Raw genomic sequence first — 72089 nt, 5'->3', positions numbered from 1 at the left:
GTGTGGTCTGAACATCCGAGGGCCAACAGGTTGGATGGCTGCACCTGTGAGGAAGGACCCCTTTCTTCTGCTTTCTCGCTCTGCCCTCAAGGTCTGTTCCCAGAGTCCGGTGTGATTGGCAGCTTGTTCAGGGTGAAACCACACACATTATGGACTTGGTTGGGACCCTTTCTTGATGCTGGCTGACTCTCAGTGCCCTGACTTCCTTGGGCCTCTGCCCCTGTCCTCCCTTCCTCCAGGTCCACCAGACATCTTGATCTGTGGACAAACACAATCCTATGTATCTGAGTGGTGAGTCCTCCTCCTCCTTTCACCCACCCAGTCTGGCCAAGCTGGGTCAGGCTCCCCTTGTTGCCAGGGGATGCCCCCACAGGAAGTACCATGCCATTTGCCTCAACCCTCTTGGTGGGACATGCCAAAAGAGTCACCCATATTTGCCTCAACTCCTCTTCATGGTGGGATACCACCAGAAGAGTCCGGCTCCTGGTAGAGGTGTGGTCCTTTTTCAGATCAGTGGGATGACCATGAGTCAGAACTCTATTCCCTTTGGAGGGAGACCCTTTTGGGAATCATCAGCCAGTCTTTCCCACCCCTTCTCTTCCTTGGACTCACCCTGGGGCTGTGGTCTTAAAAGCTGGAACAAATTTGACCCCCAACTCCTGATGTTTCTGGCCTCAGTACAAACTCCCAGATCAAGAGTCATGGCCCTCCCATGGAACTCTCTCTAATACTATTTTGCAGCTTGACCTCCTTTGCTAGAACTCCTCCAAATGGTCAGAAGTCCTATATGTGTCTTGCTCAGTTTCATGGCCCTAAATCAGGACCCTGACCTAAGAGTCTTTTGCAGAAGGTATTTGGCCAATAACCAGCCACCTCCCGACTTATTGGACGTCTCCTCTTTAACTGTTCCAACTCCTAATAGATGTGGGGGCTTCTCCCTCGTTTATTTCTGAGCTGATGAGGTTAAGTACAAGGAACCCCCTTTCTCAGGCTTCTAGCAGCACCTCGCCTCTTCGACCTCCCCCTCCTCCTGTCGCTGCACCACCTTGCATGTGGCCTGCACACACTGCCCACTTCGGAGTGCCCCATTGCTGCCTCAGGTGAAAATTGACAATGGGGAACAAATAGATTGACTTTTGAATGGACCCAGGTGGAGCATAATTTGGTATTTAAACTAATTGAAACTTATTCTACCAAGGTTTACTGAAGGTCAAATAACTTCATGATATCTCTATTGCAATTTGTCAGCAAGAGATGACCTACAATAATGGTTAATTTTGTCTGTCTCAAAGTTTTCATGGGTAATTGTTAAGATAGCTTTTAAAGTCTTTGGTAACCCGAAACTAAAGTGTTGCTTGAATGATAGATTGGATTGAATTCAGTGGACATCTAGGTCTTTTCCAAATAGGATGAAATTCTAAAGCATTGATTACTAAACATAAGGTTTGTGCTTTTGACTTCTTATTGCAAAGAAACTAAGGATATTTGGGTCATTTGGAAAACATGCTTTGTGCTTGATTGATTCAGAAATTTGCCATCTAAAGAGTTCTGATGTAACCATTCATAACTGGTTACTACTTAGTTTTCACTGGAGCCTAAGGTTTTTAAGAGTTAAAATTCTACTAAATGTAATTAAGACTGATGGAAATAAGAAAGCAACTCTGTAAGAAAGATATAAGGAATGGGAATACATTTTTGTTGAAGGAAAAGGAAAGTTGTAGAAGGTTTGTGAAGGGAAGTCTTTGGAAAGTAATTCTATGTGTGGTTAGGATGGACTAGGGTGAAATGAGTGCATTTTAAAAGTACACTGGTATGAGATTGAAAGTCTACTTTCTCTCAGTTAAAAAGACAACATTTTCTTGAATGGTTGGTTTGCTCTTTAAGAAAATATAAACAAAGTTGTTTTCTCTTTTCTTTGCCCAGAAAAACCAGTTTCACTGTGTTATCTTTATTTCGTCTTTGATGATCCATAATCCTATTTAGGGATGTGCTTTAAAATTTTCTAAGGTTTTAACAAACTTCCCCAAAATTTAAATTGTAAACAAAGTATTTTTGACCAATTAGTCTTGTTCATTTAGTATGTTACCTTCTGGTATAGGTCACCACTGTATAGTCTGATTATTGAAATGTTATGTCACAGAAATAACAATTTCCTTATCACTTGCATCATAATGAACTCTCCTATTAGATAGTTAACAGTGTCCATTTCTGAGTTTTTTTGTCATTTATAGTTGTTCTTATTGTTTTGCAAAATGTATTTCATCTTCAAGGGGATTCATAAAAAGGACTTTTAGGACAAATACAGGCATTTGATATCTTTAAGATCAGGAAACTAAAATGGGTAAAAATTTCCAGGACTAACTAAAAAACTGCATTCAAACTGAATAAGAATTAGTAACATGGGATTAAAGGAATTAAGAAAGATGATTATAGTTTTTGTAACTTTTATTTGAAACATTGCTGGTTCTCTAATGTTTGCTCTTCCAGATTAAGGAAACTTTCTCTTAAGATATCTATGACTTACAAAAATATGATAAAATATTCATTTGTGAACAAATTCAAGCATTTAACTTTTCTCTCTACCTGAACCCTCTGAAATTCAAAAAGTCTCAGTGAGTATTCTTTCTTCCATGGCAATCATAATCATTTGCATAAGTTCAATAAGAATCTGTTCTCCTTGTAACAGGACACCATTGGAAATATTGGTTATTTTACTAAGGCTTTGACAGGAATGTCGTATTTGAGAGAGACATGCATAGACTCAGATATGACGAAATAGCTTTAAGGAACTTAGGTTGACTTTATGAAACACAGATAAAGCCCCTTGGAAATGTTGGCCTGATACCTTGTTTACAGTGTTCCCAGCAGCCTTGCCAGGTAAGTGAAGAATGTCACTGTCTGGCAGGTGCAGGAACCTCAGGATATTTGGTGACGTCAAGAAAAGGAATTCACCCAAATCTACAGGTCCTGCAGACATGCCCAATGGTAAGTATTTGGTTTGGCTTCTGGCCTTGAGAGGATACTAAAAGTTCAATCGAGATTCCTTATGAAAAGTTCAGCAAAGCAGATTTTGAAAGATCTATATGGCTGATTACTATTCTCACTGAGCTTATATAAATAAACAGGCCAAGTTTGTTAAAAATTGGACTTGCTTTGCAAACAAATTAGTCTTGATTTGGCTATCTCTGGAAATAAAGGTGATTTGGAGAGAAAAATTATTTTTCAACAACCCACCTTTATGGATGTTAAATTCTAGTTCTGATTGTCTTTGAATCTTGTTTGCCTAAGCTAGACAACTTGAGGTAAACTGCAGAGAAACTGCCACAATAGCTCATGTATAGAACATCTTTGTGCTTGTTGTTCTGTGGGGACAATAACAGGACCCCACGGACATAAGATTTTTTGAACAGGTGGAAAATGGGATTGAATCTCCAATAATTATATAACTCAGCTATCACCTTGACCAATTCTGTGTGGCTGGAATAACAGAATCGTTCCTTAAAAGCCAGCATGTACCCCACTCCATGGAGTTGACTATGGACTTATAGAAATAATGGATGGCCCCAATTTCCCTATGATTGGATTAGGTGATGCCCTTGGGAATGCCCTTATCACAAGACCAGTCTTCTCCCTCTGGCAGTGATTCCTTGTAATGAGGTTATTGTTAAGGCTAGACTTCAAACAGAGGGTTGCTTAATGGCTTTATCCTTGGCCATATATATTTATCCTAGAAGTCACCTCTATTGATACAAAATTGCAAGTAGAGACTTTAGCCAAGCATGTAGCAGCCACCTTTAACTAAGTTCGACATGCAAATTCAAAAGATGGCCCTCCAAAACCTAATGGCCCTTGATATCCTGATTGCAGCTCAAGGAGAAACCTATGCCTTATTAAAACAGTGTTCTGTATATACTCCAGATTACCACAAAAATGTGACAGAGTTGCTAGAAGACCTGAATACTCAAACTAGTGCTATAACCAATCCCTCTCTTTCCTTTAATGATTGGTTAAATTCCTGGACTGGAGGAAGATTTTTGTCAACTATCAAAGGATATCCCTAGGGCAAACATTCTTTGCCATTAATGACCACCAAAACTAGTACAATCCCAAACCTGACCCCTCTTTCTTAGGTAACGTATATCCAAAACTTTCATCCAGGGATCAGGTATACCTTCAGACCCTTTGCAGAACAAAAAACCTCTCAAACCTGACAGGACCAAGCCCTATCATGTTCTCTTGACCGCTCCAACAGTGGTAAAACTTAACAGCTTCTCCCATGGACTTATCTTTCCAAAATCAAGACCACTCTGGTCCCAGATGAGGAGACCTCCACCCACCAAGTATAGCTATGAGCAGGTTGGAGATCTATGACTGCTATTCAACTGAGACTCAGTGATACATACCCAGAGGCCTAGAGGCTCATGAATCTGGCCCATTGCCAATCCCTACTCTCTCACATTCAATCATTCTATGATATTATCTTAGAAAACCTCCCTCAATACTTTTCTCCCCAAATTCTAATGATTTCTCCTTCCAAATTCCAAAACTTAGTTCTTGACCCTTGCCTTCAGGGTAACCCTTCTGAATTTACTTGGTCAGAAATCATAACTTACCTGGAGTTGCCCACCCCCCCATGTCCTGCTCTTACAATATAATCCTCACCCCTTTTTGGGCTAAGCTTTGTCTTTCTCATTAGAACCTTTTGATGTCCTCCTTCTGGGACCGTGCAACACAGGGATGGTTTTCCTGGAAAGAAAGCCATTCATGGCCCTCCTGTCTTTATCCCTTCTTAGGGACCCTGGCCTCAATACTCCTAATTATTGGTCCCCCTCTCTTTAATCTCTTTGTTAAATCTGTCTCTTCTAAAATCCAACAATTCTATATACGAATGATAGTTTGACAGGGATTCCAGCCCGTACCATCGGAAGGTCCCCTTCCCCAAATCCCATGGACCTGACAATCAAGGAATTTCACTCAAATTGCCTATCTGCACATTAATATAATACCACTCTCTGATCTATGACTGCCCAGAACCCCTGATGGACTGACAAGTTTAGGTAGGGACATCTCTGTGCCCCTCGTTCAGCAGAAAGAAGCTACTGAGACCTCTGCCCAAATGCCAAAGATTTGTCATTGTTGATCTGTTGGGGGGTGGGGGTGGAGAAATGTAGAGGCTGCTTTTAAGCAACAGGTATGAGCAATGGGAACTCGACCAAGGCACAAGGGTCACAGCGACCACCTGGCTTGAATACAGGCAGGCCCATCAGGCAGCCTACCTCAAAATATCCACAGGCCCTAACTAACCAGTGGGCTACTTAAAACCAGGCACAGTTACCAGAAAAGGAAGAATTCCCTATGCTGCTATCCCTCCTCGCCTTTCGCCTTTAAATACAGCCCCCACCCACTGCCTCCTTGCAGATAGTCTCTCCTCTGCTCTCCGGCCCTATGCTCCCTTGGGGTGTATGCAATAAAGTTCTAGCTCCTTTATTCTGCCTCAGGTGAATCCTTTCACTGCCCATACCACTGACTTTTTACCCCATCACTGCCCCACATTTGGGGGCCCCCATCTGATCGAGAGGCACCCCATTTGGGCACCACAAAATCTAGAACACACTTTATGGAAGTATTACTGGAGTATTCTCTTGAATTATAAAGGAACAGTTTTCAAGATCTCATTATCTAGGATAGAATAGTTTAGCCGGTATGTATGTAATGTAGTCTTAGAGGTAGAATCATGAAACATCTTAGATAAATTCATGAATACAGAGTGGTTAGAAATAAGATGTTGGAAATAAATAAGTAAACCAAAAGTAAAAATCCCTACCAGTTAATTTTTCACTGCCACTTACTAGACCTTCATTATCTTTTAAAGTACCTTATAAAGTGTAGTTTAAATGAGCCTGGAGTTTTAATTTTTTTCCAATGTATTTTCCAGATTTAATTAGCATTCAGTACAGTCCTTAAATGTTTGAGGGGTTTGGTTATGGGAAATATGTTATTTTCTTCCAAATCTAGGGACATAAAACAGTCTTTAAACACATTTAAATAAAATCTAAATACTTTAAAAATTGCAACCCAAAGTGTATGTTTTTAAAGGCTGTGAGTAATTTAAGAAGCTCAGAGGCTTTGTCTTGAACAGATGCGTGAGAACAAACTGAAAGGGAGCACATCTAACGGGGAAACAGTGGATGATGAAATTATGTATGTATTTATAGTACTTACATTGTTCATGAGCTCTTTATATAACTACCTTTTCACTTTGGGATTTTTTCCATGGTGTGTGTTGCGATCTTATCTGTTTGCCTTTCTTTTCTTTGGGGACAATGGGTTATTTAGTATCTGTTTTTAAAATGTGTTTAGGGGTGTGCATTTTAACAACCTTTTCTAGTTGCATTATTTGCCTGATTTCCTCTCTGTGACATCTTTCCCTTATAAAGCAAACAAAGAAAATAATTTGGGGTTTGGGTAGAAGAGAGCATATTGTGATATGAATGGGTATGGAACAAACCAAGAGAAGTTTTAAGTCTCTTAAATGTGTTTTGCCCAAAATCCTTTCTTGTTTTTTTGCTTTTTGGATTTGTCATGGAATTAATAATATTAAGTATTATTAATAGGAACTGTAATTTATCGTAAGCCTTTACTTTAGTGCTTCCTATGCATTTACACACATGCATTATTGTATTTAATGCGCACAGTGACTTAGGAGGCAGATGTTATTATATCCTTTTTTTACAGGGGGCTGAATAGTTTCTCCATAACTACATGGTCAGCACATAAAAGAACTGAGAAGGTAGCCCGATGCTATAGGACTCAAAACCCCATGCAATTTATGACACTCAGACCACACAAGGAATAGGTATAAGGATTAGTCCATATTTTGCAAGGGCTGGAGGTAGAGAAGGAAAAATGGTGAAAGTAGTAATAGAAGCAATAACAATGATAATAATACTAACAATTGCCATTTAGGACCATTGAAGGGCCAGGAATCAATCTGGGGACTTCGCATAAAATATATTTATCTTCCTAATGACCTCTAAGGAGTGGTATGTTTATTCCCATTCTGAGATCACAGAATTAAAGCCAGGAAAATTAGGCATCTCATTCAAAGCTATGTACCTAGCACACTATAGGTGCAGGAGTCCAACTGGGATGTGGATTCCAAATTCTATACTTAATCTGCTGTCCCATGGTAAACCGCATTTCTTCTCTGCCTGTGATTTCATCTCAGAAAATCTGCCTGCTGGAATAGTGTTTTTGTCTTTTTTTTTTTTAAGTCCTAGTGTAATGTGACATTTATACAGCATAATGATTGGAGATATCATTGTATTCACCCCATTCATTTCAATTTAAAGGAGAAAGAAAAAAAACACTTTCTGAATATGGTGGAGCAGGGCTGGCCACAGGTGTGGAAATCTTCCACATAAGCCAAAAATCTCTTAGCAAATGATAATATTCTCATTGGACAAGGATATAAAGTATGATATTAGGTCACCAAAATTTTGAGATCTCTCATAATACTAACAGAAAATAAAGCAAAAAGAATGTAAAGTTTTCACTAAAAGGCTCATCTGAAAGCAGGATTTAATTTTATGAATAATAGCATACAGGCTAAATTATTTGGTAGCAACCTAGAAATACTGGAGTTACCAAGGCCCAGGATCTGAATCAAGAAGAAACAGACCATTGTTCTAAGGCTTTCCCAAAGATCTGAAGGAAGATAATTCGTCAGTTAGGATTTTAAATGTTTGGGTTAAAATTCAAGTTGCATCTGTGAAAGCTTTCCATTTTGGATTAAAGGAAAGAAATATATATCTGTATGTTTATTTGCACACTGTATCAGTCTGCTTGGGCTGCCATAACAAAATACCCCAGATCGGGTGCCTCAAACAACACAGTTCTAGAGGCTGGGAAGTCTAAGATCAAGGTGCCATCAAGGTACATTTCATTCTGAGGCCTTCTCTTGGCTCATAGGTGGCTGCTATTTTCCTGGGTGCTCAAATGGCTTCTTCTTTTTCTGCCTCTTCTTTCTTTGGTGTCTTATAAAGACAGGAAGGTCCTATCCTTGTGACCTCATCTAACCTGCATTGCCTCCCAAAGGCACCAACTCTAAATGCTGTTATCATACTGGGGGTTAGGTCTTCAACATATGCATTTGGCAGGGAGGGCATAGCCCATCATATTCTGCCCCTGGCCTTCCAAAATTCATGTCCTCACATGTAAAATACATTTATTCTATCTCAGCAGCCCCCAAAGTCTTAGTTCATTCCTGTATCAATCTCAAGTCTAAAGTCCAAAGTCTCATCTAAATAGCATCTAAATTAGATATGGAGGAGCCTCAAGGTAGAATTCATCTTGAGGCAAAATTCCTTTTCAGCTGTGAACCTGTGAAACCAGACAAGTTATGCATTTCCAAAATAAAAAGGGCAAGTGTTAGACATTTCCACTTCAAAAGGAAGAAATAGAAAAGAAGGAAGAGGTGGTGGGTCCCACCCAAGTCCAAAACTTAGCAAGGCAAATTCTATTAGGTTTTGAGCCTCAAGAATAATCCCCTTTGGTTTGATGCTGTCCACTGGGGCAGCATCATCATCCTCAGGCTCTCTTGGCTCTCTTGAGACCACATGGCTCTTTTCAATGGCCCTGCCATGTGGCTCTCTGAGGTTTCTGCTGATGGACCTGAAACCAAGGGGCAGGTTGGCTTGCCACATGTGCCTATGAACTCTGGGCCTGTGAAGGGGGTGGTAACCCTGGTTATTGATGACTCATCTTTGGGATCTTTCTTCCCTTCTTGAAAGCTAGCTCACATTCCCGGCTGAATAGCTCCACAGTCCCATCTTTGCAAAATCCAACAAACCTGGACGCCTGCCTGCCTTCTGTCCCACCTTCTCTGTCCCTCCTTTAGTTCAAACTGGCAGTGTCTCTGCTGGTATTATTCCACCTTATTAATGAGTCACACTCATGAGTTCTCTATCACATCATTTTCAACCACACACTTAGTGTTCTCTTCAGAACAAGTGTTCTTGTTGTTTTGCAATATGGACAGACTGAGAATTTTCCAAATCATCAAGTTCTGATTCCTTTTTGCTTAACAATTCTTCTATTTTTTAAAAAAGATTTATTTATTTGAGAGAGAGAGCATGAGCAGGAGGGGCAGAGAGAGGGGGAGAGAGAATCTAAAGCAGACTCCAAGCTGAGCATGGAGCCCCATTTTGGGCTTGATCTCAGGACCCTGAGATCTTGACCTGAGCTGAAACCAAGGGTCAGACACCCAAGGACTGTGCCACCCAGGCATCCCACTTAACAATTCTTTCTTCAACTCATCTCTCTCTCTTCACATTTACTATAAATGGCCAGGAGGAACCAAGGCATATTTTCAGTCCTTTTTCCAGAAATCTGAGCTAGATATCCCATTTCATCACCAGCAAGTTCTCTTTCCACAATACACTAACACACAGTTCAGTCAAGTTCTTGGCTACTTTGGAACAAGAATCACCTTTCCTCCAGTTTCTGATAACATGTTCCTCATTTCCATCTGAGACCTCTCCAGAATCACCCTTAATGTACATATTTCTAAATTCTTCCAGTCTCTATCCATTACCCAGTTGCAGAGCTGCTCCCACATGTTCCACAATCATTCATTACAGCAGCACCCCACTTCTCAGGACCAAAATCTGTCTTAGTCAGCTCGGGATGCCAAAACAAAGTACCACAGAATTGATGGCTTATAAACCATACATTTATTTCTCAGAAGTCTAAGGTCAGGTGCCAGCATGGTTGGGTTCTAAGAGCTCTATTCCTGGCCTGTAGAGGGCCACCTGGTCACTGTGTTTATATGGTGGAAAGAGCAGGCAAGCTCTCTACTGTCTCTACTTATAAGGGCACTAATCCCCTCATGGAGGCCCCACCCTATGGCCGCATGTAAACCTAAATACCTCCCAAAGGCCCCATCTCCAAATTCCACGATATTGGAGGTTAGGAGACACCATATGCATTTTGGGCGGACACAAGCATCCAGTCCATAATATATACATATATACCTCTATGTGATGTGTAGACAGATAGTTATATATATTCTAACTACGTATTCTAACTATAGATACAGAAATACCATTAGTAGAATCAGGTATAAAAATAGAAGTGATGACATCTCCTTCCACTCTTTACCTGCATATTGCACAGAAGCTGTTTTTGAAACAGCTGGTAGAAGTGTTACCTTTTTTTCTTGGTGTGAAAGTGAGTGTGGTGAAACCAGTGATTTATTTCTAATCAGCATCACAGATAGGCTGACAGTAATAGCTCCCAAAATTGAGACGCCTGTGCCTCCTTAGAGAAAACTGAGCAACACCCCATAGTGTTACCTTAAACTTGAAGTTAAAATCCACTGGTCACTGTCTACAAACCCTCTCCATTCTTTTTTTTTTTTAAGGGCATTAATAGTAATTTCTATCTAATTCACAGATTTATAATACTATTTACAATAGTACTATTATATTAGTACTAATACTATTTATAATACTATTTACAATTTAATAATATATAACATACTATTTATAACTTAATAATATACTATAATTTATCATATTTATAGCATGTTTCTATGGAAATAATTTTGGATATGTAAAAATGCATATCTCCTGCACTATGTCTACTCTAGTGTTATTTACATTAGTAAGAGAGCTGAGGTAGCAAATGGTAGGGAATGTTTAAATAAACCATGGTATAGTGACATATCCAATGTTATGGAGTCATTAAAATGATAATTTTATTTAAACAAATGAGAGAATAGAAATAGAAAAAAAATCAGAATTGGATTGGGAAAAAAAAATGGTAGGGTGAACACAAGCACCTAATTTCCCTCCCCCCCCCCAAATCTCTGTGAAATGTCATAATAAATTGTGTTCAAGGAAATAAAATCATAAGTGCACTGGAAAACAAGGAAAGACATTTGTAGGAAAAAAAATTTCTGAGGAATTCCTAAGAGCTAGAAGTGAAATGAGATCAGAATCAGAGAAACAAGAGTGTAGAAAATGAAGATCCAAAACACATGCAGGAAGAGACCATGGTTGCTTAGGAGCAGTTTCAGGGAAGCCCAAAATTACCTAGAGCAGGGGCAGAAGGGCACCATATTGAAATTGGGGAAATGCAGTCTCACAGAAAGCCATTGACTTGTTCAACCTTAAACCATTTGGATTGAGCAGGGGGCAACATGTCCACATATGACCAAGCATCAACTGTGACTCTTGGGTACAGAGCTGAGACAGTACCCAGGTGCCTCCAGATTCCAAGACAGAATTCTAAGGAGGGGCTGTACGTCCAAGGCCGACTTTCCATCATGATCACCAGATGCAAGTTCTTAGAGTCATAACCAACCTCAGCTAAACCTACTGAGGCAGATCTCACAGAGAAACAAGATATGGTAAACCAAGAATTATATATATATATACACACACATATATAATTATATATATATATAATTTATATATACTTATATATTTATAATGTATAATATATAAAATACATATAAATAAAAATATAATTCAAATAAAATATATAATTATATAATTATAATACATATTTAATATATATACACACACACCCATTAAGGAGGGATAGCAAATTGACACCCCCCCCAAAAAACAATGCTTTTACTGCAAATTGAATACCTAAAAAATAAGTTCCCCTAATATCCTTCTAAGATATGTGTGAAACATGGAAATTTAAACATGTTTTCAAAATAAAAATAGACTGAATTGCTGAAAAGAAACTCTAATAAAACCAGTCAATGAACTAGAATATCAAAGTATTTTTCCAGAATGTAGTACATTTCCTGTAAAGTAGACATAAGATACAAAAGAAAAATAGAGACACCTAGGATATATCCAGAAATTCCAACAACCATTCAGAAAGAGAATATTGTGAAAAGCTAAATGTATATATAGTTATAACTACATTTATATACAAAAAGACATAACTGACAGGCTGGAAATACAACTTTGAAAAAAATAGAATCTATAGAAGATTATGAAACTATTTTAAAAGCAGCAAATGAAACTCAGGAATAAAAAAAAATTAAATGTGAAACCTAAATGGCTGGAGTAAATTAGAGATAAACACATATGACAAAAGAATTAGGAAACTGATGAATATAACCCAAAAAGAGTATGGCTTAAAACATCTAGAAAAAGATGGGCTCCTGGGTGGCTCAGTCGGTTTAGTGCCCAGCTCTGGATTTCAGCTCAGGTCATGATCTCAGGGTCCTTGGATCGAGCCCCACATTGGGCTCCCTGCTTAGTGGGGAGTCTGCTTCTCCTTCTCCCCCCCCTCCCCTGCTTGTGCTCTCTCTCTCAAATAAATCTTAACAAAAAAAATGTAGAAAAAGAGATGGAAAAATAGGAAAAAGAGGTTAAAACACAAAATCCAAATTAAAAAAAAAATCAATAACCAGTGTTACGGAGGAAATTTAAAAGAGAATCAGACAAAGCAATATCCAAAAAATAGTAGCTAAGAATTTGCCTAGACTTGTTGAAATTCACCATTCTTCAAATCTTGGAATCCCAACAAAATCCAGGGAGGAAGGAAGGGAGGAAGAGATGGAGGAGTCAAGAGAGAAGAAAAGTCCCAATGTTTGTACCTAAACACATGCCAGTGAAGCTACAGACCAGCAGTGAAAAGTGTTATGGGCACTCACAGAGATTTCATTGATCATCTACCAAAAGACATTGGGCTGACTGGAGACTGCGCAGCAGGAAGTAGCAGTTGAATACTGTCTTCAGTTTATGCAGAATGAATGCAGAAAATAACTGTTTACTTTGATTGCTACAACCACCAGACATCTTTCAAATATGAGGGTGAAACAAAGTAATTTCAAACAAAGACTGAGATACTGGGGCACCTGCGTGACTCGGTTAAGCATCTGCCTTGGGGTCAGGTCATGATCCCAGGGTCCTGAGATGGAGTCCCTTGTCAGGCTCCCTGCTCAATGGGGAGCCTGCTTCTCCCTCTGCCTCTGTCCCTCGCCACCCCTCTAGTGCGCTCTCTCCCTCTCTCCCCCTCCCTCTCTCTCTCTCAAATAAATAACATTAAATAAATAAATAAATAAATAAATAAATAAGACAGTATTTACTACCAGCAGAACAACTTCAGTACAGGGAATCATGAAAGAAATACTTCAGGCTCAAAGAAAATTATTTCAGATAGCAAGTCTAAAATGCAAAAGGACTGGTGAACAAAGATGTTGAGAAGTTTGTGGGGAAGTCAAAATAAACATACCAAACAATAAAATGTTAAGGGAAAAAATAGGATAAGACTAACACACTAGACCACAATATATTAAATTGAGAAGGGGTCGATGAGAGCTAAACCTTTCTAAAGTCCTTGAATTCGCTGAGAGTGAAGTAAAGATACCTATGAAATTCAGACTGTTAAATTTAGAAAATCATAGCCTCCAATTTCCAAACACATAAAGGAAGGGAAAGGAAACAAGAAGAAAATTGACAGAATCAGTAGGGGAGAGAGCAAGAAAGGTGAGAAAAAGGAGCAGCAGAAAAGGACAAGTAAATGAAAAACAGTAAGAAAGAAAAAAAAATATTCGTTCCGCCAAGAGAACATAAGAAAGGAAGAACCAAGAAGAAAATATCAGGACACGTAGAAAATGTTTAATGATAGAAATAAATCAGAAATCACATAAGTGCAAATTCATTAAATGCTCTAGAGGAAAGACAAAGATTCTCTGAAAGGATCAAAACAGCTAATTGATATTTCCAAAAACACACTGTGGGATTTGGTTGGCTAACATTTATTTGGAGTTTTTCCTCGATGTTCATGAGTGATATTATGGAAATATGATTTTCTTTCTTTATATTCTTTTTACTTGATTTTGCTAACAAAGTTATATTAGCTTCATAAAGTCAGATGATTATGTGTCGCCCCCATTTTTTCTTTTCTGCTCTTGGGAGTTTGTATAATGCTGAAATTATCTCTCCCTTGAATATTTGATAGAAGATGCCCGAAATGTCATAAGGGCCTATAATGTTTTTATTGAGTTTTTTGCTGTTGTGGAGAGATAAATTCTTATCTATAGATTGAAAATCTTTAGTTGTGAATCATCTCTTCAGGTTTTCTATTTCTTCAGTATGCATTGGTAAATTATATTTTTTAGTGAATGGCAATTGTTGTCTATTTTCAAATTTGTCATAAAGGCCTTTTTTGGTGTGTTTTCTCATGTAATACTTAAGACTTCTATAATTAATCCCAGCTATAATTAATCTTTGTGTTTCTAATATTTCTTACCTGTGCTTTTTTTTTTACTTTGTTTTGTCATGCCAAATATTTATAAAGGATCAGTTTTCATCCTGTTGATCTTTTCTGTTATATCTTTATTTTTAATGGAATTAACTTCTGCTTGTATCTTTACAATTTCCTCTCCTCAACTTTTATTAGCTTTACTTTGTTCTTTGACTGAAAGGGGGAAAATCTTAGTCCTGGCTCTGACATTCTGCCACTCACTTGTCGTTGGAAAAGTTACATACATGTTCTTTTTTTTTTGGTTTTTGGTTTTTGGTTTTTTTTGGACCTGGGCATTCTCGTTGTTTAGGAGAGGTTGCTGCCCCTTCTTTCTGCATCATTAAGTTTAGACAAAAGACAAATGTGAATTTATCTGGGATTAATACTTGCCAGCTTAAACCATGAAGCTTGGAAAGCCAATTAGAATATGTATAAGTTTGTAAATCACTGTAACTCACTTGTAGAAATTATCAACCTCAATATGCCTTGACTAAACTTTAATAGTGCCCAAAACTGAAAAAAAAAAGTTCCTTTGCTACTAATTTCAAAAGTAATTGTTTTATGAAGTATATCTTCATATATTCAAAGAATTTGTATTACTTGTCTTATACTAAGATACTATGTTAACTCCACAAAGGAGATATAGAAAGTTATATAAATATAAGGGAATTGTCTATTTCTATTCCATAAAAGAAAATTAAATGTTTGCATGATAAGCAAAGTTCCTAGCATGATGTTTTTGCACATTTCTTGAAAGACATTTTATTAAAACACCATACAAATTAAATTCTTAAATTAACATTGATACCCCTTCCTTAAGGGAAGTATATTTAAAATTAAATTTGTGTGTGATTACCTCAAACATAGCCTTATTAACAGCCACCTAGATGTTTGTGGGTTTTCATGCATTAAATTTTTGTTCCAGATTATTCATGGTTTGTTAATTGGTGTGATACTTGATGAATATTGATGGTGCGTATTGTGGAAATAATTTCCATATGAAAGGGGGTAAAAGCATTTCCTGCCCAAGCAAAGCTCTGGAAATAGAAATAAAAGAATTCTGAAAGGCGGAATTTAGAATATGAGTTGACCCTCTTATTTAACAGTTAAGAATTCTCTATAACTAAGCATCCCAAAGTGTATGTGTGCCAGATTATAGATGAATACTTTAATGATGTCCAAAACAAATTAGGAAATTAATTGATTCATTAAGGCCCTGTTTAAATGTCTAATGCAGAGGTTAAATGTTTGCTTTATTTAAATGAGATGTTCAGGCTTTAGAAAAATCTAGATTTAACTTCTAAGATACCATGTTCTAGGAGTGTTTATATTTCTCGTTTTACATAATGTACAGCAGGTACATCGATTCAGCCAATATGTTTGTATAGGGAAGACCTTAATCAACTCATGGGATCTTCTTTAGCCAGCACATGATTATTATTTATCAAGCTCATAAATCCACAGATTATTATATTTATAATAAGTAGTTTTGCAAATTTAATGACATTGGAGTCTGTTCAATGTCTCTATTTCAAAGAACAGCACATTAAGTGCTCAGTAGATACTTGTTAGTTTCTCTCTTAAATATGTATTTTTAAAGAACTCTAACACTGTGGTAGATACCATTGAGACACTATTTCATTTCATCGTTACCACTTCACTGCAAAATCAGTATAATCCTAACAATGCACATGAAGAAACTGAGGCTTGAGAAATTGAGTTGCTCAATGTTTTATTCCAGAATCTTCTTATTTAGGTAGCTATGACCTTCTTGGAATTAGGAGTAAGACAGAAGTTGAGATATTTGGGGGTTTCTTAACTATTTTATTTGTCGGACTTGTGAGAATAAGGAAGGGATATGATATGACACAGTCCCAGACACCTCTTTCTTTGAAATTAGATCATACTTTCTGACATCCCATTCTTATAAATACACTACTTGTAATCTGTGTTTATTCTGTGCCCTCGATTACTCTCGAATACTCATGGAAGACAGAGTTGACGGCGATGAAAACAGGAGTGTGTATGTGGGGGGAAGAAATGAGTATTAAAACCACTTCCCTAATTCTTGCATGCATTTTTGCAGCAAGATCTGCTCTTGCAGAGCTATGCTTGATTTATGGTCAGGCTGCATTATCTTTGGCTTCTCTCCTAAGCAGCTTCCTATCGGTTCAGGCATCTTTATTTTTGAATCATATGCCAGTGCCTTGCCATTTAGTGGACTGTCTGCTTTATCCTCTAACCAGTAAAAATTAATTAACCCCATGAATTCTACCCAGAGTAGTAACTAAATAGGCCAGGACTTGATTTCCAAGTCTAATTCTCTTCTCAAAAACAAAGGTTCTCTTTAGATATCAGTCCTTTGGAGTCTAATCATATGCATTCCTCTTCTTCTTCTTCCCTTTTTTTTTTTTAAGAGAGGGAGAGGAAGGGGGAGGGGCAGAGGGAGACAGAGAATCCCACAACCCCAAGATCATGACCTGAGCTGAAAGCAAGAGTTGGACACTTAACCAACTGATCAACCCAGGTGCCCCTCATATGCATTATTCTTGATGGAAACCATGTATTCTTGTTTTTCAAAAATTGACTATTAACATAGAAAGACTGGTGCATTATATATATCCTGAAATCATACTAGGTTTGAAATAATTTAGATACTCCAGACAATTTTCTGAATTTCAAACATATTCCCCTGAGTTATGTAGCAGCAAGCCAATTACCTCCTAAAAGCCAGCCTCCCCTAAACTTGCCCAATGGTCTCATGAACAAAGTCGTCATGATAGTAGGCAAATCCAGCAACTTGGAATTCCACTTTCCAAAACCAGCCCAGATAGAGCCACCTCTGAGTGTCTAACATGCCAATACCAGGGACTAAAACTGAATGTCTGACCCAGTACCAATCCAAAGATCACCAGCCAGCCACCTAGGACAGGACGATTACTTTCAACTATGTCCATCATGAAAGAGGAAATCATTTACTCATTACTACTCACTTAACCTGCTGGAAATTTTTCTGCCCAAATCACCATCTCTGGATTTACAGAGTGCCCTAAACATTGTAGAGCATCCCTTTCTTCTGACGATGCAACTTTATTGCGGTGTAACAAACCACTTCAACACATAGTGGGTTCACAAAATAATCATTTTATTATCTTTTATTCCTGTGTGATTGGTCAGTTGGGTAATTCTTCTGTTGCATGTGATGTCAGTTGTTACTGCAAGTCATTGGGCAGGTCAGTGGGCTGGAATGTCTAAGCTGTCTGTCACAGAGGTGGTGGATGTCCTGAAGCCTAGGGTCAGATGGATGGCTGGGCTTTTCTCCGTGTGTGTGTGTGTAGTTTCAAAATCTTGATTCTTCATATGGGCTTTCCACATAGTTTGTCCATAAAGGTAGCCCAACTTCTTAGATGGCAGCTCAACACTCATAAAACCACAAAAAGAAAAAGTTACCAAGTTTTCCTAAGGTTTAGACACAGAACCTCCTCGGATTGTTTAAAGCATTTGCATGCCAGCACAGTTTCAAGGACAGAGAAAATAAATTCTGCCTCTAGAAGGGAATAAGGAGAAAAAAAATGTGCCATCTTTTAGTCCATCATAGGGAGGAAGGCATTCAAGGTCAAACCAAGAACATTTGCCTCTATTCTAAGGAGGGACAAAGCACATTGTGTTTGAGAGCCAGGGCATGGGAGGTAAGGAAAAGAATAGCATGAGACCGGACCAGAAAAATCCATGTCTTACAGGCCTCATTGAGTCTGTGGGACTTTATTATACACGATATGGAAGGAAACCATTAAAGAATTTTAGATAGGGAAGTTAAATAACTAGATTTCACTTTTAGCAGGTTACCCTGGCTAGAATGGGAAATCGTTTGGCAGAGAGCAGGATTGGAGGTAGAAAGACCATTCAGTAACCCACGGTGATAATATGGGAGAGGGATGATGGTTTATTAGAATAGAGTGGGAAAGTGGAAATGAAGAAAAGCAGACTGCTTCAAAAGATATTTAAGCAATATAATCATAGGACCTTATGATTGTTTAAATGTGAATATACCAATCTCTGGCTTGAATCCCTCGGTAGCTGATTTATTCCATTACCAAGGCAGGAAACCTGCAGAAGCAGGTTTGGAGGGGAATAATCATTTATTCTGTTTGGGATTTGTTGAGTTTAAGTTCCTGTGAGATATCCAGATGAAAATGTTAAGCAGGCAGTCATCTCCTTGAGTATGGAGGCCATAAAAGAGGTCTGGGGGTACAGAGAAATGTGGTGTCTGCAAACCATGAAATATAAAGTGGCTCAAATGGTCACAGATTCATATTCAGTAGCCTAGTGCATCATATTCCTCTGGGGGATTACTCCCTATTTTGTAGGTCTCCCCAAGAACTCCAGTCACTGTTGTGGCAACCACTTTTGCACTTAAGAGATTTGGCCAGGTGCAACTTAACAGTTCCTGACCTTGGTCCCTACAGTAAACCATTGTTTCCATCCCTGGGGCTTCTCAGAAGCTGTGGTATGGGACACCTATGGGTTCTTCCCCACAAGTGGGCAGGTCCACTCAAAAGTATAGGGAAATTAGGGGTACCTGGGTGGCTCAGTCAGTTAAGCAGCTGCTTTTGGCTCAGGTCATGATCCTGGGGTCCTGGGATCAAGCCCTGAGTTGGGCTCCCTGCTCAGTGGGGAGCCTGCTTCTCCCTCTCCCACTCCCCCTGCTTGTGCTCTCTGTCTTTCTCTCTCTCTCTGTCAAATAAATAAATAAAATCTTAAAAAAAAAAGTATAGGGAAATTAGTGCCTATCAGATTCCACTCGGCCAGTGGAGGACAAAAGCCAGTAGATAAACAAATGTTTCCTTTGATCCCCTGAGCAGAAACTTCTGCTTTGATCCCCTGGGCAGAAACTTCTGAGATGCATTTCATACAATTCCTAAGAAAACTCTGGGGGTTGAAGGCCCATCATAAGTAACAGTGGAGCTGACTTGATTGCCTGTTCATGTGTTGACCTTTATCTGCTCACTCTTTTTGTCCCTCAACCAGCACTCAGGGATCGTTCTCAAATAAACTGTCTCCACAGAAGCTTTTGTCTCAGGTTCTCTCTCTTTCAGGAGAAGCCAGGCTAAGACACATGGACAAGATTTTAAAAAACACAATGTTGACTGAAAAGAATAAGAAGAAAGAGTGAGATACATAGCACTATACTACTTATGTAAACTAAAAGTACATACACGTACAACAAAAGTCCTATATTTTAAAGGATATATGTATATCTACCCATATATAGATACACATACATATAGAGATTTATATATATGCATATATGTGTTCATGAGACATTTACATGTCTGTTTATATAAATGTTTTAATATGTTTACATGTAAAATATGTTTATATATGCATAATGACATACATTTAAAACATAATGGAGACTTTTGAGGAGTTGGGAATGCAAGGAATTTGAAATAAAGGAGAGGAGAATAAAATCAGACAAAATGGGGACTCATGATGATACCACATTGAGACTTGAAAAATTATTTACTCAACTCATTACCCCCGAGGACCAATTTTTTATGGAAAGACAGAGCAAGAGAGAAAACAGAAAGATAGAAAAAAATAGACATGTCTCAAAGATATTTTATACCAAAAAATATTCTTTAACCTCTTGATTACTTTTTGGAGGAACATACACTTAATAAGAAAATAAGAAAAACAGGAATATAAAGGACTTTCTGGATGACATTTACATCTGTTCTTCTCAGACATCTTTCTCTGTTTATGGAACTACCGAGTCTTGCTTGTTTAAGTATCTGCTAGTCTTGACTGGCACTGTGGCTACAGCACAGAATAGTTGAAAATGTAGAATGGGGATGTTGTTGCCCTCCTAAATTCAAACCATTCACCTCATCTGATTTTACTTATTTCATCTGCTTGTGCATTGTTTCTACTTGACCTGCTTGCTGAAAATACTGCTTACTGAGTTTGGGGGATAGGGCAAGGGAAAGACACTTTCCATCCTAAAATTAACAATGCCACTTTGCTTCTTCATACATAAGCATTTTGAATTTTCATCCAGCCTCTCTGGGTATTTCAAGAACTACTATAATTATTTTGCCAGCATTTTAAAAATTTGCATTCTGCTTTTTTCTTAATGTGTGAAATGTTATCAGAAAAAAAAAAAAAATCTTCAAGGCAAATGTGGCCCATGCTTCCTGATCCATTGGTGAGATGCCCAGTTTCCATGTGCTCTTTGGTTAAATTCCCTTAAGAGAAGGCATGTCTGGTGGTTGATTTGGCACAGATTCTATTTTCGAGAAAATAAAAGAGACTTCTGATCAAGAAAGATAACAGAACTTCCTATATCTATGGAGTGAGAGACAATGTAGTGGGAGTATGTATAATTTACAACAGCTAGATTTTCCTCTTGTAATTTATCTTTGCCCCAACAAGTTAAAGCCTTTTCCTGTCACCAAAACGAAGGGGAAGGCAGGGCCTAGCCCTCAGTCACAGGTGTGAACAGCAGGAACAGGTGAGCTGAGAGCTGAAGAATCCAAACCTCAGCAGGACTGTTTCCCAAGACAACTTGCCCGAGGACCGGGGTTGTTGTCAGGCCTACAGAGGCATTTCAAGATGATCCCTAGTTCCAATCACTCGTGTTTCTTCTCCCTAAATATTTAGTCACATGGCTAAAAAATTTATAAGTTTCGAAAAATTCCTGCAGCCTATTTAAAATTAGAGTTTCCCAGCTAAAAGGCAGATGACATAAAATTTCAATAAGCTCATTTGAAGCATCTCAGACTCGCCGCAAAATTGTTTCCCCCCAGGGAGCACTAGACACTTTAAAGAGACAACCAGGTATGGCAGAAAGAACAATAGTAGAAAAAGGTACTGTCAGAAATCTCATCTTTGCTGCCTACGAGCTGTATGAACATAGACAAATTATTAAAATCCTATGAGGCTCTCCACATCTACAAAAGTGGAGGTCAAAATATTGATGTCTCTTAACACATAGCAGACTACTGGGCACATAGTAGGGTTTTCCATTGTTACATCTTTCTTCTTTCCTGCTACTCTCCTTGCCTCAATATCTAAGAGGTGAAGCCTTCATTCCTATTGACTGAAAGCTTATCCAAACTATTTATGATTCAGTACCTTATTTGTATGTTATCTTCTCCCTCCCTCTAACTCTTTTTTAATAAACCCTTTATACGTTGCTTTTCTGTGTGTGTTGGGGGGACACGGGGAGAGCATTATACTTTTCAATACTAAATGAGAATGAATTCTCAATTGTGAAGAATTTTTGAAGTAACCTATGCCTTTTTAAAATCATACATACCATACAGCGGTACTGTTATGATTATAAAAGTTATTCTATAATACACAAGTTGGTAAACAAGTGATACTCCTTTTCTTCCTTTCTTTCCTTTTTTTTTTCCCCCCATCCACCAAATTTAATCTACTCTGACACTACTCTCCTGGCTGGGGAAAAAAATGCGATCTCTGTCATTATCAAGGTGCCTTCCTTCCTTCCTTTGTATGAGATAAGAATCCAGGTCTTGCCTGGGTGCAGACCAGGTCGTGCACGTAGAGCGTTGCCCCTTTACTAGCATGCAAATAGATCTTAACAGGTTCTCTAATCCTTTTATCAAACTCCCTGGTAATATTTTTTTCTCAATATTTTAAAGTTGAGGAAGATGAAGTTCAGAGACTCTTAGTGATTTACCGTTCACAAAGCTAGCATATGATGAAGCAAACATTTAACACAGGATTGCCTAGTTGTACAAATTACACTCTTTGAACTGCATCGTGCTCTATCCCAGAGAATATCAGAGAATCGTGATGCACAACAACCTTTTAATGTAACATTTGATGCAGATATATCTGTGGAATTAACTTCCAGATTACCTCTGGTGTGAGTCTTGTAGATTCCTTTTAAATGAAACTCACAGTCAGAAGCTTAGAAATATACCCTCACTAGTTTTAGCAGACTTCATTTTAAAGCAATGTGACGGGGACTCCTGAGTGGCTTAGTCAGTTGAGTGTTGCACTCTTGGTTTTGGTTCAGGGTCATGATCTCAGGGTCGTGGGATGGAGCCCTGTGTGTCTCAGGCTCCATGCTCAGCAAGGAGTCTGCTTCTCTCTCCTCACTCTGGCCCTCCCCTGACTTGCATTCTCTCTCTCTCTTTCTCAAATAAATTAAATAAATCTTAAAAAATGATAAAGCAGTGCAATCATGATATATTAGAGAGAAATATAATCAAAAGAAAGAAAAATAAATAACAAATAGTTATTAGCTCTAAAAGAGTTTTTCAGCATCTCCCAAGGAGTGGCTGATTCATTTATGAATAGAGAATCTTTATCTAGACCACATGTGCATGCCATTGCCTTTAATGGAATGGCCCACCTGTGGTATATTCTTGTGCAGTTGCTTTGCTATCGTCACTTTCTGACTCAGTTTGCCATATTGTTATGTTGGTGTGCTGGTCTAATGTCTGATGAATATATTCTTAGTGATCCAGATTATCCACATAAAGTTCTCTGAGCACCCTAGATAGGAGGACTTAAGTATAGTGTATGACAGGGTAGTCAGACAACTGGAATTAGAGTACTTACATCATAAGCCCAGTTCTACTGGGTTGTATTACATTAGAGAAATTATGAAATATGTCTGAGCCATGATTTCATGATCAGTAAGATGATGGCAATAACAACATCAACTCTCTAGGATTGTGTGAAGGTCAAATAGGGTAATGAATATATTTTATACAGAGCACTATGTCATGATATGTTAGCTATGGAAAAAAAGAACAAAGCATATATTAGTACAGCTGTTCCCTCAAAGCCCTAAATTCCTGAAATTTACCTGATCAGGGATATCCTCTTCTTTGGGCTTATGTCTTCTGTTTTGTATCAGCTTTGTTTTCTTAATGGAGATTGCCCTAGAAATAGCTCCCCTTTACAGTTCTGTATGTAATGTAGTTTACTGGCTTCTCAAAGATCCTGTGTAAAAGGAAGACCTGTTTTCACTACAAAGGTGACATCTTCTCCCTCCTGGAGTTAACTTTTGTGCAATAACAATTAAGGGTCATTGACTTGGTCTCTCCTGACACTTTGGATATATTGTCTTCAAACCCTGATTAAAATATTATAAAGGGATTGCCCCCCAAAAGAGCCAATTTTATGGCTCTCCTGAAGCCGTCAAATTTTTCCTTAGTTCTTAGTTCATACCGGAGAGGCACTGGGGCTCATTATGCAAATTTAAATGACTTATACACAACCCAAATCACCTTAGGTTAAACTAATGAGTTCTAGATAAGAAAGAATGAACACAAAATTGCATCAAGGGTATTTAGGAATAACTGCCCAATGGAAAGAATAATGAGGTAAATCGTAAAGGAAAGCTATGGAAAGATTTTTAAAATAATATATCACACCTTCAATCATTTTTAAAAGTGTGTTCACCTGCTAATGTGTGGTACATCTGAACTGGGTATGTGAGTAGGAAACCTTGCAGAATATTAAGCACCAGTGAACTTGCTAAGGTGGGGTCTTGATTAAAAGACCAGATTTTGTCTTTTCCAGTGCCAGCCTTGAAGGCAAGAGAGCCCCACTCTACCCCAAAAAAACTGCAAAGCTGGTGACAAGAGATTTTAGTGAGATATTTCACTGTACCTGACAAGGATGGAAACTGTTGAAAACATTGGGTCTTGCAGCAACATGTAACTCTTCACTAACCCTAGGAGCTACCTGGCCACATGGGAATTCAGACCTAAATGAAAGCATCCAGGACTCAGAAAAGCAGAAGAAACATGGGCTAAAATAAAACCAAAGGACAGAGATTTTTTTTCAGAACCCTGCCCCTTTAGGAATTCTCAGTTTGGGGCTCTGCATTAATGTCCCTCTCAGAACATACTAGGAAGGGTTCAATGTCTAAGGAAAAAGTCCATTTCAGAGCGTTTAAGCTGAAAGAAATTTATTATCCGATGAAGTTTGAGCAGAAATGGTATTAGATGACTTAAAACTAGTTCAGAGGGTGAAGAAATAAACTCTAAGCTGAGTTTCCAGGAATGACTCCTAAATCCATACTGCAGAAGTGGGTCACCAAAGTGCTACTGCTTCCACCTCAATCAGAAAGCTGTAGAATAAAAAAAAAAAAAAAAGAAAAACTTCTGGGTCCAAGACCACACTGTCTCTGCCTCAGTCCATTCTCAATGCATGTCCCAAGTCCTGCCTCTGTCCTCATTTGACTCCTTCAAATCCAGGACTCCAAGAGGAAATCTGATTGGCAGAACCTAAAACACACGTGGGTACCCTACCCTTAAGAGAGTGTTAGAAATAGAGTTTTTAGCTTGTCAGTCTTTGTGTACTAGAAGCCATCACATTGGATGTGAAGCCATCTATTGAATGAGCAAGTTCATAGTTTCTGCCAAACTGCTCTTGAAATCCCCAGATGGTCCTGATCTTACAGAATATGATTCCAAGGAAGGGAGTAAAACTGACATCTCTTGAGGAAAAGAAATGGTGCAGGAGAAAATAGACTCTTCTGTGTATGAGAGGAAGATGTTGCTCCACATACAGATGTGTAAAGGGGTACAGGAATCATTCTTTTTTGTTTTGCAATGTCTGCTGTTTATCCTCTTTAGATAGTGCTTCTCTCTGAGTTTGTCTTATTACCCTATTTGTGGTGGTACTTGGGTATTTGTTATGGCTAAGAAAGATGAACTTAACTGCTATCCCTACCAATAGTGGCCTCCTGGGTGTGCCAATACTGAGCAAGTGGCCTATGCAAGGGGTTCTTTCTGAGGTATTTGCAAGAAAGCATACTTGGGCAAAGGCAGAGGGTGGAGGGGGGGAGACATTAAGGATAAGCACTATGACCACGTGAATTTTTCTATTTTGATATGAAATGAAACTAATCAACTTAATAATAGAAATAGAACTAGAGTATTGAATAAACTTGGTGATCATAGTTGGAATAGCTAATATTTGAAACAATAGAACAGCAGGAAAACTATCTTATGTGAAGATTTCATTCTAATGTTAGCTTATAAAGTAAAAATTATGTATAGTCAAATTAACCTTGAAAATTTCAAATCACCTATAACATGTAGTATATCTGTATATAGGCCTAGAATGGAGTCCTTATGAATCCTAAGATTAATATCCACTTAGACCAAAAGAAGGAATAAAAAGAAAGGCTGTATTCAGATGTCTGGGCATTCAAAATACTGACCATTGGGAAAACGATCGAATTCTAAGATGGGAATGGATGTTAGATGGAGAATTTTAAAATGTTTGCCTGAAAAGATTACTCAATTTAGTGTTTTTTTATTAAGAACATTAATTATAATATATGTTACTGTTTGATATTATAAGAACTAATCAATACAAAAGAGTCAACTCTTCAAAAGGGTGCAAAATTAGCTCTCCAATTATCATGTGCTTATGGAAAGACACAACTATTTAGAATGGAGATGGAACTTGACAAGTTTGGACATTGTCCCTGATTCTGTCATTAATAACCTTAAAATAAGACATTCTGTTTACTTTTCCATATCTTATTCTTCCTTTTGGGAAATGGGGTTATAGCTATAGCTCCCATCACTGAATACATTATTAGAGTGAATTTTCAACCCTCCCGACTACCAGACCTTCTCCAACCTGGCCATTCCACCAGGCTGCCCCTCATCATTCGTGACTTAGCTCAATACTTACTTCTTCAGGTGACCTCCCATCTCAACTGATCCTGTAGGACATACTCTAATTACCTCTATTAAAGTTGAAACTATGTATTGTAATTCTTCATTTGTTTATCTTCAGTCTAGAAAGTTCCTTGTGATTATTAGCTATTTCTCTACATCTTAATACAATGCTTGATTAATGATAAATGCTCAAATGTATATTCAAGAAATAGAAAATAATAGAATCTTAGGAATGAAAGGGAGTAATTTTTAAATTTCTGATTCAGTGTTGGAATCTCTTTGTAATATTCTTAATATATGGATTATAGGCTTTTATACAATTTAAAAAATGGAAGCCCATATTCTTTGACAACTCATATTGTTACTTTACTTCTTCCTTAAATTAAATGAGGGTGTCATCCTCTAACTTCAAAAAGTATTTACCCAGAAGATATTTTGACCATGTGTTAGTTTTATTCTAGTTAATATAAGACCTTGTCCCTGACTTCAAGAAGCTCTAAAGTTAGTAGAGAAAACAGACCTGAAGATGAGCAATTATAACACTCATATTTACCAAGCTTTATGTGATTAAAAAGTGAATGTCTGGGGTGCCTGGGTGGCTCAGTCAGTTAAGCATCTGCCTTCAGCTCTGGTCATGAGCCCCACATCAGGCTCCCTGCTCAGCAGTCTGCTTCTCCCTCTCCCTCTGCTGCTCCCCCTGCTTATGTGTGCACTCTCTCTCTCAGTGTATCAGATAAATAGATAAAATCTTTAAAAAAAAAAAGTGGTCTGTGCTTTAAGACCAAGGGGTTGCCTAAATATATTACTTCCAGTAGCACACTGAGTGATGACTAGGACATTATGTAGAAACTTCTACCAGATGGCATTCCAGATGTGTCACAGAGAATTACAAATAATAATAGTGTTTATTATATCCTAGGCACTATTCTAAGAAATTTACATTATTAAATCATTTAATATTAACATAACACAGTGAGGTTGGTATTGGGACATGAAACTAAGTAACATGCCTAAGGTCCCACAGCTAGCACGCAGGAGGGTTGGGATGTCCACAGTGACAGTTTGGTTCTTGAGTTTGGACTCAGCCACCATGCCACACTGCAAGACAAAAGCTCTTTCCCATGGGAGCTTCATGAAAAGGAACTGTCATTTGCTTGAATTCTGCTATTACCTAAGCAAACACAAAGTATAAAAACAGTATCTAGAACCAAATAAATACATATTCTATATGTTGGAAGTTTGAACAATTATATGACGACAGAGATTCTCTGGACTTTGCAGATGAGCCCTGAATGGAGAGAGCAACCATATTAATTCTATCCTCAAAAAAAAAGATGAACTGAAGTAGAATTCTCCCCAACTGAGGGGAGAATAAACTCTGGAGAGAACAGGGCCATAGATGATTGTCATAATCACACCTACCAAATCATTGAGTCCATTGACTAGTGGAGACACAGTGGGATACATTTGCATATATTTCACACACATACACACATGATATATAGAGATTGCATCCATTATCTTGAAAAATATGTATTAAATATTTCACAACACTAATTTACTAATAGCAATGTAAAAGGTCAGCATAAAAGAGTGATAGTTATTTAACAGTCAAGATTCTGGTACCCATAGAGGACAGATCAAATAAGCTGCATATCTCATTAAGTGATGCCTAAACAAAATCTTTCCTCCTACATGGTGTGCCACACGTTATGACACCACATATCACTCTATGTATATGTGACATTATGGAAACAGAGAGGATGCAGGAGCCATTTGGAACTACATATAAAACAAATGCATTTTCCTCATGATCCTTCAAATATCTCCCCGAGGCCCTTCTTCTCCAGCTTAATTGTTCTCTTGTTGTACAGGTTTATCCTTGATGTATATATGATATCTGAGACTTCACCACCCTATTCATCCTCCTCTTAATGCATTCTCGTTGGCAGTATGCCACTTCAGACAACCCAGAATCGAATGCAATACTGCACATCTGATGTAGTCATGTGATGCCCAGAAGACTGATATATGCATTGACCTTGACTTCCTCACCCGGTTCTATTACTGCGCCTACATTGGCATTTACTATTATTATCTGATGCACTTCTAGAATAGATTGACCTTTTGTTTTTTTCATATGAACAACTATTAATCTGGGTCTGCCCTATTCTGTAACTTATTTCATCTTGTTAGGGTTAGCCTATTTTTCTGATCCAGGATGATTATAGGGGGTTAGTTAGTATCTCTTTACAGTGATTCTATCAGCAAATCAAATTGGTAAACTCAGTTTCCAGTCATTCATAGATTTGATAAGTAGATATTTACTATCAGTAACATTGTTACTAAAATATCAACGTGATAATTATTGCAAAAACTCTGAAATATTTGGAGGAAAATCTCATTACAAGTAAAAGAATACTTTAGTCTGTTTACATTTAGTGTAATTATTAAAACTATGGGGTTTAAATCTACCATCTTATTATTTTCTCACTGTCCTCTCTCATTTATGTTCCTTTTTCCCCTTAATTTTTCTCTTTATTTTGATTTATCAAATATCTTTTAGTAATTCATTCCAATTCCTTTACTAATTTTTTTATCCAAACTACACTGTATAATATTTAATATAGCATTTGAGAATATAATATCTAGATATAGATATTAATATTATACCACTTAGTAATTAATGTAAAAATTTTACAACAGTGTAATTCCATTTATACCCCTCTCTTCCTTTATACTCTTGTTATGAGATTATTTATCACAATTTAAAAAAAAAAAAAGCCCTGCCTTCTAATGCTTACATGTGGTTCTGCTGTAGGTCTATTTTTACAAACTGATTTTTCTCTTTATATCTCCTTTTTAAATAAATTATGGATTATATCCTGTTGAGACTCTGGATTCTATTATCTTTCTCTGAGGAATCTGAAAACTTTTATTCTAGTAGGCAATTAAGTTGCTACAAATCAACTTGGACTGATAGAAGCTTGATTTTTTTTTTTAATATTGTTAAGGTAAATCTTTTACTTTTGTCTTAATCCTGGTGTAAATGCTGTAGTCCTTGGGTAGTACTTCTACCCATAAATCCCAAAGCCCTTTTGGGATTTCAAAATATTTGCCAAGCCCCTCTAACTTGATGAGACCTGAATTCTTAATTCAGTCTTTTATGTGGTGTGCAGCTGCTGAGATCCCTGTCAGCTCTTTCAGGCTTTAACTGCCATTTTCCTCCTGAGCTCCCCTGGTGACTTGCCTTGCACATACACTCTTCAGGGTTTGAAGTATTTAAAGAGAGTCTGTATGCCAGTTTGGGGGCTTCTCCCTCTGTGGCACCATTCATTTTGGAATTCCCTCACCTCTTTTTGGAATTCTCAGCTACTTTGCATCCCCAGACTTCATCCTCTTGCACATCAGGCTAATCAAACTTCGTCTTGATCTTATTCATCCCTGGCTGGGGGGTGGGGCAAGTGGGAGTTCCCTTCAGGGCAAAAGTTATTGCATCTAGGTCTTACCCATTGTGGTTTCCTTCTGTCAAAAATTGAGGCCCCTCCAGTTTCTACCTGATTTGGGTCACTTTCTAGTTCTTCAAACACCTTTTTAAATATAATTTTTATCAGCAGGAAAACTAGTCCAACACAAGCAACTCTGCAATTACTGAAAATCAGAACCTAAAGATATTTTAAAACATGAATTCATTTTTTATCTAAAAGAATGAATTATATGTGTGAGGTAACAGAAGTATAATAACACAGTGTGAAGATCTGACTCTGAATTGCCATTCTAACCTAGATCACATCTCTGACTGTGGGCAAGTTGCTCCTTTTGTAAGCTTCATTTTCCTCCTCTTTAAAAAATGGCCCTTTTCCTTGGGATGCTGTGATTCTCAAAAGATATTAGTTCCTTATCCAATCCCTCAACTGAAGGAGACTGAATTTAACATTTTGAAGCAATGTAAACACTACTGGGGAGGGGAGAGCTCTGAGTTACTGTAGATCCCCAGGTTGCCTAAAGCAAGTAAGAGAGGTGTATGGACTGTAAGAATCTCTTTTGTTAAGTTCTACAGGTAACAATACATAGCCTTACTTGTGTCTCATTCCTTGCTCTTGACTTTGCCTCCTTTGTGGGAAAGAGAGATCCAGGTAAAAGTTGCCTTCCCCAGTAATTTTTAACTGCAAGAAAAGGTGGTGCTACTGGCCTATCTGCTGCTGTTTTCATTAGATCCTCTTTGAGAAATGAGTTAGAGAAATAGAAATTGGTGGAGTTTTTTTTTTGTTTTTCTTTGTTTGTTTTGAAAAGCATAAGCCACAAAGAAAATTATGGCACAGAGAGGTTTAATAAAAAAGGAGAATTGTGTTTCTATTTGGATATATCATGGAAAAGGATTGTTTTCTTGACTGAAGCCAATAAGTATGCCATATGATTCCTCTTTTACTCAAAAAGTTATTTTCCAACCTGTTTATTGTGGTACTTTTTAGTACTTTTAACTTGTTCCCTCAAATTAGCTATATAATCAACTATTATAAAATAGTTTCAACAGCATTGTGCATATATATATAAATCATATTTACTACTAGGAGAAAATTCTACTTGTGAAATATTGGATATTGAAGCTTATAAACTAGAATTTGGATTTTTTATAAAATTCACATTCCTAAAATTTTGGAGTCTCCTAGTCCATGATTTTATTTATCTACCTTTATTCAGAATAAACAAATTGAAAAAGAAAGGGGGAACAAAACACATACATTCCTACACTTATATTTCAGATTTAGACAGTGAAGGGCAGTCCTGGAGTGAGGACACTACTGTGCTATAGAAGGATCTCCCCTTCACTAGAAAAGGAAACCAGCAATGGCACCTCTCAGAAGTCTTTCCAGATAAATTGCTATGCTAATAAAGTTCCTAACACTGGGTAGAAAAAGGAGGAGCTTCAGGCAGGATAAATACACATGTGCTAAAAGACACACATGAAGGGAGAAAGAGAGGGGAAAGGTGGAGAATAGAGAACACTAGGATTATAAAATTACTGTAATACACAGAAGCTGAAGTGTCATTATATCAGGAGACAAAGTTATGTTAAGGAAAAACAATAGTCTTTATTATCAGACAGCTGGGTGTGAATCTTGATTCTACCTAATTCTTGGTGTAATTGTGGAAATTACTTCTCTGAGTTTTAGCCTTCTCATATGTAAATATGGCAATAATATTCAAAAACCCACATATATTTCAATGTTATTATAAAGATTAAATTAGTTACCTGATGTGAAAATATGTACCCTGATATCATATGGTAGAAACAGGTAGAATGAAGTTGTGAATCAAATGAGTGAGCCAAACTTCCAAATTCGCTCTTGTTTGGACGTATGTTTTTGGCAATTTTTAAAAATTATTTTTAAAGAAAAGCAAAATCAAAAAGATATTGGACTTCACTGTCTATAAGGAAGAATTACTTTTTATTTCATATAAATATATAATTGATCTGTACAATACAGATAGATCACTAACATTATTTCAGCATTTTATGTATTTCAATGAACAAGTTAAATTTTCCATTTATAAGTTTTAAAGAGCAGGCTGAAAACCTGCTACAAAAGATTTTTTTTTTTTAAATTATGTGTTCCAACAAGGGTCAGAGCTAAAGAGATAGCTACAGTTACTAATGTTCACATCCTAAGTGATGTTCCAGGTGGAAAACAATACATGAGCTAATTCATTCACACATCTATTTGATCCAGTGGCAAGGTTTAGCAGCAGTATTCACTTGAGATGACCTCAGGTAGGTTGGAGCTACATGGCTCATCTCTTCTTTAACTGCATTTTACTGAGCATTTTTTTCTTTTGGGAGAGAGAGAGCAAGAGAGTGAGCATGAGTGGGGGAGGGGCAGAGGGAAAGGAAGAGAATTTTTTTTTTTAATAAAGATCTTATTTATTTGAGAAAGAGAGACAGAGAGATGAGAGAGAGCATGAGCAGGGAGGAGAGTGGGAAGCAGACTTCTCACTGAGCAGGGAGCCTGACGAGGGGTTCGATCCCAGGACCCTGGGATCATGACCCAAGCCGAAGGCAGATGCTTAACCAACTGAGCCACCCAGACACCCCAAAAGAATCTTAAACAGGCCCCATGCTCAGCTCGATCTTATGACCCTGAGATCATGACCTGAGTTGAAATCAAGAGGTAGATACTTAACTGACTGAACCACCCCAGGAACATTTATTAACCTAAACAATCTTATCTGTATAACCTCTTATACCTTTGTCAACAATCCTCTAAGGCTGGTACTATTTTCTCTTCTTCACAATAGAGGCAGCTGAAGTTCAGGAAGTTTTCCCAAAGTCACAGGCCCAGCAAGAGACATAGCTGGATTCAGAATCCCATATTTTATGCACCAAAGCTCCACTGTTGTGTATACCCTCCCCAAGTGGACAGTCATGGAAATCTCAATGGCTTCTATATTGGTTAAGAAGATCAGAGTAACCGGGGCACCTGGGTGGCTCAGTCGTTAAGCGTCTGCCTTCAGCTCGGGTCATGATCCCAGGGTCCTGGGATCGAGCCCCACATCAGGCCCCCTACTCTGCAGGAAGCCTACTTCTCACTCTCCCACTCCCCCTGCTTGTGTTCCCTCTCTCGCTGTCTCTCTCTCTCTGTCAAATAAAATCTTTAAAAAAAAAAAAAAAAGAAGATCAGAGTAACCCGTACTGTGTTTGTTGCAAGTGTTGCACCATTTTGCAAGTTGGAAGAATGTGAAACAGAACACCAAGAGATTTCTTTGGTTGAGAAAGTAAGCCACAAAGTGACAGCCTCATGAATGTGTGAGTGCATGTGTAAATGTGTGGTCATCCACGTAAATCAGAAGTGCTTCCAGACACTGTGCTTTGGCCACACTCATTGTTTGTGAGATAATTGTGTATACATACTGATTGCAAGTATTTTTGTTTCTGTAGCAAACTGCTAGATGGAATCTACATAATCCCTTGTCCCCTACTTATTTTCTCTCAATTGTTACCTGGATACATTGAATGAAAACCCTAAATCTCTGGCAGCTCCCCAAAGTAGGCAGTGTGAGGGTGCTCAAAGCATGTGGTTTGAGTATATTTCTTGAGCACATTAGCCAGAGAAAGTCTTTGTCCACATCATTAAACAAATGATTTCAAAGAAGATTATTTTCTACAGGTCAAAATAGACATGAGGTGAGTTTTTCAGGAGCCATTTCAGTCTGAATGCTGGGAAAATACTACCTTTGTAGATGAGCATATATTTGATTACATCATATTCTTAACTTTTCAGCAGTTTTTTTTTTCACTCATACTTTGTAACTCCCTGCCCCCCCATATTACTTGAAGATTTCTTGTCATCCAATGTAATTTTGAAACCAAAAGAATATTGGACACCTCTATAAGGTTAATTGGCAACAACTAGATTTTCAGTAAAGGAGGTTTGGATAGATAAAACTGAAGAAATCGCCAAAGACCTCACAGGATAACCATGAAGGAATAAGTTAAGGATTTCTAGTTAATGGTTTATTTTATGTACTAATCCAGTTTCATTCACTCATGGCTCAATACATATTGGTTGGGGATAAAACAGTGCATAAAACTATAGAGTTTTGCCCCCTCAAATGAATAGATCCAAGCAAATAGGCAATTACAGTGCAGTAGGATACAGCCATTTATAATACAGCATGATTTGATAGATGAAGAGGGGCCCCTGACTCAAGAAGGATGGTGGGAATGGTTCTTGAAGGAGTTGGTGATGAAAATGGGCTGAAAGGACAAGTATGAGATCTACTGAGAATGAATCTATGGAAAGAAACACTTTGAGAAGAGAGTTCAGCTTTGTACATGCTGTTTTTACAGTGTCTCAAATACATACTAATAATAGCTAATGTTTCCACTGCTAAAAATGTGTCAGACAAGTTTTAAATGTTGTCTTCAGTGCTCTCAATAGCCTGATGTGGTAGATATTTTTATCCCCCTTTTTATATCAAGGTTGAAATAAATATTTGTGAGTCATTACTGCATTGATAGTAATTGAAGCCATGGGAGGGTTTGAAGTTGTCCAATGGAGATAGAAACTGGAAGAAGAGGGTTTATGAAATATCCTGAGGAATATCACAAAGTAGGCAGAGAGTGAACAACTGAAAAGATGGAAGAAAAGCAAAGAGAGTGCTGTATAATGGAAACAAGGGAAAAATTCACATAAAGAAGACATGAGTGGTCCACCATGCCAGAAGAGAAGTCAGGGATCATAACAACCAAGTATGGTGACAAGGAATGGATGCCATTTTGCAGGGAGCTAAAGAGAGAACAGAAAGTAAGGACCTAGAGGGCGCCTGGGTGGCTCAGTTGGTTAAGCGACTGCCTTCGGCTCAGGTCATGATCCTGGAGTCCCGGGATCGAGTCCCACATCGGGCTCCCTGCTCAGCAGGGGGTCTGCTTCTCCCTCTGCCCTCTTCCCTCTCGTGCTCTCTGTCTCTCATTCTCTCTCTCTCAAATAAATAAATAAAAATCTTTAAAAAAAAAAAAAAGAAAGTAAGGACCTAGAGGCAGTGAGGAAAATAAAATTCATTCAACTACAAGGCTGAAAGGAAAGCAGAGAGAGATAGCAGTACAGAGTGGAACATGGGTTTGGGGGGCTTTGTTGATTTGTAGGCCTGATTCCTATAAAAAGGTGCCAAAGGGAGCTGAAGAGGGTGGTAAATAAATCCAAGCAGAACATTAGCTCAGGCTGGGAGGAGGAACATTTCTTTAACATAGCAGGAAGGAAGGAGAGAGAGAAGGTTGCCTCTGAATAGGGGCATGTGTATATATTCTATCTTCTCTGTCATAACTCCTGCTCTTCATGTAGATTGTATTATGGAATTTAGTCAGGCTTAAATTAGCCAACCAACACTACTCTGATCCTGTTGAGGTTCATGAAGACAGTGGGTTGTGTTTATTTGCTTTTTATCTAGTCAGTCACATACTGGTTAGTATTAACTTTCAATTGTAAAGAGCATTTTAAAAAATCAAGAGTGAGCATAAAATTAACATATCCCACCACCTCATTTATTCATTTTCTTCTGATCTGGTCACTGTTCTTACACATTGGGAAATGCTGTCAGGATTTCCTACTCATATTAATATTTTGAATTTCAGAGGGTGGTGACAAAGTTTGGTAACTTAGATATAGCTTTGAGACAAACACGTCTACACCATCTTGGTTCTTGTATTGGAATCCTTTTTGTTCAGCATTGCTGCAAAAGTTATTTTCGGAACATCATATGGATTTTTCATTGAAACATCTGTGTTAACTTTTATTATCCCTGGTCTGCTTTGTAATTTTGGAAACAGATATAAAGGAACGAGGAACCCAAAGCACAGTAATATAGTGGGAAGCATCCTTCATAAGTCAATTGAGGAATTTAATAATCTCTTTAGAAATAAGCTCTGCAGCTATGAGAAAAATGTGTGGGTTAAAGGCCTTCCAATTAAGAAAGGTTTCTCTGTGGATTTATAGGCTGGTGGTTCACTCTTCCTGTTCATGTTTCCATAGCAACTGTCAGGTAGATTTTCTGCTACTTGCTAGGAAGTTGGAAATGTTGAGTCTGGTTGAGCCTTTTCAATTCAGTGAAGCTTAAATGAAATTCTTTGCAAGGAACTGGCATTTAGCCTGGGTCATTTATTCATATCTAGAAGAAAAAATCAATTACAGTAATCAAATGTGCAAATTTTTTTATTGGGATTATTTTTGGTACATATTTTGTGCTGTAATCTATTTTTAATGTCAGGGTACTAAAGGTTTGAAGGGCTGCAGCTGGCCTCTTTGCTATCTGATGGCTTGTGGCTTTAATTACAGCCCAAGACCTAGGAAAGCATGCCTTTTGCTGGTCTACTTTTGCAAGCTATAATCACCCCTGGTGATATTCAGAAGCAAACGAGGATCCAGGAGACTCATTAGGTTGAGACACCTATCCTGCACAAAATACAATGCACAACCTTTTATTCTCTTATTTTTTCTGTCCTGTTGGTTATTTGAATTACATCCTGGGAAATAAATAATTTATATGCCATTCTTTAAAGTTCTTGGGAGTATGGTATCTTCATTTTCCCTTCGGGTTAAACCCACTTGGGCGTCACTCACTGTGGTTCATATCAACCCACATTGACTGATGTGTGACAACTCCATGTAGGACACTGTCCTATAATCCTTAAAAACAAATCAAGTCTGTAGGTGGGTAAAGTGAGCACACATGCCATCGCCCCGTATATAACATACGTATATGCCATGGGAAGGACAGACATCTAAGGGACATTACTTATTGTATTCTTTTGTTAACATCTTTGCTTGCTTACTGGCATAGAAACAGCTGCTCCTACAGAAAATAAGGCACAATTCTTATTTCACACTGTGGTTCTATTTATATACCAGCTCCCCTGTGGACATTCTTTATAAGATATATTATTTACAGCAATAGCTTTGAATGCATATTTCAGTTCATTTCTCTCCACTGCTCTTCTCTTGTCATATGTATACCACGCCTTTATTTATTGTAGTGATGCTTCATATTATATAGTAAGATTGATTATTGGTAAAAATACAAATAAAACTGAGAGAGAGAAAGAGAGAGAGAGATTATTTAAAAAAAAAAAAAAAAGCCAGAGCTGAAATGTCTTTTACTTACTTGCCTTGCCTTGTCTTATTTTCTTCCTCTTTGGTCTGGAAACTGTGCTTTCTTCTAGTAAGCTAAATAAAAACTTTCTGAGAAAAGCAATTGAAGCTGAAGGAAGCTCACTCTTCAGTCGCTATACTAGGAAGTGGAAATGAAGTCTCTCAGCTCTGCTCTCAGCTTTATTTACTCTAAAAGGTGGGCAATTTTCTCTTAAAATAAATCTTACTTGGAGTTGCCTGGCTCCGTCAGAAGATACTCCTATACCCAAGAGCAGAGAGTCAGAGAAAAGTGAGATTCTGAACATTTGTCCGGGTGTGGTATCCTGCAGAGGGACTGGACTAACTTAGTTAGGAAAATATATTAAAATAGGTGCATGAAGGGATAAATTGTTGGGCACAGAGATCATTCTGACGCAGGCTTTGACACTTGCAAGCAGACCATTCTGGGTAAAATAATGAAGTGAAAGCATCTTGCTTTGGGAGGGCAGCAAGGATTGGATTTTGGCTGTCACTACTTGGGAAAAGCGAGGCTGTCTCTGCGGCTGGCATTTACACATTGGATCAGAGCTTCCTCACACCTTCTCTTTCTCCCAGGCAGGTGCCCCTTCTGCCATTAGTCCCTCTGGCCCAGCATGGGGCCAGGCTGGGCACATGCCCATGGGACCAAGGACATCTCACACTGCTCCTTGGCTTAGTGTGGTTTTCGTTCTGTAGATGGGCTCTTCCAGGCTCTCCTGTTGTCCCTGACTTCAAAGTCCCTCAGTCCTCGAGGCCATGGCTCCTGCTGAATATACCACTAGCCTCCAGGCTAGCCTAGCTCTCTTCTAGACTTACTTCCTGGAAAAAATACCATCCTTTTCTGACTGGGCCTCAGATCCACTACTTTGGCTTCACAGTGAGACAACTTCTTAGTTTTTCTGGAGCTGCCTGCTCAGCTCCTGTCTTTTCTCTGGCTGATGGCAAGTGTCTTACTTAGCGCTGCTGAGCTGAGCCACTCAACAGGCTAAGATAACTTTTTCCCAGGGGCGCCTGGGTGGCTCAGTCATTAAGCGTCTGCCTTCGTCTCAGGTCATGATCCCAGGGTCCTGGGATCGAGCCCCGCATCGGGCTCCCTGCCCCGCAGGAAGTCTGCTTCTCCCTCTCCCACTCCCCCTGCTTGTGTTCCCTCTCTCACTGTCTCTCTCTCTGTCAAAAAATAAATAAAATCTTTATAAAAAAAAAAAAAAGTTAACTTTTTCCCAGCTTCTCACTTCTCCACCTCCCCACATTCACCCCATTATCCCATCCTGACCTTTCTGGCTTTCTTCGCTTTTCTTTACCTCGCGGCCTTCTGCTTTGGGCTAGCCTGTTCATCTTCTCTGAGACTATCAGTCAGGTGTCCATTCCCTACAGCTGGGGTCACCACTCCTGGCTGTACCCATACACTCTGAGGCTTTGCTTAAATACCAATTCAGATGTTATTAAGAATCTCTCTTTAGCCCTAGCAAGCTTCCCTCTGATGTAGCTTATCAGAGCTCTAACAATCATTAGCTATGAGAGGTTAGGCAAGTTTCTTAACTTCTCCAAGCCTCGGTTTCTGCATCTCTGAAATGGGTGCAATTGTACATAAATTTCAAGATTGCCACGAAGATTAAATTAGCTAATGCATGTCCAATCTGTAGTACTGTGTGTGCCACTTATAATGTACTTCATAAATACTAGCTTTTATTACTGTTCTTGTGGGGGCTTTTTTTGTTACAAAGAGCTCAAGCTTTACAATCTTGAATTTTTCCTCCGCCTTTATTTACCACCTATGTGTCCTTGAGTAGGTTTTAAAAATTCACCGAGTTGGTTTCCCTTCTAATAAAATGAGGAAAATCATAACTGCCTTCTGGGACTGTTAGGGGCAATAACTAAGTGGAGGGATTGGTGGCATTCAGCACAATGCTCACTGGACAGTAATAATAAGTTTCTCTACTCCTTAAGCTTGTCGATTTCCTAAACTTCTATGAATTTTTCTTCTTATCTTTAACTCCCCGTTGTGTGCCTGAGACACCTACTCATAATCTTCCTCCATTGCACTATCTCCTTTCTTAAAAATGATCTCCCTTTCTTCTCTGATCCTTAGGGAAATCTGTTTTCCCAATGCCAAAAATCTTAAAATACCAGAAGGCAAGCCATCTGCTCTCCACCTCTTTCCTCTTTACAGAGCTGGATGAATATTTTTAAGAGGCTGCTTCCAGGCAAAGGAGCATCTCTGCTTCCTAGGGTAGGGTGGCAAGTTGTGAAGAGATCGTGTTTTACCATGGTGCAGGCAGTGAAGAGAAAGAGGTGTGTCTTCTGAGCACCCCTACCCAAGGAGCTTACTCCTGACTCCCAAGCATGAACTTGTCCTACTGGTAGGCCTGGGAAGCACTTGGGGGGTATTCTATATGCAGTTTTGGGCATCCTTGTCTCACTTTCGCATTTGCATTTTTCCCCAGATATGGCCCTAATTTCCTTGTTATGGTCTCCGGAAGTACAAAATTTGAAATTGTTCTTGTCAAATACACTCCTTCCAGATTGGCTAACTTGAAGATCAGAGCTTTCCGCACAAGAAAAGACTTTCTGGCTCCATGTGTCAGTTCCCTTTCATGTAGCTGGATCTTTCAATTTGTAGCATAACCCCTGCAGCACTATAGAGAAAAGACGATATGTCTGAAATGCTGAACTGCAGTCACCCCTGCCTAACATTATGTTTCCACAGGCATTCTATAAAAAGCTGCAAAACCAAGGGGTCTGAAATCTGACACCTGAAAATGGCTGCAATCACTCAAAGGCACCCCTTTTCCTATCTCTTGCTGATTGACCCCATCCCATTGTGCCTTTCAATACACAGCCCACAACTCTGTATTTAGGGCGATGACCAGCTGTACATACAGGCTCCAAACACTTCTCACTCCTCCTTTGGATAGCTTCCCCTGTGAGTTTGGTGTTGGACTCAGAAGAACTGCATTCCTGCCTCAGCTCAGCTGCTTATGGTATGATATTATACACCTTCCCAGAGCTTTCTGAGGTTTCATGCCCTATAAAATAATGAGCAGTAGTGACAGTGAATAATATTGTCGAGTACTTGCTACCTACCAGATATTATTTTGAGTGTTTTCTGTATGAGCATGCGTGTGGCACCAATTCCTTTAAACCTCATTCCCATTCTTATGAATGAGGTCCTTTTGCAAGAGAGGAAATTGAAACCCAAACTCTACCAGGTGGTAAGTGGTAGGGCTGGAATTTGAACTCACAGAGTCTTGCTCTAGAGCCCACCTGCTTAACCATAAGTTACTTGTTTGTCACAAACACAGCTACAATCCAGTTTCATTATCCATATTAACTATGCCCTATACAGTTACTGTGAACTCTGAATTAGCAGATACTGAACACTGTTCACTGGGGAAATACTACCCTGGGGAAATGCAGGGCTGGGTTCCTGCAAGCCTCTAACCTCATTTTCATCAACCCATCAGTACATAACCTTGTGTTAAGCGAGTTTCTATTTAAAGGCACCTTACTTAATATATATTGTTGATTCATTAACATTGAACTCACAGCCACTGGCATTTTAACTCCTGCCTGAATGAAGTTTATTGAACACACCTATTTTCTTTATGAGGCACATCACAGTCTCCTTATGCTTAGGAATACTATTCAGCATTTCAGTACTTCTTGCAGGCCATGTTAAACAGCAAAATCACCCAAAAAAGGACAAAATTGCAAAAAGACATGGCATTAAATAGACCCCAAAAAGGACACTCCTTTATATGAGAGCCGAGGCAAGAAGGGAGAATGTCGCCTTGTTAAACCTCAGCTGGGAATGTGCACATCAGGCGACTCAGAGTTTTTGCTGCTCTGTGCATGTCCCTGAATGACTGGGAAAGCACTGTCAGTTACTGATTTGGGGGTTCACAGACATTTTAGTGGGTAGGTGAATTTGCAGATACAGAATCTGGAATAATGAGGGTCAAAAGTATATAATGACTGGAAAAATAAATCTCAGAAGATCTTCCAACAAGAATAGGACTAGTAGATGTGGGTGAGGGTACAGTCCAGGCGGGGTCACCCCCATGCACAGGCATGGGTGGATTGCGTTGCCAACACAAGCGAGCTCTTTCTATGTCTCCCCAAATGAAAGAAAGAAAATGAGATATTCTGGGCAACTGTCCACATATTAAATGAGCCTTTATATCCAAGAAATACATGTTTATCTTGAATTCTCATTTTTTGATTTCCGGAAGGTGTTTTAATTCATAGATACACAACCTCTCCATCTACAACTTATATTTACCTTTCTCTGCAATAAACTGTAATGGCATGTGAGTAGCAGATATTAAGGGGTATTTTCTTTAGGGAGAGGGTAAATGATTGCTGGGATAAAATAGTGGAGATCACTTCTTTCCTGCCCCACTTCTGGCTCTTGGTGTGCATAGCTCTGGAGCCTTCCGGAACCAGCACATGTGACCAGGTCTCTTCAAACATTAAAGGTGACCTGATTTATAAACTGAGAAGTACAGATGACTGAGCTGGGGAAGAAAAAAAAAGCTGGGTTTCTGGTGTGGTTCTTTTAAACCTTGCTACTCCAAGATGGCATGTGGACCAACAGCACTGGCATGACCTGGGAGCTTGTTAAAAATACAGAAGCTCAGGCCTCGCCCCAGACAAATTGCATTTTTACAAGCTATGCATGTGCTTCAGGTGCACATTCAAGTATGAGAAGCAGTGCTTTTTGAGATCAAGCCCAGATCCCAGTTTGCATCTCTTCATAATATTAAGCACTTGCTAATTCTTCTCTTCTGCTCTCTGCAATCTTAACTCTGGCCACAGCTTTTGCATAGTTCCAAGGTTACCAAGATCCCACAAAATCCCAAGACCCTCTGTGGCTTTTGCACCAGGTCACCACTGAGCAGTACGCCCCTGGCCAACTTGCCCCAGCTCCACTTTTTTTTTTTTTTTAAACATTCATTCTTATTCTCAGCCAGCTGGTTGTGGTTTATTCTCCATGACCAATACCTAAGCTGAAGTCTTTAAGTTTCAAAATAGCTCACTCTGCCCTTTTGATCGACTATATCATGTTTTCCTTGTCATATATCCTACATGGCAAATTGTGACTTTTTAAGCTAACTCTGAGCAGAATATATGTAGGAGAGTTTTTAATAATTCATATGTTGTTTTTTGTTTTTTGTTTTACCAAAGCTTCTATCCCCAATTTTTTACTAACTCAGAGGCCCTTGATGCTTAAAGCTAGACAATCATTAAGTATCAGAAGATTCAGTTCAAATCATAGCTTTTCCACTTAGTCTTTTCTCCAGTTTGCCATTTGGTAGAATAACAGGAGGACAGTAGCCGCTGTTCTATTTCATAGCCTCTGTGTAAGAATCAAATTAGAAAGTGACAAAGTACTTTCAGAAGCATAAAATACTATTCAAGTGGTAAATTATTTTTATTACTGTTACTAGCAAGGATAACTCACAGCACCGATGCTCTTAAAAGTCAGCAATTTGCTAATATGCAGAAGGACATATGTATATATATTCATTTTCAGGCAGAAAAAATGTTTTTGGTATAATAAGTATTATACTTCTATAATCACTAGTTGCAGTTACAGAACCAGATCACATCTTGTAGCCATTTGGATATTTGCTTTGACAGTGACTGGTAGGCAATTGGAACAGACAGGGTGACACCCCACTTCTCTTTCTATATATTCTGAGGTTCTTAAAATGCAATGAAAGTATCTGGGCCATTTTTAATGGAAATGTCATCCTTGATATTTATAAGACCATCATAGAGATCAACTCCCTTAAATGCCTCCTTCAAGTTGCTTTTGCAAAGCACAATTGGCTGTGACGTTAAATAGTCCTGCCCAGCACACATGGCAATATATTTTTTGAGCAAGCATATGGAAGGCTGTGATAGATAACCTTACCTCCTCCTCAGAATCAGAATCTGGTTGCCCCTCTGTTTTCAAAGGTTAAGTAAGGTATGTGTCATTTGAGAGGCCATTGTCTGGATAAATACTGAACGTTTCAACTCACAGCTACCCATATAAGCACTTAACCCACATTTGTTAATGAACAGAAGGACCCCCAGTGCCTAAGTCATCTGCTAGTGGTAAGTGAGGTGTTTGGTGGGGTGTACTTACTCATCTGAGCCATTAGAATTCAATTTAGGGCCTTCTTGCTTCTGGAGTAAATGTAACCGGCAGAGCTGGCCATGTCTGCAAACACTAAATAGTGCCTAGTGGAATGAGGTAGAGATGGAATAACGTATTTTCCTGACCCAAGAGTAGGCTGACAAACAGCCAAGTGCATCACTGGAGGTAACAGAACCCGGAAGTTGTTTTTTGTTGGTTGGTTGGTTGGTTTCAGAGGAGTTTTGGCCATTTCCCTTAATTCCGAAGATACTGTTTTCTAGTTAATGCCATGTGGTTCTGGGGCTCGGTATGCCCACCCAGCATGGGATTCTTCCACCCAGGAATGTGTGTGCACACAAAAACAGCATCCTGAAACTCTTCTTGTCTGTTCTGCAAGGAACAGGTGGACAGCTTCTCCTGATGGTATTCTTTTTTTTTCCTTTTTCAGATTTTATACTGCTTTTCATTTCAGGGTTCTGTTTGTTTTATTTATGTTTTAGGTTTGGTTCAAAATGAGATGTCTAGTAAGAACTTTGGAAAAATACATTTTCTTCATTTAAAAAGAGTTGGCAGACAATTACACCAGAAGTTATAATATCATATTAATAACTTTAAATTGCACTTCCTGGTAATTAAGCCTGTTAAAAGCTCAGCCTCCTCTCCTCAGAGAAGTTTACTGCCAAGCGCTGAGGATTCGAGATGGGAAAGATCTGTTCCTGACCATAGGATGTTTACAAAGGAGTGAAGACAAAAGGGTGGATTCAGTAGGGTGATGGGCACTTTCATAAATGTTAGTAATGGTAGTGTCTGCAGAAGCAGAGAGGAAGGGAGCCAGGCTGGGGGTTCCAGGGAGGTTTCTTGGAAGAGATGTTGCCTGTGTGTTAAAAGATGAGCAGGAATATAGCAGATGAAGGGGATGGGAAAGGAAATTCCAGGAAAGAGAAATTGCATAAGCCAAAGTATTGAAGTGTGAAGAAACTTCATGCACAGTGAATGCCAAGCAGCTTGGAATTACTAGAGGACAGTAGTCCTTTGGAGAACAGAGGAGGGCGAGGGTGGAGGGAAGGCGGCAGCCAGGTAATGCCATGTACAGGAGTTCTGGCTTTATCTGTAGTTGGCAGGGGGCTGTTTGAGGGGTTTGAGTGAGGAAATAAGAAGATGGGAATTTGTTAAACCAGCGCTGCTCTGCCATCACCCTGAGGAGTTGGAAATTCATTGGATGGTTTTGGAGGAGTGAAAAGGGAGTCCTGAGGGAGAGGTTATAAAACGGTCATGATGTTTCTGGTTCAAGTTCCCAGGTGGGTGGTGCTGCCATTTATGTGAAGAAGGAGGCCAGGAAGAAAAAGAGCTGTGGTTAGAGATTCTAACTTCAGCTGCGGAGCCTGTGAAATGTCCAAATGGAGTTGAGCGTTCAGGGAAGCTCTATGTCTAAAGCTCAAGGGAAAAGTGTAAACTACCATTTTAAGACATTTTTTAACACAGTTTGTTGGTGACTCTTCTAATTTATATCTGCATATTTTAATTCAATATGTTAACCAACTTAGTTAGACCCTCCATCCTAACCAATATAATAATGATGTGGTTATCATTTCAATAGCTGGGATTCCTGTGTCTTCGTGAGGGTTTCTTTCTTGTTTTCTTCAGTGGTTAATATTTTTTGCAATGAGGTTATTTTTGGTCATTAACTTCTTATTTATTTAAAAATGTAAAATATGCTCATTTGTGATTATATATTATATATAAAAAAGGAAAGCATTTGCCATCAAAGGTGATATTCATATTCCTAAGTTTTAGGTATTGTTCACTTAAAATAAATCTGACTCCTTTTCAGATCCAAGTAGCAAAAACAAAATATTATTCATCCTACACTGGGAGGTTTCATATTATTTAGAAGTATATGTCACTTGATGGCTTTTTGTGAATAGTTCAGTGACTTTTTATTAAGAAAAAAATCTTCCATTCCCATTTTAATATATTCTTTCAAATATCATAGATGATTGCAAAAATATTCTTCTAGACATCTATGGAAAAGTTTATTGTAAAATATTTCAGCTTCTGCTTATTTTTTGTATAATAAAAAAAGAATAAGTGAATCTATATCTGTTGTTGCTATGGTAACTAACACATTTTATATATTGAGAAAGAACATGAACATTTCTAAATGTATTTCCATCCTTCTGATATATGTTTCTGTATATACAAGACCATATACATGGGGTGACTTTAAGTCCAGAAACTCTAGGACATCCCGTCTTGTAGCTACTCTGAACTCTTGACCCCACATAGAGACATGCTGTCAGACCTGGAGTTAGTTGGGTGGACACTAATTGTACACATTGTGCAAGACAGGAATTGATCATGTTAATTCAAAAGAAGATTGTAAAACAAGGGTGCCTGGGTGGTTCAGTTGGTTAAGCATCTTACTTCAGCTTAGATCATGATTTCAGGGTCCTGGGATCGAGCCCTGTGTCCAGCTCCCTGCTCAGCAGGGAGTCTGCTTGTCCCTCTGCCCTTCCCCCTGCTCATGCATGCGCTCACTCGCTCTCTCTCAAATAAATAAAATCTTAAAAAAAAAAAGAAGATTATAAAACATTCCTAACAGGATATTTATACTTCAGCTGTTTGTTAAATTCTATAAATGTCTCAGGTTGTTTTTTAGATAGATTTCAAATCTGAAAATCCTCGGTAAACCACCTATCTGCCTGAACCCTAGGTTGGCTCTAAATCATGCACATTGTACATTCATTCATTCATTAACAGACAGTTATGACAAACTTCTTAGTTTAGAATTTGTGCTAGATTAATGATCTAGAGGAGGTAACAATTACATACCAGATAACTATACAAAGTATGCAAAATGATAACTGCCAGCATGGAAATCTAGAGAAGGGTCAACTAAGCCTGAGGCATCAAGGAAGATTTGGAGGAGGATGGAGAGGGGAGGCACTCCCTAAATCACATCTTAAAGAATGAGTCTTCCCCTATAGGACATTCTTATCTAAAAAAATATAATGCCTATACAGACAACTGAGCTAAGGTGTAACAAATACAACAAAGAATATCCACATGTGCTTAAAAAACAGTTTATGTGTGTATGTACATACGTGTGTGTGATGGGAAAAAAAATCAAAGCTGCTGCATGATTGGATAATGAGAACTCAGTTTGGTTTAACTACATTTATTGAATTTCTATCAAGTATAAGGCACTCCTAGATTCAGAGGTGATTCCCCAGGGGTTCATTCCCAAAATGTAAACAACTTAAAAAGGAATTATAATCTTGATCTGCAATAAGACTTTTAAAATATATCTATATTTAAAAGTATAATTTCACTAAACACTTATTTTATGGTAAATAAATTTAAATTCTTAGATCATTTATATTAGTTATATTAGTTTATTAGTTATATTAGTTTATTAGTTTATTCCTTGAAAACAAGCAACCATGAAGATTCAGTAGAATCTTCAGCATTTACAGAAATAAATAAGAAATACAAATGAATTAAAAAAAGAAACTCAAAGCAAAAACCACTAAACCACAAGTCAAGAAAACTTGGAACTAATTGTTTCTCTGCTAACTTACTCACTTGCAGTTTGGCTTTAAGCAGTGCCCTAATCTCATAAAATCAGGGGCTTGGGATAAAGTACCAGAACTTTGACTGGCACAGAGAAATCAGGGATGGGTGAAAAGGGTGCTTGATCTTGAGACATGTTCTAGTGTGGAGATAACAGAAAGTTTCTTTAGTGCAATGAGGTTGCTGTAGAAAACAGAGAACTTAAATCCAGTATTTCCGTGACTTCATTTCTTGACACCAGCTAAGGCTATATGACCTGGAAACCATCCATTCATTTTAGACTCATATATAAAGTATGAAAAAAATAATAGGGAAAGTTATATATTATATATTTATAATATTTAAAAGAGTATGACAGGAATATACAGAAATATTAGTGGAAAAAAATCAAAAGTACAAAATGTTCCCCAAATGATGTTTTTATTATAAGTAAGAAGTAGCATTTCTAATCAATAAAAAGGAATATTATTTAATAAATACCATTAACTAACTAGCTAAACTAACCAACTAGCAGAAACTGAAAAGAAAAAAAAAATTGACAAATGAAATATTCGAGTCTGAAAATTTTAAAAACTTCTCTGACATAAGAAGTCATAAAATTGAAAAGGACTCCATAAACTGAGAAAATAATTGGAAAATGTATGTTAGGCAAAGTACTAAAGCCCTTAATATTTTTTAATGCATACTATTTTCTCACCTATTAATTTAGCAATTTAAAAAAAATTACTAATGCCCAGCATTGGTTTGCCCATGAAAAAGCTGAGTATGCAATGCATTACCCCAGGAGGTAAAAATTGGTAACTTTTGTGGAGTAATTTTTGAATATGAATGAACAGCCTTTAAAATATGAAAACAGGGCGCCTGGGTGGCTCAGTTGGTTAAGCGACTGCCTTCAGCTCAGGTCATGATCCCAGGGTCCTGGGATCAAGTCCCGCATCGGGCTCCCTGCTCTGCGGGGAGCCTGCTTCTCCTTCTCCCTCTCCCACTCCCCCTGCTTGTGTTCCCTCTCTCGCTGTGTCTCTCTCTGTGAAATAAATAAATAAAATCTTTAAAAAAAAAAATAAAATAAAAATAAAATAAAATAAAATATGAAAACATTTTGATGTAGCAGTTCCAGTTCCAGGAACGTATCCTAATTAAATAGTTAAATAATCATGGATGTGTACAAAGATGCAGTCACTAGGGTTTTCAACACAGCAATATTAATGAAGGTGAAAAAAACACCATTACCCACAATGTCCCAAATTGGGTGACTGATTAAATAAATTATTATATACATTATATATTGTTATGGGATAATAATTTATTATGTAGTTATTTAAATATCAACTATATTTATTCTCATGGAAATATTTTCATCAACAAATTGCACTGAGCTAACCAAGCCCAACGGATATAGTATGCTTCTATTTTTGAATGTCTTAAATTATCTGCTACTCTGAGATAATTGTCATTGACATTGCCTATATTGTATTTTGTTTTGTTACATGCATTTTGTATATAAAATGGAGTTGAAATATAGAGGCCAAAGACATGGTGAAGAAGAAAAAGGAAAAAATCTGAACATGTGGCATGCCGGAGAAGAAAGATTTAGCAAAGGGTCAGGAGTCTCCTAGGAGAATTTAACCTGGAAGAGACTTTTATAGAACAGGTGTAGGAAAACTGGAGGTGGGAATGATTTGCAGCTAAAGAATTAGGATAAACTTGCATATGGTCTAAGCAAATATGGCAGGAGTAGGACATGAGGACCAAGGAAATTATGTACCTAACACATAATTTGGAAAGTCAGTCATGGGATAGAAAAACTAATCAGAAGAACAAAGATGGATTCTCAGGCAGAGAGGAAAAAGAGTTTCCAAGGAAGCAAAACAAGAGTCCTGTTGAGCCTCTAAAACAGAGGCTGGAGGGCTATCACCTGCCTGTGTTTGTACACCCATGAGCTAAGAATTTTTAATGGTTGGGAAAAAAATCAAAAGAGTATTATATAATTCTTCACATGTGAAAATATGAGATTCAGATTTTAGTGTCAGTAAATAAAGTTTTATTGGAAGGCTGCCATGTTCATCTGTTTATGTATTGCCATGGCTGCTTTCACACCATAAGGCAGAGTTGAGTAGTCAGAACACATGGCCCATAAGGCTTAAAATATTTACTATCTGGCTCTCTACAAAAGGTTTCCTGACCCCTGATCTAAAAAATAAAAGAGACATTAAGGAACAGGCAAATATTTAGGGAAGAAATCAAATGAGAATTACTTGTTTGAAGTTAGGAGTAAAGTAGATCCTGAAAGGTTAAGTAATTGTTATTCATGGTTTAGAGGACAGGGACCATTAGAACCTTGGTCCACACTAGCCCTATCACCAGTTAGCTCTTCAGCAGCTCCATTCCACCTTGATGATATAATCAATCCCACACTGTCTCAAGGGTTCAACCCCTCCTGCTAAATCTCTAATACAGTCAAGGCTCTTTCGGCTTCAAAAATCAGAAGTCATCCCTATCTTGTTCTAATGAAAAGTCAAATTTGTGAGAAAATTGTACAGGGAGCTTAAGGAAGCAATGTTCAACTGGACCCTACAGGAACTGGAAAACCAGCACGTTCTGAGGGTACCAGTTTCTCTGACATCTTCCCTCTGAGGTCCCTATCTTCCTACTCTTCCTCCCCTCATGGAAATCTGGCTTTCCCTGCTTATTCTCTAACTTTCACATGCCTAAAGGGGGCAGCCAATTCATTGTCTCTGTAGTAGTAACATCTCTGCCTTAGAATCCAGCACCAAAACTGGACTGTCCTTCTGCAACCCTCCTCTTTCAGATTACTGGGGAGAGACCAAGAGGATAAGTCCTGCCAATTGATTGATTGCATTGGCAAGGGTGTGTGCCCCTGATCCCATCAACTGTGGTGGGGCAGCTGAATTACAAAGCCCACATCACATTTACTAGGGCCTTACATTGGGTAGACAATGATAACTAAGGGTAGAAAATGGTAAAATATATAACACATGTATATAGTGAGAGACCTTTCCTTCAAACTTCAGCTCAAACCACCTCTTCTGAAGAGCCTTTATTTACTATGCAGTCTGATTTAGAAGCCTTTTCTCTGTACTTCCAGAGCATCTGTTCATATCTCAAGCTTGAGCAAATTTATTAAGGGTAAAGTTGCATCTTTATCACTTGGGTCTTTGCCACAGTTCTAGCCATAATATGTGTTCAATAAACGCCCATTGAAAGGATTAATTAGTATGCAAATGAATAACCCAAGCCTTGTGGGGTGAAACACAGGTGAGGTTGATTAGGTAGATGAAAGATAAGGGTGGATATTTTTTAAATGCAGGAATTTGATTAATTGGTTGTGAGTTACCCTTTATATCTCCTAAACATATGAAATTATGTAAAACCATCACTCATATCTATCATCTATCTATCTATCTATCTATCTATCTATCTATCTATCTATCTAAATCTGTCTATACATCCATCTCTCCATCTATCTATCTATCTATATGACCAGATTGAGCAATAGGCTTAACCCAATCCCAGTCAAAATCCCATCAGGATTTTTTGTGAATATCACCAGCTAATTCTAAAATTTGTATGGAAAAGCAAAGGACTTAACAGTGAAAACAACTTCTGACAAAGAACTTGTATCCTGAATACATAAAGAACTCTCAAAACTCAATAAGAAAACATCAAACAAAAGTCCCAATTTGAAAAATGGGCAAAATATTTGAACATACACTTCACCAAAGGAGATATACAGATGGCAAATGAGCTCATAAACAGATGCTCAAAATCATTAGTCATTTGGGAAATGCACATTAAAACCACAATGAGATACCATTATAAACATATTAGAATGGCTATTATCAAAAAACCACTGACAATACCAAATGCTGGCAGGGATTTGGAGCAAGTGGAACTCTTATACACTGCTGCTGGGAATGCACAATGGCACAGCAACTTTAGAAAACAGTTTGACAATTTCTTATTAGACTAAACACATATCACACAATCCAGCAGTCCCATTCCTCAGTACTTACCCTAGCAAAGTGAAAGCTTACATTCCCACAAACAAAAATTTACATCTTCACGCACATAAAAAGTCAGTGTGAAGTCAGTACCACTCAGAGAATCATAATTTGTCAATGTTTATATTTGATCAGAATAAATAAGGAAAATATGTGAAGTAAATAAATAAATAGGAAACATATTTGATTTCAACTTTTCCTTAAAAATCTGTGTGACAGGGGCGCCTGGGTGGCTCAGTTGGTTAAGCGACTGCCTTCGGCTCAGGTCATGATCCTGGAGTCCCGGGATCGAGTCCCGCATCGGGCTTCCTGCTCGGCAGGGAGCCTGCTTCTCCCTCTGACCCTCCCCCCTCTCATGTGCTCTCTGTCTCCCTCATTCTCTCTGTCTCAAATAAATAAATAAAATCTTTAAAAAAAAAAAAAAAAATCTGTGTGACAGAAAGTAGAATAGTGATTGCTAAGGCCTACAAGGCGGGAAGAATGGAGAGTTATTGTTTAATGGGTATAGAGTTTCAATTTTATAAGATGAAAAGAGTTACAGAGATGGATGGTGGTGATGGTTGTACAACATTATAAATATATAATATCAATGGAGCATATACTTAAAAGTTAAAAATTTTTTACAATAAAAATTATAAATTTTTATTTAAATAAAAATATTTTTTTAATCTTTTTATTTTTTTTAAGATTTTATTTATTTATTTGACAGAGAGAGAGACAGAGAGAGAGGGAACACAAGCAGAGGGAGTGGGAGAGGGAGAAGCAGGCTTCCCGCCGAGCAGGGAGCCCGATGTGGGACTCGATCCCAGGACCCTGGGATCATGACCTGAGCCGAAGGCAGACACTTAACGACTGAGCCATCCAGTCGCCCCTAAGTAAAAATATTTAGCACAATAAAAAATTGAAAACAATATTCAAAGATACTACTAATCAAATTCTAAAATCTCAAAAAACTTTACAAACTAAAAAAATTAGAAATTAAAAAAGTTATGAAACAAAGATAAAACTGTGTGCATTTATCTTTATGCAATGCAGCAGAAAACAAAGTTAATCTGGTTTGGCCCAGTAATTTAGATAAATATCATTGGTACAGTAGATTCAAGTTAAATTTAAAAATTCTGATCTTTCACCTGTTACATCATAAAATTATAAGGATACTCTACTGCACACCTCAAGAACAAATTGGTCATTGGTATAGAAATGTGCGCTGATCGAGACATTTTTGACCCTACCAATAATACAATGCATTATTCTAAAGAGTTTATGAGTGCTTTGAACTGTACCCAGCTGGTATTTGCAGAACTGGGTATGTTCTACTTTTTAGTAACCTCAAGAGGTAACTACAATGGTTTGCTTTATGCGTTGTCATTTTGCCATTAGGGTTGACAAGGCTAATATCCCACCCTGCATTCTTTCCCTGACCTTAAGAGATTAGAATGACATTCAGTAGATTTTAGATGTTGAAACATCCTGGTGCTGCTAATGTTATTTTCTTTTCCAGTTCCAAAGCTAACTGGATAAAAATTCCCAAGACCCTACCCAAGCTCCTATAAAGTAGAATGAATATTTGCTCCTCTGCCCCCATCTAATGTTCTTCTCCTCTTTAATGGTAAAACTATCCTGTGCACTATTTCTATATTTATATCTCAGACAATTCAACTCCAGGCAGGTGGTTCTATTGAAAGATAAACTTGTAATAAACCCCCACTGGTTCCTAAATAGCCAACTGTGCTGACAAGGCAGGCTGCAGGTGACTGAACTCATCCAGGGTTGTTGGTCATTTACTACAAAGCTGGGGACCCACAGCATCTTTGGCCAAGAAACAGCTGGTACTGTCAGCATTTTTATCTCTTAACAGAAATCAAAATCAATGGTCATACAACTGGTTAAAATATCAGGTGGCTTTTCATCTAATATACCAAACACCAAAAATACCATATCATCTCTATTCCTTTACATAATGTACTTATTGATCCCCGAGAACTTTTAGAGAATTTGTTGAACATTCTTACCTTGGAAAATGTGATTTGGTCTAGGTGGAGTGGCCTCAGACATCTCAGGACACACGCCTTCTCACTTCCATATTGCTCCTTTTTCTGTCTTCCCTCACCAATGGGATGAGATCTACATTTTTACATGAAAAGATTGGTTAAAGAATGACAAGAATTCCTCCCTCAGGGGTGGATTTCTGCAAACTCTCTTTTTCAATTCCCATTGCCATCCATGGTTTCATTGGATCTTTATAGTGAATGATCTCATATTGGCTCTTCTTATGTCCTAATTAATTAAGTCTACCACTATCGTATGAGCTATTCCTCTGGTCACAAATCTATTCTTCACAATTGTATTTTTTTCCCATTGAGGTATAATTGACATAAAACATTTTTTTAGTTTCCAGTTGCACAACAGGATTTGATATATGTATATATTGCACAATGATCACCACAACAAATATAGTTAACATCCATCATCATATATAGTTACAATTTTTTCTTGTGATGTGGACATGAGAAATCAAAATCTATTCTCTTAGCAACTTTCATATATGTAGTACAGTATGTTGACTGTGGTCACCATGCTGTACATTACATCCCATGACTTATTTATGTTATAACTGGAAGTTTATACCTTTTGACCCATTTTACTCACCCCTTACCTCCTACCTCTGGCAACCATCAATCTGTTCTCTCTACCTATGAGTTGCTTTTGTTTTTATTTTGTAGAATCCAGATATGAATGAGATCATATGGTGTTTGTCTTTCTCTGTCTGACTTATCTCACTTAGCTAATGCCCTTAAGGTCCACCTGTGTTGTCGCAAATGGCAAAATTCCATTCTTTTTTTATGCCTGAATAATATTCCATTGTGTGTATGTATGTGTGTGCGTGTTTATTTCCATTCATCCATCAACAGACACTAAAACAGACATTTGGGCAAATGTCTTTTTGAGTTAGTGTTTTTGTTTTCTTCAAATAAGACCCAGAAGTAAATTGCTAGATCATACAGTAGTTCTATTTTTAGGTTTTTTTTAGGACCTCCATACTGTTTTCTATAGTGGCTGCACCAATGTATATTTCTACCAGCAGTGCACAAGGATTCCTTTTCTGTACAACCTTGTCAATACTTGTTATTTCTTGTCTTTTTGATAAGAGCCATTCTAATGGGTGTGAGATGACATCTTATTGCAGTTTTGATTTGCATTTTCTTGAGGATTAGTGATGTTGAGCACTTTTTCATGTACCTATTGGTCATCTGTGTATCTTCTTTGAAAAAATGTCTATTCATATCTTCTTCCCATTTTTTAATTGGGTTTTTTTTGGCTACTGAGTTGTATGAATTCTTTACATATCTTGGATATTAACTCCTTACCAGATATATGATTTTCATATGTTTTCTCCTATTCAGTAGGTTGCCTTTTCATTTTGTTGGTGATTTCCTTTGCTGTGCAGAAGCTTTTTAGTTTGATGTAGTCCCATTTGTTTAGTTTTGCTTCTGTTGCCTTTGCATTTGGATCCAAAATAGCAGAAAGACCAATGTCAAAGAATTCACCACATATGTTTTCTTCTAGGAGTTTTATGGTTTCAGGTCCTATATTCAAGTCTTTAATCCATTTTGAATTAATTTTTGTGTATGGCATAAGATAGTGGTCCGGTTACATTATTTTGCTTGTGGCTTTCACAATTACATTTGACTTCCCTCATCCAAGGCTTCTCAAGTTTCTTTAGGTATGAGGAATGTCTACTGGCCAGTAGCATCTTTCTAAGGTATGGCCCAATCCAATGCACAATTATTATTCATTAAGGAAATGGGGAATCTGCCCTTGAAAAGCATATAAAAGAAGTAGGTAGACAATTAGTTACAATATATTTGCCATGTATGAATGTAACACAGAAACAATACTTTATGATGTTGAGTACATTTTTAGACACGAAAGAAATAAATTGTGTCAGCAGATGAGGCTGGCAAGGTGTTTTAGAGACCAAAACACAGAGGGATTTATAGAATGATAGAGGAGCATCTGAAAATTTATAGCAGAAAACCAACATCATCAGATTTCCATTTTAAGAGTACACTCTGGTAGAAGTCTGGAGGCTAGGTTTGAGACAAATGAATCAAGTCAATAAAACCCTCCATTGGATTGCTGTCATAATTTAGGAGCCAGTATGTTCCAAGAGCCATGTATATGAAAATCTGTATCTGAAAGGTTTTTAAAGAATTATTTGTTTAAATCCTAGGTTCTCAGCTCCAAAAACAATCTGGATAGGTAATAGGTGCAGGAACTTGGAAATACCAAAACAAAATCTTCTGTCTTTTCATTTCTGCTTAATAAGTAAGATTATTGGGGCACCTGGGTGGCTCAGTTGGGTAAGCGTCTAACTCTTGGTTTTGGCTCAGGTCTTGATCTCGTGGTGGTGAGATTGAGCCCCATGTCCCTCCACACAAGGTGCGGAGTCTGTTTCAGATTCTCTCTCCCTCTCCCTGTGCTCCTCCCCCCAACTCATGCATGTGCACTCTCTCTCTCTGAAATAAATAAATAAAATCTTAAAAAAAAATAAGATTATTTACTGGAGATGCTGGAAGATAGTTTAGTAATGGTGTAGAAATACAGAGTGGCAAAGAAATGAATACTTATCAGTTGTTGAACAAGTGTAGCTTGCAACAGGAGGAAGTTAGGTAAGATCTAAGATCAGATGAAGCTTTTTTAACTTTTCATCAGTATTATTGAGCAATGGGATATAGACATATACACATACAAAGTTTTTTGCCTATCAGAATGTCTTAAATTTAGATTTTTCTGAATAGCAGGCAAGGTAACCTCTCAAGTCCCCTTCATTATATTTTGGAAGAGAAGAAAAGAAGTTACATGCTTTCTAAAGACAAATTTTACTGCATATACTTCTTTTATTTTCCAGAGTGTAAGCTAATTTATTGATTTACAATTCTTGTTAAGTTTTCATTGTTCTAATGCCCTGTCTGTGCTGCTTGAAAGTGGTATCCAGTCACAATTTCTAAAAAACAAACAAAAGTAAAACCATAACCCATTATAACTAGAGGTTTCATGGAACAAGATACAGCATTACAAAGCCATAATTGATATTCATCATCTTTCTGCACTTTCCATCCCAGTTTGCTCTTATATTCAGCTGTACTTCTGCTGGTCTGGGTTTTTTGTCCCATGGAGTAACCCAGACTTGTTTCTAAGGGAGCTGAGCCCCCCGTTATTATGTACTTCTTAAACTGTGGCTGTTTCAGCTGCCCGTTCATAGCTATCATTATGCATGGAAGCACCATGGATGTTCCCCAGTAACATCCAGGGGTTGTAGACATTCTTGTCCCCACTCTCATTATATAGGAGTCCTATACCTTTATGATAATCAGGATCATTACTCCTGCCAATATAGGAATTCTTTTTTTCTGCCTGCTAAACTACAAGCATGAGGTGTCCCCAAATGACAACATGGCAGTTTGATTGAGGTTTGGCAGAATCCTTTTTCTGTACCTTGAAAGAAGTGTTCCCCTTCTACCAGGAACCAGGATCTCTAATGAAACAAAATCTACAGTTTTGCTGGTAACAAGCACAAAGTCTCCAAGTAAATTGATTAGAATTAATGATGAGAGTGAGCAACTCCTCTTTCCACCCCTTGGTTCCCAGATCCATATTTATCACTGTGTCATGACAGAGTACCATGTAATTGTATCTTGAAGGACAGCACCTCAACGCACAGAATGTCATCTCCATGCTGTGGCTTAGCTCTACCTTTAAGAAGATTGCATTACTATCAGGCTATCAGATTCCTGTGATGTAATTCATAGGAGGACTAGTGGCTTCATAGTCATATGCCCATTGTCATACTTACTTTACTGTAAAGTGGGTCCCTGAGCCCTCTGACACTGAGGCACTGTAGGCATGGAAGACACATCCATACTTGGAATATGTATCATTCTTGAGAAAATAAATCATAGAAGGGTAGGAGTTGTCTAATGTTACTAGCCTGCCAACAAGGGGCTAAATCATCTCCTCAAGGAATTGTAGAGGCAATCTTAAGTAGCTAGAATAAGCTTGGTGAGATGGAGTTAATGCTAATTCAACTATGCATGGCTTTCATTGCTGCCATCATGACCCTTTTGTTCATGGGGAAACAGTGGGAAAGCCAAGGGCAGTTACTGGCTAACATCTACTGAATGAGACATTCTGGACAGCTAGTTTTCAGTCCTTTCTCTGAAATGGAATATTCCAGTGGATATTCTATGGTTGAAATTGACATGAGACGGAGTTCTACACACTTTGTGTCTGTTCCCATAGGTCCATCCATATACATTTCTTTGCCTCTGACCTCTAAGCCATTCACCCCTGCCAATGAGACATGTTTATTCCTAACTCAAACTACATTTTTCTTCAAAGTGCATGACCAAATGCACTACCCAGGCTACTGATTCTGAGACGATTTCTCCTGATCACTGTTCTTTGGGTATATCCTTGTATGGGTCTTTAGTGGATTAGGAGCTCTTTATTGGTTTGCATTAACAAACAAGCTGTTCTACCCATCAGCTGGTCATGGTGTGAACTGAGGTAAGGCATTGATGTGACACAGGTAGATAAATGGAGTATGAACCCCTAGTTCCTGTAATTTATCTGTACTCTGAAGACCTGGGTGGGACCAATTCTGAATGAAGGTTTTCCATTGCATAATGTATCACTGCTGTGTCCACTTAGTCTGATTTAGTGATTATGCCAATACTAGCTCATGAGGCATAGCTCAGGTCACATCATCAATTAATATTGCCTGGTTAGTATTCATTATTAGGAGATAGTGCGATGCAACTAGCTGCCTTTCATATGGCATAACCTGATTTCAGAATCCTATACTTCTTCACTGCCAATCTCCTATCCATATCTTCATCTACTTTATTAGTCCAAATTCTTCAAAACAAAACAAACAAACAAAAAAAAACCCAGAATCAATAGGATGAACGGTTGGATGGATAGGTGATAGATAGGTAGGTAGGTAGATAGATAGATACGGACAGAAATTTTAAAGAATTGGCTCATGTACATAATTGTGGCAGTGGAAAGTCCAACATTTGTGGGGCAAACCAGCCAGGAGGCTGGAAATTCAAGTATAATTTCTATGTTGTAGTTTTGAGGTGGAATTTGTTCTTCAAACCTCAGTCTTTCTCTTAAAGTCTTCACTGACTGGATGAAACCAACCGTATTACAGAGAATAATCTGTTTTACTTAAAATAAACTGATTGTAAATGTATCGATTTATTTAAAAAAAAATACCTTCACAGTAATATCTACACTAGTGTTTAAACAACTGGGCACCATAACCTAGCCATGTGAACATATAAAATTAACCATCATATCCACTGTGTATCCTCTAGATCTTTGCATCTAGCAGGCTACATTGACTAAACAGAACTGCTTTTATCTTGTCTCATAGCCTAAAACTGGACTATAATCCTCTTACTCTCAGTTCTTCTCAAAAAGGACAGCCTTCTGAGTTAATCAAGAAAGGAATTCCTAAGTGTGGTATGGGCTACCTCCAAAATCAGAAAGGAATTTTCAAGTGTTGTGTCTTCTTCTTATCGATAGAAGCTAAAAGGTAGAGTATCCTGTTTTTCATGTTGGGGGGGATATGTATGTCACAGAACAATGGACTCCTAAAAACGCAAACCCAATGAGAAGGAACGCTTAATAATTGTAGTATTTTTCTCCCACTTTCTGGTGCTCTGGGGTATCACCAGGGCATTCAGAGTGTTTGTCAAATTTTCCTTTCTAGGACTGATTTAATAAGGTATCATCAATATTATAGACCAATATAAATGAAAGAATGTCAAGTAGATCAAGTTATCTTTGGGTTATATTATGCCAAAGAGTAGGAGAAGTAAGATAGCTCTGGGTCAAGATTATAAACATGTTCCTTTATTCATCCTAGTTGAATGTGAAATGCTCTTGTTTCTCCTTATCATAAGGATGGAAAATAATGCCTTTTCAGGATCAATAATCACATACCAAGTTCCAAAGGCTGTATTTATCTGTCCAAGTAAAAATATGATATTTGACATGGCAGCTTTGATTGTTTAAGTATAACTGGTAAAATTTATGCTTAGCCCAATGGCTTATGGAGGGCCATTCCAGTGAATTACATTTTTTTGTGTGTGTGATGTGGAATGCCACCCCTGCATACTCTAAGACTATAAGAGCAGTATTATTCAATACCATCCCACCTGATTTGTGTTACTGCTTTTGACTTACTTTCTTGGCTGGTGGGGAGTGGAATGTTCAAGAGCTTCCACTTGACTTGTCTACTGTTACGGCTCTTATTCTATAAGGCAAGTAACCTCTGCCAGGAATCTGCCCACTGTTAGATACATTCATCCTAATTTTTCTACTCAGAGACTATGGAAAAAACTATAGGGTAGGTCTGGGGACCCATTAGACTAAAGATCAGAAAAACTTTTTCTCTAAAGGGCCAGAGTAAATACTTTAGGTTTTGCAGATTATATGGTATCTATTGCAGCTATTCTGTAATGGGAGCACAAAAGCAGACATAGACATTAAAAAGGAAATGTGTCTGTGTTCCAATAAATATTTATATATATTGATGGTGGGCAAAATTTGGCCATGGGCCAGTTTGTTGACTCCTCATTAGACCCTTGTGTGATGAACTTGGGCCAGGACTCTATGTATCACCTGACCTCTATAGATTCTTACCTTAACAGAGGGACCATGATAACATTTTGGTTCCTCTGGTATTAGCGTCATCTCAGATAATATATCCTGTAGGCCTCAAAAGATCTGGGTATTCCCGTTTTCTTAGTATGCTCTGCTAAATTGCCTTAGAGGAGGATTGGGAGAAAAGTACAATTATACTATATACTTCCTGTGACATTTCAGGGCTCTTCCTTTGGGGACTCCGGTTCTCTTTCAATAGATGGGCCCAAGATCTGAGAATTTGCTCATCTCTGGAATGGGAAGACGGGGACATGACTTTTCATTGCAAAAGCTGACATCTGCTTTCTGTTTCCTTGCTCTTGATTTCTTGTCATTGTTGTTATAAACTCAAGTAGAGTACCCTTGCTGCTGGACCATCTATCTCACACCACAGATCTTTGCAAGTCAAAATGCCCTATTTGCCATTCTGCCTTTGCTGCATGTTTCAGTAATTATATCCATCTTGCTTCTGTTGGTTAAATGCTGTCACGTGGCCTTGAGTTTTCTAGACTCCTCTTATCTCAAAAACAATAGGAATCCCAGTTTCAAAGCAGCCTTTCCCACTATCGAGCCTGTCTTACAAAGGATAGTCACCCCTGATCTTTCTCCACATATAAAATGAGATTGAAAACAAAAAGAGGTATGCCACTGGTTGATGTTTGTTTTAAAAAGACAAGATTAAAACACTTGACTGAGTGTGAAGAAAGCAATTCATTGTCTGTTACAAAACGAGTTCAGAGTGCTTCTAATCCATGTCTGGCATAACAGGGGGGAAAAAAAGGTACTTAACATATTCCTCCCCACTGAAACCATGAAGAAGTTACTTCTTGCTATCTCTCTTCATTTGCCAGCTGAAGAATCACGTTTTCTTCCCCAAGTAGCATCTAACTGGTAGCATATATGGTGATGAAATTGGTTAGGTATGGAATGTGAAGGCAATTTTAATACTGAATTTATTTAGTCCAGAACATTTCTTTTTGTACATGTAAGTGTAACTTAAACAAATCAATTCCATCTGATTAAACTCACTTTACATGGTTAATGTACCGTGGACACTCTTTCTCCTCTGGTGCTTTTCCCAAAGATCACAGGAAGAGCATTTAGATGTTTGCTTTGCATGTCACCCCAATGCACACAAAATCCAATAGATTCAAAAGGAAACATTGCATTAAATTAATTCAGCTTCAAGTTCAAAGGCTCATCATGTATGATAGACAAAACCAAAGGAAATGATAAGATGCAGTGTCACATTTCATTTAGTATCTAAATCCACTCACAACAAGGTAGTATCTAATTCGCTGTAGCCTCTCTGTATCCTCATATGGCATAGATCCTCAGGGAAAGAAAAAAGCTCAAAGAACCTGGAGTTGGCAAATATAATGTGAAGTTACAAATGACTTAGAGAAGTGGTTCTCAACCTTGGTTGCACTTTATAATCACCTAGGGAGCTAGTAAAATTCTCAATTCTCTAGCCTCATCCCAGAATAATTAATTCAGAATTTCTGGGGTTAAAACCTAGGCATCATTTTTTTTTTTTTTTTTTAAGATCCCCAGGTAATTCCAGTGTGTGAGCAAGGTCAAAATCCTCTGATTTAGAGAGTGGCTACCAAAGGTTGATGTGCTTCAAATCACCTAGAAAGCTTGTTAAAACTCAGCTTACTGGGCCCCATCTTGTTTCTCAATCAGTAGGTCCATAAATTACATTTTAAACAAGTTCCCAGGTGATGTTCTTACTGTTGGTCTAAGGAGCACAGTTTGGGAACCACTACTTTAGAAGACCACAGTGAATTTTAGATAAGAAGTAAATCCTATGGTGTTGCCATTGATATGGTCATAGAAAGATGACAAAACATAACTTTTAGTAATTCTGTGATGGGTATGGGGACATCTGCTACCTGTGAGTTCTGTAGAGACCGATAAACTGGTCTAAATAAATAAATGCCCCAGTTATAAAAACCTGAGGTTCTATAGATAAAAAAATTCAATGAGCATGAGATTTTAAATATGAGTGTGGAGATGGAGAGGATAGAGGAGTATGTTCGTGATTTGAAATATTTAGGCCAAAAAAGGAAGGGAGAAAAGCCTAAATCTAAGTCTTATCATCGTTGGTTTGGCAAACCAAGGAACAAACTATTTTACAGGTGGCTTTTATTATCAGCCTAAGGGAACAAAACAAACTAGAGAATATGTCTTGATGATTATAAATTTGAACTGGCTTTGGAATATATTTCACAAGCTACTTTTGGCTATTCATGTTTCATGTTCTACAAATTTAAAATATTTCATAAAGTATAATGAAGGCTCAAACAGAAGAGGGCCTGAATTAGAAATTGAAAATTTTTTCTTCTCCTCAATGCTGATACCAAGATTGGATAAAATTATCAGTATGGTGCCTATGTATATACTGACATGGAAAAAAATTCCAAGATACTTAGTTAAATAATGTATAATCTTATATATTACATAGATATGAAATTGAAAGCCTATGCCCTGGACACTAACCTGTGTTTCTTTATGGTGAAGAATTTTAGACCTTCAGTCTCTATTTTTTTCTATTTTGCAATTTTTATATTATTTACTATATAATTTCTTCACTTTCACATTGTAGAAATAAAAAATACAACTTTTAAGATTACACTAAAAGAAATCTAAATAAAGGATAAGGTTAAACTGGAGAACACAGTTGCCAAAAATAAAGACTACGTTTCTCAGCCCCCTTTGCAAGGAATTATCATGTGCCCAAACTCTGGTAAGAAAATGTAAGCACATGTGTCGTGTGTGCCTTTCACTGAGTATATTTATTTATTTATTTTTATTTTTTATTTTTATTTTTTTAAAGATTTTATTTATTTATTTGACAGAGAGAGACACAGCGAGAGAGAGAACACAAGCAGGGGAGTGGGAGAGGGAGAAGCAGGCTTCCCGCCGAGCAGGGAGCCTGATGCGGGGCTTGATCCCAGGACCCTGGGATCATGACCTGAGTCGAAGGCAGTGGCTTAATGACTGAGCCACCCAGGCGCCCCTCACTGAGTATATTTAAAGAGATAGGGACATGTCTTCCTTCCTCCCTCCCTCCCATTCATCCTTTCCTTTCTTCCTTCCCTTCTCCTTCCTCCCATTTCTTTTATATTCTCTTTTAAATTAAGAGTATTCTTTGTTTTTCTTTGCTTCTTTAGAAAGAGAGGAAGAGTGCACATGCAAGCAGGAGGGGCAGAGAGAGAGGGAGAGAAAGAATCTTAAGCAGGCTCCACACTCAGCTCAGAACCTGATGTGGGACTCGATCTCAGGACCCTGAGATGGTGACCTGAGCCAAAATCAAGAGTCAGATGCTTAACCAACTGAGCCACCCAGGCATCCCAAGACTGTATTTTTTAGAACAGTTTTAGGTTCACAGCAAAACTGAGAGTACAGAGACTTCCCATATATTCTCTGCCCACACACATGCAGAGCCTCCCCCCATTACCAACCTTCCCCTACCAGGTGGTACGTTGTTGCAATTGATGAACCTACATCAACACTTTATTATAACCCAGAATTTACATCACTGTTCACTTTTGATGCTGGACATTCTGTTGATTTGGAAAATGTATAATGTGTATTCATCATTATGGTATCATTTAGACTATTTTCATTGCCCTTAAAATCTGTTGTATTCTCCTTATTCACCCCTCCCCCCCCAACCCTCATCCTCTGGCAATCAATGATCTTTTTATTGTGTCCATAGGTTTACCTTTTCCAGAATGTCATATAGTTGGAATCATATAACATGTAGCCTTTTCAGATTGACTTCTTTCACTTAGTAATGTGCATTTAGGGTTCCTCCATGTCTTTTCAGGCTTGATAGCTCATTTCTTCTTAGCACCAAATAATATCCCATTAGATGGATAAACACACTTTATCTATTCACCTACTGACAGACATTTTGGTTGCTTCCAAGTTTTGGCAGTGATAAATAAAGGTGCTACTTGCAGATTTTTGTGTGGTCATTAGTTTTCAGTTCCTTTGGGTAAATACCAAAGAGTGAAATTTCTAGATCTTACAGTAAGAGTATGTTTGGTTTTGTAAGAAACTGCCAAACTGTCTTCTAAAGTTGTTGTACCATTTTGCATCACCACTAGCAGTGAATGAGAGTTCCTGTTGCTCCACATCCTTGTGAGCATTTGATGTCCTCAGTGTTCCCAGATTTTGGCTATTCTAACAGCACTGTACTGATATGTCATTGTTATTTCAATTTGCATTTTGCTGATGACATATGATGTGGAGGCATCTTCTCATATGCTTATTTTCTATCTGTAAATCTATTTTGCTGAGGTATCTCTTAGGGTCCTGGCCCATTTTTAAATTGAATTTTTTTTTTCTTATTGTTGAGTTTTAAGAGTTCTTTGTATATTTTTATAACAGTCCTTTATCAAATATGTCTTTTGCAAATATTTCTCCCAGTTGGTGACTTGTCTTCTCATTATCTTGACATTGTCTTTCACAGAGCAGAAGTTTTTAATTTTAATGGAGTCCAACTTATTGATTATCTCTCTCATAGATCATTGTCATTTGTGTTGTATCTAAAAAGACATGACAATACCAAAATCATGTAGTTTTTTTTCCTATGTTATCTTCTGGAAGTTTTATAGTTTTGTGTTTTACATTTAGGTCTGTGGTCATTTCCAGTTCACTTTTGTGAAGGTTATAAGGTCTGTGTCTAGATTCGTTGTTTCATATGTAAATGTCCAGTTGTTCCAGCATCATTTGTAGAAAAGACCATCTTTGCTCCATTGAATTGCCTTTGCTCCTTTGTCAAACATCAGTTGACTGTATTTATGGGGTGTCTTTCTGGGCTCTCTATTCTATTCCAATGATTTATTTGTCTCTTCTTTTGCAAATAACACACTGTCTTAATTGATGTAGCATTATAGGAAGTCTTGAAGTCAGGTAGTGTCTGACCTTCAACTTTGTTCTTTTCCTTCAATATTGTGTTGACTGTTCTGAGTCTTTTGGCTCTCTATATAACTTTAGAATCAGTTTACCAATGTCTGCAAAATAACTTGAGACTTTGATTGGTAATGCATTGAATCTATAGATAAAGTTAGAGGGAACTGACATCTTGAAAATATTGAGTCTACTATCCACAAACATGGACTATCTCCCCATTTATTTAAATCTTTGATTTCTTTCCTTTGTTCTTTTTTTAATTGAAGTATAATTAACATACAGTGTTATATTAGTTTCACGTGTACAATATAATAATTAAAAGTTCTGTACATTACTCAGTGCTCATCGAGATACATGTGTTCTTAGTCCCCTAAATCCTTGATTTTGTTCATCAGAGTTTTATAGTTATCCTACTTTTGTTATGTTTATTTTGTTTGGCTTATACTAAAGTATTTTGCTTTAGGGGACATTGCTAATGTAAATATTAGTGGGTGTTTAATTTTAAATTCTACATGTTCATTGTTTGTATAGAGGAAAGTAGTTGACTTTTGTATTTCAACCTTATATTTTGCAGCCTTGCTTAAATTGTTTATTATTTCCAGGAATTTTTCTGTCAATTCTTTTTTATTTTGCATATAGTTGATCATGCAGTCTGAACAAAGACAGTTTTATTCTTTCTTCCCAATCTGTATAACTTTTATTTCCTTTTCTTGTCTTAATGCACTAGCTAGGATTTCCAGTATGATGTGGAAAAGTAGTGGTGAGAGGAAGCATCCTTGTCTTGTTCCTGATCTTTGTGGGAGAGATTAAAATTTCTCACTATTGGATCATGACATTACCTGTTGTTTTTTTTAAGATGCTCTTTATCAAGCTGAAGATGTTCCCCTCAATTCCTAGTTTACTGAGAATTTTTACCATGAGTAGATGTTGGGTTTTGTCAAATGCTTTTTTGCATCTATTGATATGATCACATGATTTTTTTCTTTATTCTATTGATGTAGTAGATTATGTTGACTGATTTTATAATGATGAACCAGCCTTGCATACATGGGATAAATCCCACTTTGTCATGATGTATGATTTTTTGTTTATGTTGTCAGATTCCATTTACCCATTTTTTTTTTCTTTTTTAGGATGTTTGCATCTATGTTCATGAGAGGTATTGGTCTGTAGTTGCTTTTCTTGTAATGTTTTTGCCTGGCTTTGGTATTAGGATAATGCTGGCCTCACAGAATGAGTTAGGGAGTATTTTCTCTTCCTCTGTCTTTGGAAAGAGATTGTAGAAAATTGGTATAATTTCTTCCTTAAATGATTGGCAGAACTCACCAGTGAACCCATCTGGGACTGATGATCTCTTTTGAGAGGCCTTACTGAAATTACTCATTGATTCAGTTTCTTCAGTTGATAATGACCTGTTTTGATTGTTTATTTCTCCTTGCATGAGTTTTGATAGATTCTGTTTTTCAAGGAATTGATCCATTTCATCTAGGTTATCAAATTTGTAGGCACAGAATTGTTCATAGTATCCCTTAATATCCTTTTAATATTCACAAGGTCTGTCCTGATACACCTCTTCCATTTCTTTCATATTAATAATTTATGTCCTCTCTTTTTCTTAAATAGCCTGGCTAGAGGTTTATCAATTTTATTGGTCTTTCCAGGAAACCAGTGTTTGGTTTCATTAATTTTCCTCTATCAACTTCCTGTTTTTAGTTTCATTGATTCCTACTTTGTCTTATTTCTTTTTTTTAATTTTCTCTTTTTCTAGTTTCCTAAGGCTAGAAACAGATTATTGATTTTAGATCATCTGTCTTAATATATGCATTCAATACTATAAATTTCCCACTAAATACTGCTTTTGCTGCATCTTACAAATTTTGACAAGTTTTTTCTTTCCATTTTCATTTAGTTCAAAATATTTTTTTTAATTTTTCTGGAGATTTCTTCTTCTAATTTATGTATTATTTAGAAATGTGAAGTTTAATCTCCATGTATGTTGGAGTTTTTTGGTTATCTTTCTCTTATTGTTTTTTAGCTTAATTTCAGTGTGTTCTGAGAGTAGACATTGTATGATTAATAATCTTTTAAATTTGTTAAGGTGCATTTTATGGTCCAGAATATAGCCTATCTTGGTGAATGTTCCATGTGTGCACTTGAGAAAAATGTGTGTTCTGCTGTTTTTAGATGTATTAGTCTGTAGTTGTTAATTATATCCAATTGATTAAAGGTGTTGTTGACTTCAACTGTGTCCTTACTAATTTTTCTGCCTGCTGAATCTGTCTGTTTCTGAGATGGATATTGAAGTCTCCAGCTATGCTAGGAGGTTCATCTATTTCTTTTTGCAATTCTATCAGCTTTTACCTTGTGTGCACACTCTGTTGTTAGGCACATACACATTAAGGATTGCTATATCTTCTTGAGGAATTGGCCCCTTTATCATTATGTAATGCCCTTTTTATCCCTGATAACTTTCTTGCTTTGACGTCTGCTCTGCCTGAAATTAATATAGCTACTCTTGCTTTCTCTTGATTAGTTCCATCCTGGCATATTTTTTTCCATCCACTTCCTTTTAATCTATATGTGTCTTTATATTTATATGGGTTTCTTATAGGCAACATATATGTGGATCTTGTGTCTTGGTCCACTCTGACAATCTCTGTATTTAATTCATGCATTTAGATGATTGACATGTTAAATGATTATAAATTGATATAGTTGGATTAATATTTACCATATTTGTTACAGTTTTCTATATGTTACCCTTGTCCTTTGTTCCTATCTTTGTCTTCCACAATTTTCTGTCTTTTGTTGTTTTAACTGAGCATTTTATATGATTCCATTTTCTCTCCTTCCTTAGCATACCAGTTATACTTTGTTTTTACCTTTTTCAGTGGTTCCCTAGGTTTGGGAATATATATTCACAGCTAAGCTAAATCCACTTTCAAATAACTCTATACCACATAATGTGTAGTATGAGTACCTTAAAATACCAAAATAATCCTAATTCCTCCCTCTCATCCTTTGTATCATTGCTGCTATTCATATTACAAATATACACATATATATAATTAAATATATTTTTGGTATTATTATTTTGAACAGTTATCTTTTATATCAATTAAAAATAAGAAAAATAAAAGTTTTCATTTTACCTTCACTTATTCCTTCTTTGATGTTCTTTCTACTTATAGATCCAAATTTCTCTAAAGAACTTTTAACATTTAACATTTCTTGCAAGGTAGGTCTACTGGCAAAAAAAATTCCCTCAATTTTTGTTTGTCTACAAAAGCCTTTATTTCTCTACTTTTAAAGGATAATTTCACAGGGTAGTTTGGGGGAGGAGCTTCTTCCAATACTTTAAATATTTCACTCCAATCTCTTCCTGCTTGCATGGGTTCTGAGGAGAAGGTAGATATAATTCTAATCTTTGTTCTTTGGGGATAAGGTGTTTTTATCCTCTGGTATTTTTCATTTTTTCTTTATAATGTTCTGTAGTTGGAAAATGATATGCTTTCATGTAGTTTTTTGGCATTTATTTGCTTGGTGTTCTCTGAGCCTCCTAGATCTGTAGTTTGGGGTTTGGCATTACTTTGGGGAAATTTTCAGTCACTATTGTTTCAAATATTTCTTCCATTCCTTTCTCTTTCTTCTCCTGGTATTTACTATTTATATGTTACACCTTTTGTAAGTATCCCAGAATCTTTAGATAGTCTGCTCTTTTGTTTTGGTTTTGGTTTTTTAATCTTTGTTCTCTTTGTTTTTGGTTTTGGAAAATCCTATTGATATGTTCCCTAATTCAGACATTCTTTCCTCAGCCTTGCCCAGTCTACTAATGAGCCCATGAAAGGCAGTCTTCATTTCTGTTACAGTTGTTTTTACATCTAATATTTCTTTTTTGAATCTTTCTTAGGGTTTTCATCTCTCTGTTTACATTGCCCATCTGTTCTTACATGTTGTCTACCTTACCCATTAGGGACCTTAGCATATTAGTCATAGTTGTTTTAAGTTAGCAGAGTGATAATTCCAGCCTCCCTGCCACATCTAGTTGTGATGCTTGCTCTGTCTCTTCAGTCTGTGCTTTTTGCCTTTGGCATACCTTTTCTTGATAATTAAACATGATGTACCAAATAAAAGGAGCTGCTGTAAGTAGACCTTTCATGATGGTGAGGTATGGGTGGAGGGGAAGTGTTCTATAGTTTATGATTAAGTCTCAGTCTTTTAGTGAGCCTATGTCTCTGGACTGTGAACTTCACAAGTGTGTCTCAGATTTGTTTTCTCCCCTTAGGTGGAACAGGATAACTAGAGTGGGCTAGAGTTGGTTATTTCCTTCCCCCAGGTCTGTTAGGCTCTGATAATAACCCAGCAGGTTAGGCTCTGATTAACTAGTTTCTCCAGAGGGCAGACCTTATAGAGAAGAACAGATCCTCTTGTGTATTCCACAATCATCCTTTTCTCCTCCCCATGTTGGAAGCATAAGGGTATTTTTTTTTTCTGACAACCTTGGGTAAACTCCTGAGATAGAACTCACAACACTGCTGGTGGGTAGGGGAGGGGGGGATATGTTCTCATACTTGTCCACACTGAGTCTTCAATAATCTGTCAATTACAGTTCAGTTTTTCTTATCCCCAGCACTGGTTCCCACAGTGTTTTCTGCTCCTTCATCTCTGCTTGAGTAAACCACAATTCCCTGTCTGTCTGCAACATTGGGGATAGTGATTTTCCCTGTTTCCTCCTCTGTCTTACCGATTCAAGAAGAGTAGTTAATTTTCAGTCAGTTCAACTTTTTACTTATTGGCAGGACAGAGTGGTGACTTCCAAGGTGCTTACATGAAGAACTGGAAACGGAGGCATATCTTTCTTAGCCCCTTCCTTCTTCCAGAAATGAGGATTGGATGGTTGGAGCATGAGTAGCTAACTGAGACCATGAAGCAAAAGCCACATGCTGAGGATGTTTGAGATATAAAAGATAGAAGGAGCCTTGGTTTCTAATACTGTGGCATGTCATTCTATCCTTGCATTTCCTGAATCCGGACTTCTTGAACATGAGAAAAAAAGGAACTTTAATTGCTTTTAGCCACTGTTTTTGGAGATTTTGAGTAACTTGGAGCTGAAGCATATTCTCAATGTTACAATGATGAGAAATAAGGTCTATATTTCAAATCTTGGTTTCCAGGAGAATGTTGATGGCATGAGTGTAATAAGGAAGTATCACAACTAGGATATGGCTTCAGCAGGAGAGGATAAACATTCTATGGTAATTTCTGAAGTCCTGGCAGGACACTGAGGATTCTATTACTGTTAACAGGGAAAAAAACCCAAAACAAAACAAGAAAGATAATTCCTGCTGATGTCATGAGAGGGTAAGTTGGAAAGACTCCTTTTGAAGCTGTGTTCCAGATGCAGGAAGCAAATCACACCTCTTATGTTCATTAAACAAGTTGCATTAATTTCCTAAAAGACCAGAAAATTAATGCCAAATGGAGTAAACTACCACCCAGTGAAGTAATTTAATTAGTAGAACTTTAAAAGTTACTTTCCTACCTTTAGTTTTCTTTTCAATTTAGAGCTTCTTTGAACAGCCATTACACTATCTTAACAGGAATGTACAGAAAATCAATAAACTGAAAAGTTCAGTGTAGTATAATATGACTAAACTTGAAAATATTGTGCAATATGGTATTACAGTGAGCTAATCCTACCAGATTTTTTCTTGTTACTACAATCCCTTCTAATGCATTGCAGTCCTCAGATAATGTAACTTTTTTTTTAAAGTCATTTCTGTACTGCAGAGAGTAATCCTTTGAGGAAACTTGATCTCAAATCCTTTTTTTTTTTCCTAAGTAAAATGAATATCAGGTAAAGTATTTAGATAACCCCTAAAATGTCAGGACTCATCCACAGTAAAATCTGTGGTGTAAAGTTAAGAATTAATGAAAGCATAAAACAGTAAGTACATCAGGGTTCTTTCCAGAGTAGTAAACAGGTTACACAATGCTGAAGTATAGCAATATATATATATATCTCCCACTTCTTTGAAAAAGAGTTCTGCTCTTAAATGTTGATGGAAGGCATTATTTTTATTCTTTGAATTTGGGAGTAGTCAAATTTTACTTGCCTCTAAAAACAGCTTGTTTGCCAGTGTGACTCATGGGTGACTCTCTGAATAACTAGACATTCAAATATTCTCAGTTTACAAACCACTTACTTCTTGCTTCAATACAACTCCCCCAAATATTAGGAAACTATTAAACTATTCAAACTGCTCAACTTTTTGGAATTTAGCCTAGCTGCTAATAGTCCATTGTATCTCATGTTTGTCCAGGGCCACTTTGCATTGTGTCCCAAGACACAAAGTGGAACAGAGAAGACAGGGTTCCTGAGGCTTCCCTACTAGGATGAGTCAGGAACTAAGTTAGCTGTTCCTCCTTTGGGAACTGACAGCAGAGAAGTAAGGAGGGCAAAATACATAATGCATGGTATACGATTGTCTCAGGGCATGATCATCATTGGTGTCTCTAAGTCAGCAAGCAGAGACATCTGGAAGCTGGGTTCAGGCAAAGAGAACCAGAAGAGTAAGTGTGCATAATACAAAGTGTGCAGTTATTTTATTTATTTATTTATTTATTTATTTATTTATTTTTAAAGATTTTATTTATTTGAGAGAATGAGAGACAGAGAGCACGAGAGGGAAGAGGGTCAGAGGGAGAAGCAGACCCCCCACTGAGCAGGGAGCCCGATGTGGGACTCGATCCCGGGACTCCAGGATCATGACCTGAGCCGAAGGCAGTCGCTTAACCAACTGAGCCACCCAGGCGCCCTTATTTATTTATTTTTTAATTTAATTTTATTATGTTATCTTAGTCACCATACAATACATCATTAGTTTTTGATGTGGTGATCCACAATTCATTGTTTTCATGTAACACCCAGTGCTCCATGCAGTATGTGCCCTCCTTAATACCCATCAACCCCGGGCTAACCCATCTCCCAACCCCCCTCCCCTCTAAAACCCTCAGTTTGTTTCTCAGAGTCCATAGTCTCTCATGGTTCATCTCTCCCTCCGATTTTCCCCCCTTTATTTTTCCCTTCCTTCTCCTAATGTCCTCCATGCTATTCCTTATGTTCCACAAATAAGTGAAACCATATGATAATTGACTTTCTCTGCTTAACTTATTTCACTTAGCATAATCTCCTCCAGCCCCATCCATGTTGATGTAAAAGTTGGGTATTCATCCTTTCTGATGGCTGAGTAATATTCCATTGTATATATGGACCACATCTTCTTTATCCATTCATCTGTTGAAGGGCATCTCAGCTCTTTCCACAGTTTGGCTATCGTGGACATGGCTGCTATGAACATTGGGGTGCATATGGCCCTTATTTTCACTACATCTGTGTCTTTGGGGTAAATACCCAGGAGTGCAATTGCTGGGTCATAGGGTAGCTCTATTTTTAATTTTTTGAGGCACCTCCACACTGTTTTCCAAAGTGGCTGTACCAACTTGCATTCCCACCAACAGTGTAAGAGGGTTCCCCTTTCTCCACAACCTCTCCAACATTTGTTGTTTCTTGCCTTGTCAATTTTTGCCATTCTAACTGGTATAAGGTGGTATCTCAATGTGGTTTTGATTTGAATTTCCATGATGGCTAATGATGATGAACATTTTTTCATGTGTCTGTTAGCCATTTGTATGTCTTCTTCAGAGAAGTGTCTGTTCATGTCTTCTGCCCATTTTTTGACTTGATTATTTGTTTTTTGGGTGTTGAGTTTGAGAAGTTCTTTATAGATCTTGGATACCAGCCCTTTATCTGTAGTGTCATTTGCAAATATCTTCTCCCATTCTGTGGGTTGCCTCTTTGTGTGCAGTTATTTTAAATCATAATCATTGCTGGAAGCATTCAGAAGCATGGCTCATGTGTTTGAGGGCCAGCAGTAGTTATCCAGGCCCTGGAAGGTAAACCGGAAAGAGAAAGGCAACCAAGCTGTAGGAGATAGGTGTTCTTAGGCAGGCACTCAGACAAATATTTTGTAATGAAGACAAGGACAGATGTTTCATCTGAACTTAAATAGTTCAAGTTGAAGAATTCTGCTCC

This window comes from Neomonachus schauinslandi, chromosome 5 (genome assembly GCF_002201575.2).
Source record: "Neomonachus schauinslandi chromosome 5, ASM220157v2, whole genome shotgun sequence".
Taxonomy (NCBI): Eukaryota; Metazoa; Chordata; class Mammalia; order Carnivora; family Phocidae; genus Neomonachus; species Neomonachus schauinslandi.
Note: the sequence above shows the minus strand (reverse complement) of the source record.